Here is a 72,089-nt window from a genome sequence, read left to right as displayed (position 1 = left end):
TGCCCCTTGCCTCACCTGATGTAGCACAAGCTTCAGCCCTGGACTGCCCTGGGGCTGTTCAGCAGGGCTCTGGCTCTGGCCTCTTGCATGGCTGCAATGCAAATCTGCACTTCTGCTGCTGGTTTGATATTCCACTCCTCTGCTCCCTCTCCTTCTCCTGCACATCAGCCCCATTCCTCCCATGCATTTCTCACTTTCCAGCTCAGTCCTTCCTTTACCTCCTTCCCATCTTGCTATTCACCCTCTTTACCTAGGCAGATCCCAGCTGCATAGTCATGGGAGTCATCCTTCACCCTCTCTATGGAAGTGTAACACCAAGTGTCACCTATATTTCAGTGACGTATTTTACTGCAGCTGCAAACTGCAGTCTCAAGAGCTGGGGTCCTAACTGCTTCCTCCAACACCCATCCAACCTGAAGTTGTTTCAAAAATAATATTTCACTGGCAAGAGGTATAATGCAAGCTAGACAAATACCATTTCCCCCATTAATGTCTGTGCCGTTATAACATTCTTGCCATAATCTGCCTGCAGATGTACCATAGGTATTGAGAAAGAGCTCAGAGACTCAAAAGAATCAGGAAATGACCACTTTCTGGGGTACAGAGTCAGCTTGTTTTGTACCAACTGTCTGGCTTACTAAGACAGTCTTGTCTTAGACTTGCCAGCCAAGCGATATGAGCTACTGATGTACGTCTGGAAAATATTTATGATAAAAATGATGGTTGCAAAAAGAATAGCAAGTAAGTAGCTGATCCAGCTGGCATGCAAATTGTGCATAATGTTTATCAGCACAAATCTGTTTGTCAGCACTACCACCTAGTCCTTCTGGAGAACAGTAGGTACTCAGGGATCTTTGTGACCATTAAGCAGTAGGGTTTCCTGAAGCCCTGATAATAAATTTATTCCTGTCTTCTGTGGAACAGGAGAGGGCGTTTAATCATCTATCATACTGTCTGACAGAGCAGCATCAGGGTTTTTTCCATCTCAGAGTGCATCAGGGCAAGTGAGGCCCCAACTGATATTTCCACAGGACAGTGCAACACCTTGGGAGTCCATCAAGCCCCTGGCACCGGGTAGAAGAACGCTCAGCAACATCACCCCTCTCAGAAAACAGAGCATCATTTTGAAGTACATCCCATCTCTGACATCCCTCCTCTGCCTAAGCAAGCTCTACACACTGCAGCAGCCAAGTTGCATTGCAAGAGGGGTTTTCCCAGAGCAAAGGCAATGCCAGCTGTGCCCAGTGAGGGCTGTGCAGGTGCAAAATTGCTGGAGGCAATTGGAGGGGCCAGAAAGGCCCCAAGACAGGGAGGTTTTGCAAGGACATGGCATGAAAACTGCTGAAACTGCTCTTTTGCACACAGGAGGAGGAGGAGAAGGGAGGCCCACCTCTGAGAAGAGAGCAGAGGGCAAGGCTGGGTTAAAAAAACAAAGCAGTGCCACCAGGAACTGCTGGCTCCACATGTCCTGCAGCTTTGGCTGTGCCACCAGGGCTCCCTTGCACAATCTGGATCTCCCTAGAGCCCCCTTTCTGGGGCAAGTCCTCTGCTCCCCATGAGCATTGCTGAGCTTCCACTGCTCCTGGGTCTCTGCCATCTAAACAGCCACCTGTTTTCACAAAACTCGAGGAATTTAGTATTTTTATCTTGAGAGTGGTCAGAAGGCAGGCATGTTTCCCTGGGAAACCAGGCTAAAAACAGACCCATAGTCTTCCATGCCTTTTGAACAAAATAATTAATCTGGAAACTGCCGTATTAGAGCATACCTTAATGCTGCTGAGGGAGGAGAAATCAGCTCCCAGTCACCTTCCACATTACTGGGGAAACATTAAAGGCAACATTTAGTGATATCTAAATCAATCGGGATCTGCTTTAGCATCTGTCCCTTCTGAAATATCCTGACACCCACTCAGACAGCAAAGACCAGCAGAACATTTGTGCTCCCTCACTAGCCCAGCAAACCCCTGTCACACTTGTTTTCCACTGTATGCCTTTCCAACCTTTTGACAATTCTACATTAGACTGTTTCAAAAGTGCCAGATAAGAATGAGTCCTGTCACCAAAAAATATGATTTGGCTCTAAGTCCATAAATTCTGTGCTCAGTTCCTTGATGGATGAGGTCTGCTAGTGTGACACAGTTCCTTGTATTCCCCTCTCTTCCCATAATAAAATGGAAAGAAAACCTCCCTTTCCACCTCATTTCATATAAATGTTACTTCTTGGTCTCAGAACAGCTTGGTCAGCTTTAGGATCCAAGACCAGCTTTGTGCCCACCCTGCTCAGGCATCTAGAAATAATTTTGCTCCAGTGTGGGTCACCCAGACTGTTAGATAACTGGAAACTTCAGTGTTTATTAGTTTTCATTTGCAGTGCTGCGTGATTTTTAAAGGAATAATTGTTTCCAGATGTCATGCATATTTTACTCTGAAGGAATACTGCAATCTCTGTTAAGGTTACCAACCTGGAGAGGTTGTTTTTCCCTATCCAAGTGTCTCTCTCAAGAGGATTTGGGAACACTGTGTGGACCCTGCAAATGCAGGTAAGAGTAAGACTTGGGGTTTCTGAAAACACTCTTGGTTGTATGACACATTTCATAAAGCTGAAATGTTGAATGTGGATCTCTGATCCAATTTTTGGGTTTCTCTGTAGGGAGAACATTTTATTGGGGTGTTAGAGCAAGGCCCAGTCAAAACCAGCCAACCCTAGAAGACTTAGATCTCCACTTTTACAGGAGCATTCTCACATTACATGGAAACACACTTCTGATGATGCCTATCCCTCTCTGACTTCAGAGTGCAAAGGCTGGAAAGACAGAAGCACCTGAAGAAGCAGAACAAGTTAAAAATAAAACTTTGCCACTATGGAATTTCTGAGTCTTGACTGGTTTTAAATTCATCTCTTTAGTCAGATGATATCTGTGCTTTTACTCTCAAAAGATGTGCACACATATGAGTAAGGACAGAGTTTATGGAGCATCAGTCACAGATTAGGTCAGAGCACAGAATAAATACCACGTTATACCTTACAGGAATCAGTAGTTACATTTTTCCCAGACTTTGAGAGGATGCTCCAAATTACTCCTGAGCAGTTTCAAAGTTACAACTGTTTGGGTGCTCTGCTTTCAAGAGCCCTGCTCTGTCATACTAGGTATTAGCTAACAAGGGCTCCTGGATCTGTTAACCTAAATTTCCAGTTCCAAAAGACATTATTTCCATAAACATAATTGCTTGTTGAAAGGCAGATGTGTTCTACACATCTCACACAACACAAGGTGAGCAAGATTTCACACAAGGCCCATGTAAAGAAGGATGGGAAGAAAGCACCTTCTCCAGGACACACTAAAAGCGTGTATTTTGGACACAGGTAGACCAGCTAAAACACTCATACATGAAAATGACTGATGAAGACAGAATAGTTGCATTTTGTTGTCTATGAAGTCCTGCAGCTTTGCTTATTTGCAAGAAAACCTTGTATGATGCCCAACTAGACTTGTAAATTACTGAAAAATGCTGGGCAGCTGCAAGTGAAATGTGGCAGCTTTGGGGAAAAAAAATCAATACATAAATTGGTAAAAAAAACTTTAGTAAAACTTAAATGCACAGTTTGAACATTTTTGCAATGGAATAATTAATTTTCTATTTTTGAAAATATTATTTCAATTTTGTGTAATGCAGTAAATGCAATTTGATTAGCAAAATCTATGAATTTTTCTCTACATCTTGTATCAAGAAAAAATTCAAAATTGCAAATGAAATCCCCAGAAGAATGAAGTTATTTCTCTGCTTTACAACTAAGAGTAGGTGTTGTTGAAAACTGTCCTAATAACACAGGACAAGACTGACAGCACTAAAAAAAGGGACTAAAAAAAAAAAAAGTAGAGCTAGAAATAAACTGGCCTCTGCATCAGAGCATTCCATAATAGGTAGGAAAATATGTTCCTTTTTCTACAGAAATAGATTATACAGAACACCATAATTTTGTGTACAACACCTACTTCAAAACAGCCCAAAAAGCTGTAATGCCTAAAATAAGAAAATGACCAAACTCATGTCCATGTTCAGCAAAACTCCAAATTTCATTCCAGCACTGTATCACATGAATAGTTAGTAAGTACATGCTAAAGTATACTGCTGAAGGCAGAGAAACATGGGCCAAACTGAAAGGCTTGCCTGGCTAGGTCAGAAGGACACCTAGGGCAGTTTAAGTCTGTGTTTCAGAGACTCCTTGAATGGGGACAATTCATTTCAGTTGAGGGCATGCAAAACACGCCAAAACTTGTGATACTGCTGGGAACAGGCTGTAGCCTCCAAATCTGCACCCCTAAATGCGCTCTAAAAAGTAAATAACTAAAATATGAATGGAGTTTGAGAGATTATATGCTAAGCATTCAACCAGTTGATTGTATCAAAGAATTATTGCAGATGGTGGTAGGGCCACCTGTCAGCACAAGCTGTCCCTTCACATTCTCCTATTTTCAGCTGTTTATAACTTTGTCACAGAATAGACTTTTTTTGCTAAATATCTGATGCAACCAGGTATCTCTTTGCAGTCACAGAAGACCTCACCATCATTACCAAGGCAAGCTTCTGAAATGTACTGTTTTGCCCACATTGAAGTTGTCCACAATTCTACCCATTTTGTTGAAAAGTCCTATTGCTTCCAAAATACTAAAGCCTGGGAGTGGGATTTGGCACAGACTAAAGAATGTCTCTTTTGGCATCCCCACAAACACTGTCCCAAACCTGACCAGGCCATGGTGAAAAGTGATCACAGTTCCTGCAGGGCCAAGACACCCTTGTCTCAAGGTGCAGGGTTAAATCTTCTGACATCCAGCTGCACCAGCACAAGGCACAGCTCTTTTCTGTGGAAATTGAGTTTACATTTATTAATTTAATCTGATTATTTAATTTAATCTGATTATTTTCATTCTGATATTCCCAAGTGCTCATGTGCTTCACATTCTTTAAATTACACTATGACATCTTATCATCAAACAAACCCACAAAGCCTTCACACACAAGTATATAAGAATAAATATATTAAAAAATCACCATGCCACCTAAATGTTCCTCTAAATACTTGCATTTTAACTAAAAACAATATAAAATAAGCGTAAGAAATAGCCTGCAAAAAGGAAAAAAAAAAGGAATTTTCTTTTCCTTAACAGCCAAAGGACCCCACATTAAAACAGTCCATGGTGACCACAGCTCACGCTTGCACAGCAGTCACTTGCTCTGCATTAGATTTGCTTTCACTGGTCCCATAAGCACAAGCAGTGCCAGGAGAAACTATGCTGTGGCTCAATACCAGGAACATACATTGCTTTTGCACATTTTAAATAATACTAAGTACTTTTTTGATTTGTAGCTGCACTAACAGGTGTTATTGCAGCATCTGGGAAACGTCCTATGTAAAGATCCAATTCAAATTCATGGTTAGGCTAATTTTAAAAGTAAGTCTCCACTTTAAAACAGAACTAAGCCTTGACAGTGCCCAATCCTGCAAGATGGCTAATTTTAAGAGGCAGAAATCCTATGAGATCTGATATTTTGCAAGATTTCCCATCCACATGCCTTCCAGCTTGAGAAGCAATTCAGAACCACAGCTATGGGCATGAATCCAAGCTTCAAAGATACAACGTGGACTAATCTCTATTTTAATCCCTGCTTCTCTCCTCCTAGGTATTACAAAACACATGTTTCTGGTTTTGAAGCTTCTGACTTTATCACTCTAAGTTTGGAGCTGATACCTCTTGGTTCAGTTGAGAATGAAACACTTAATGACCTTACCTGGCAATTAGCTTTCCTTGCTCTTCTGATTTACATGAGGAAGGCAGCACTGCCCTGCCCAGCCCACAGGGATCAGCAGAGCTGGCAGCTGGTGAAAAGCAGAGGTCACTGTTCTTCAGGGGGGATGTCCCCCTGGGATCTCCCTCTCTCCAGCTGTGGCTTTCAGGGTCCTCTTCTCTCTGCACTAAAACATCTCAGAAATCCTCTAAACTTGCATTTGCCAAGGTGAAAGCAGTGATTTGAGCACTGCAAGACTGCCAGGTCAAACTCCAGATGTCATCAACATTTAGACACTTGTTAAAATGATCAAGGATGAAATCTGTATGCTGGCACTCCATAGTCGAGTTTGAGACTGATGGAACATCTCTAAATATCCTTTGATACAGTATAATAGCCACTTTAGATTGAGTTAGTTTGCAATGGAAATTACACCTTTTTTAATAAGATGCAGGACACAATGGGACTTTAAAAATCTCTTGTAGCTACTAAATTTTTCTGCAACAGAGCAGATGAAGGTGTGGAGGACCAGAATACTTCCAAGAATTTGTCAGTGATTCAGTGTGCCATGCTCTGAGCAAACAGGCCCCTGGGGATGATGCATGCCAGTGGCCTGACAACATCTCCAGCCACCATGTTCATTTCCCCAAGTACCTGAAAAAAGACATTTCCTGCAAGGCTCTTTGGATTCCCCTCTGGACAGGGACAGGTTTTTCCAGCACAGAGGTTTCTAACCCCAAAAAGGAGCCTTGCTTTGGCTTCCCTGACCTTTTCAGCACCCCCTGGAAATGTGTGGCAGAAAGGGAAGCTGCTTTTCCTGACACCATTCAGCTGCCAAAACCAGTAATCCCTCCACAGTGTTCCTGCAGCCTTGCCTGGCCCCGAGGCCATGGAGCAAGAGACTTGTGCGCATCAACCTGCCCCTAATTCAGCCCCTGAGCAGAAACCACTACAGTGAATGATGATGAGAGCAGCCAGGGCAGGGGTGGTAAGCAAATCTGTGACCCCTTAGGAGAGGGCTGTGCCATTAGAAATGTGGAATATTCTATTTCAGTTAAAAGGGACTTACATGTTCATATAATCCAGTTGTCTGACCAAACAAGATGTCTGACATACAAAATATTAAGTGAAAACCTTATTTCTGACATTTCCTCACTTCTGCATCTCAGAACTTGCAACTAAACCTCAATCTGTAGATTTGCATATGTCATTTATTAGATTATTTGCAGTCGTTCTTGCTGCTGAAGGGTTAACACACTGTCCTTACATCCTGATGATCCTTAATTATAAATAATTCAGTGTATGGCACAACTCTTCCCTAAAAACTACTGTAGTCTTTTCCAGAACTGATTTCTAATCCTTTCCAGGACAGCTGCACAATTTAATATTAAAAAAAAAAAATGCTGAACTATATTTCACAACTTGCCAGTTGCCTGCCAGGGAAGAGGGTCCTGGCAGGGAGGGCACAGCCTCAGCACCAGCCTGCTTGGAGAACCTAGCTGTGCTCAGTGCCAGTGCCCCAAGCAGCAGTGGCTCAGGAAGGACCTTTTCCCAGCCCATCCAAAAGGACAAAGGGATTTACTGGCCTGCATACAGGGAGGGGGTGAGTGCTGCAATAGGGAGCCTCCTACACAAGTCTGGAGGGGGCAAAGAAGGCTCAGCAAAGAAGAGCTGATTGCCAAGGTGGCCACCTCAGCCCCTCTCCTTCGTTACAGCTCTTCACCTTCCCCTCCTTGTAGGTCACAGAGAGGTGACAATGGGAACTAAGGGAATGGGAACTTAGCTGGCTGGGCTCAAAAAAAAAAAAATCAAAAAAAAACCTGGTGGGCAGCAGGTCAAAAAAGCTGACTTGAAAAAAAAAGCCAAAAACTAGAAAGATCAATAGGGAGACACCCACATCAGAAATGCCTTCTCTTCTAATGGTACAGCCACTGACACACTTTCTCCTCTTGCTTTGTCATTGTCTTGTAAACCAATCCATCTGCCTTCAAACCAAACATGCCATGTAAATATTGTAAATATGAAGATTATTAGGAAGCTTTTTTTATCCCCTTGAGCAAATTAAACAGCTGGAGGTTACATTTTTTTTAATATTGACAAGCCATTACCAGGTGTAACATAAAGCAGTTGGCTGCACACACAGCCCTGCAATGTTTCACTGGGCTGATGCAGCCAAACCAAGGGACTTGTGCCTTGTACCCAGCTGCAAATGCCAGAGAGACTCCTGAATGCCACTGAATTTACGGCCACTGTCACACCCGAAGAGCTGATGCTCCCAGACAGTGGAAGTACACAATTAGGACACATTAAACATTGAGAAAATACCACAGGAGTTCCACATGCCAACTACAAGTGAGTGACACTAGGAAACAGCTCGTAGCTGGCAAATTCCATCCCAGCATCAGGGCATAATTCCTGCTTAAAGTTCCCAGATGAAGTCTGCGGGTACAGAAGCGTGAGCAATCACCCAAACAGAGGCAGCAATAACATTTTCCCACAAGGCAGAGAAGTGAGACAGGCAAGAACCAAAGACAGGTTTATTCCCCCTGGGAAGCCACCATTACCTCCTGTTCACAGAAAGGGAGTTGCTAGGTATCACATTCCTCCAGCAGGGTTTCCTTTAGGGCCAGAAGAACAAGATGAAGCAGTGATGCTCACAGCAGAGGCCTCAGACTTGTGTAGGCTTTTTTTCCATGTACAGCACCAAGCATAGCAACTGGATGTCCTAGCCCTACCAGAGGAGGAAAAGTGTTTGCAGTGTCCTAATCATTGCACCCACACACTACCAAGTACGTCCCTGGCCAGAGGTGGACTGGTGAGACATGCACAGCCCACACTGCCCATTCTGCTTACAGAAAGCCTTTGCATCCTGCCAGCATCACTGAACTGCTCAGTCAAGTCCAGTCTTGCAAACCTGAAATCAAAGGTAGTTGCAGGGTACCTGTTATCACAGAAAACAGCCACTCTGTTGCACAGCATTTGGTGCTCGCCATAAAATTGCACTGAAAAAGACTTCCATGCCCTTTCCATAACAGTGATGATTATTTAAAATATTAATAAAAGGGCTCTGTACAGGACCTCAAAAAGAGGGCAATGCTGCATGGGAGAGATCAGACCATAACATGTAAACTTCAACACTGTGAGAAGTGTCAGTTTATGTCTTTTTACTCCTCTGTATCTTGAAGTTACTTGTAGAGTCCACTGATTACAAAAGTATGTTTAATTTTGCCTGTGATCAAACATGTACCCGTGATGCAGCAGCAAGCAGTGCACCTCAGGGAAATGTCACACAGTTTTTGGGATGGTGAGTGGGCAGCACAGCTTTCTCAGCACATGAATTAACACCTCAATTCTTTGAAAGTTTCCATTTTTCCAATTTCTTCACCAGGCTTTTTCAGTAGAAACACTAGTTCTCACGATCAGCAATCCTGTTGCAGTATTTCCTCTGCATGCATCCTCACAGAGCATCCCCATGGTTCACTCCCAAAGAGCCAAGGCTATTCTTTACACTCTCAGGTCAGCCCTTTAGCACAGGCCAAGAGCATCTCATCCCAAAAGCAGCTGTCAGAAGGGCACAGGTAGATATGCACACAGTAGTAGAAGTAACCTCCTGAGGTATTGCTGCTGCTGCTTGACCAGGGTCTGAGAGCAAAGCCACACACCAGCACACACTAAGAACCAAGCTAAGCTCTTAGAGGAAACAACCAACCTCCAAAATATTTTGAATTGTGAAACTTAATCTAAATTCCAGCCCAGAACAAAGACGGTAAAGTTATGATACCCTCATAAATCAGATTTAGTGTGGTCTGTCATGGCACAAGATTACAACGTCACACTTTCACAGAAAGGTTAAGATTGGAAAGGGACCATGGAGGTCATCTAGGTCCCAGTCAAGCAAGGGTCCCCCAAAGCAGGTTATTGAAGAATGTGTACAGATAGCTTTTGAATAGCTTCAAAGACAGAGACTCCACAACTTCTCCATGCAATCTGTTCCAGTGCTTGGTCACCCACACAGCAAAGAAATCCTTACTCATGTTCAGGTGGAACTTCTCGTACATCAGTTTCTGCCCATTGACTTTTGTCCTGTTCTTGGGGAACACTAACTAGAGCCTGGCTCCATCCTCCTGGCACTCTCTTTTCAGATACTGATAGACTTTGAGGAGGCTCCCTCTCTGTCATCTCTTCTCACAATTGACCAGGTCCAGCACCCTCACCCCTTCTTCAGGAAAAAGGGAATCAAACCAAAATACGCACACCCCACTCTCCCAAGCTGTAATTGAGGGTGAGAGCTCATTAAAACGGAGGAGACCGGGGACAGAGGAGCTTGCATGGCTGATACCTGGCAAAGCAACCAAAAACCTTCACCAAAAAGGATTAAATTCATTTCTATTTAGCATAACTTTCCCTCTCTTACTCACCGTGCCCTCCCCACGACCCCAGCCTGCCTGGGCTTTGTGCAGTAATTTTAGTGCTCCGTGTTTCTGACCAGATCTCATCTGCTGTGACATGTGACAGAGCCCAGTGAGTGGAAGGCTCCTGCCCACAGATACCCAAGAAAATCTAAGATTCCCTTGCTGCTCATGCAGTTTTCTTAGACGGTTTGTCAAAAGTTATTGGTGGCTATTTTTTAAATGGAAGGAGTAGTGAGAAAATAGCTTTGCAGCATATTGGGCTAGCAGATTGTTCAGACTCTGTACAGGGACAATAAAGCCTTTAGGAGCCTTTGATTGACATATATAATGAATGTAGCTGTCAAACTTTTGTGCAGCAATTTTATTTTGGCAAGCTATTTCACTGGCCAGGGTTTGCATAAAAGGAATAATCCACATTGTTGTGGTGCTGCTATTTACAGAGGCTAGAGGACAGTGGCATCAGTACAATATAAATATTAATATTCAAATTTCCTTTGAAATACGTAATTCTATATGCAACCTATACTACATGCACATCTTCATACAGGGAGAGAGGCATTGTTCTGCAGAGAGAAGGGGGCCTGGAGCTGCTGGGAGCTGTTCATTCACTGATTCATTATGTAGCCTTTGAGAAGGCACTTAGTCACTCTGCAGTTTAATGTTTCTCTCTGTGAAGCAGAGAACAAAGCCTCAACACAAACTGCGATCACTGTTATCAGTCAGAGTGGCAGAGGTCACAGAGCCAGCGTGGGGTCAAGGGGCTGCTCTGAGCAGCCCTTGTGTGCACAAAGCCCAGGACAGCTGTGCTCTTCTGAAACAGCTTCTTTCTCCTACCAAAGCAGTGGCAGGGTCAGCTTGGGCCACCTAAGACAGCAGTTGCTGCTTACCCACTACCTTTCCTTGGTTCTGAACAATAACTTGCCAAGAAATCACTGGCCTCAGAGAAAATAGGCAGAAAGCTCCTGAGAGGGCAAAGCAAAACATCAGGGAGAGGAAGAAAATAAAAATCTACATAAGCAAGGATGACTCTCACACTGTACTTGCTATGCAGTCAAGCCCACAAGTGGGTTGTGTGTCTGGAGGTAGAAATACAAAGACATGTCCTGTTCCCTGGAAAGGTAAGCAACTTCTCAAATTATCTTTAGAGACTATTATTAGCCTCGCTCTAACACTGATGTACCCTGTGCCCAAAACCACAGCACACACACGTTATATCCATAAAAAGAGATATTCACAGCTCTGCAGCTCATAGAATTGCTGGGCCTGAGTTTTGGTACCAGCATCATTTAAAAAAAGAAGTCTGAGTAGTAAGTGAGGGCATGGAAAGGACGTGCACAGCAAGAACTTGGAAAGAGCATGAAAATCCAGCTTGAGATGCTGAGGTTGATGGGCACACAATTGTTAAGAGTGTAACAGGTTTGTTTGTTCAGTCATTCCTATATTCATTTTCAGATCTAGAGAGAGGAACTTTGTGTCTACCCCCAAAATATTAGTATTGTCTGAGACAAAGCCACCTTGGTACAGCGTGCCAGAGCTTTTCCCAGCCCATTTATGTCACAAAGCATCATATACAACCAGGAAGCAGAACAGGAGCTTTATGTCCCTTTTGCTTGGGTCCTAAAATGCAGAGAAAGGAGACAGGGCACAGAGCAAAGAAGAAGAACCAAGCCTTGTCCTCATTCACATCACAGCCCTGTAAGGCTTTAACACAAAAGATATAACTGTATGGTGAAACATCTGTAGGGGACACTCTTATCTGGCACAGAGGGGTTCTGCAGATGGACTTCCAAGGTGGAAAAAAGAGTATCTAGTTGGTAATACAAATTACTTCAGGCCAAACTCCAATATATAACTATAGATTCCACATATAGATCCAGCCTAAAGCCCAGGAGCAATACAGGTGGGGAGAAAGGAGCCTGGGTGATTTAAACTACACATATAAGCAGTTCAAGGTAGCTGGAAGTAGCACTGATGCCTGTGGGTTTCTGTGTTCATCATTTAAGGTGAACATACAAAACTCACAGTAGAGGAGCCCAAGGATGTTCCTCACTGGCTTTAAGCTGTCAGTTTCCTAAAAGCAGCACTTGTTGGTTTCCTTGGTTTGTTGACCAGCAGTGCCATTTCCCCTCATGGTGCACAGCCTTCCTCAGTGTCAACAAACTGGCATGTTACTTTACTTTGCCAAACTTTAGCACTGAGAATTTAATTTCAAACCGTTCGTCATCTGCTTTAGCCAAAACAGTTCATCCATTTCCAGGAATATTATTAAAGGGAAAATATACTGCTTGGCACATGTTAAATAAATCCAGGCAATCTTTTATATGAGGATCTCTAGCTTGAGAAGGGAAATTTTCAAATTTGGCAGAGAAGTGACCTTTGTGGTAGAAACACATCTATCCCTATTAAAACCTACCTAAATTTGGCCAGATTACAGGGCAAGGAAATATTGCAGTTAAGGACCCAGTAAAGACTTTTGAGAATTGCAGTTACTTGCTGTTCCTGCTGTGGGCAAGAGGTCCCTATCTCCTGCAGAGCTGCAGCTTGTGCTCACCCATTGCCTTGGTCAGTTGTGCCTGCACAGGTCCTCCATGGCTGGATGATGAAATTACAGAGCCAAGGGTGAGTGGAGAGACCAGCATTCCTTCTGACATCTCCATATATTCCCATGTTTTTCTGATAGAGGACAGCCTCATCTGCCACACAGCCCAGGTCCAACTTCAGCATCAGAAGTGCTGAACAGCACGAGGATGCTGAAGAAGACAAAGTGTGACCAAACAAATCAGGGCAATTACAATACATAAATGCACAGCTGGAAGAATTAATGTCAAACAGAAATGGCATTGCAGACATCCCCTAATAATGAAGGCTTGAATGTGCTGTCTCAGTAAAACTCTCTGAATGAGTTTGTGTGCAGAATAAGGAGAGTTTCTGAGAGAAATATAAATATAGGCCACCATTCAGCAAAACTTCACAAATCCAAGCCCTTGCATTCAGGTGCCATGTCACTGACTTTGCTGCAAAATCAAGGCCATTCATGTTAAAAGCACAGACAAGAACATCTGCTCAAACTGATGTGTTTTAACTGTATTAGTTAATTATCTAGACAGTTCTCCTTATGTCATGGAAATGCAGTTTGAACACTGGCAGATAAATGCTCTTGCATTAAATAGGGAGGAATCAATATTTGCTGTTGTATCTCTGGCATGAATGGGAGTGGCATGAGTAGGGGGACTGCAGGCTCCCATTCATCACTTACAAACAGGGGTTAAGGGGATTTACAGATTTACAATGAAAGCACTCACCCGATTGATAGTTGCAACATTTCAGTAATTCTTCTGTCTTGGCTCATGGAAAAAGGACAAAGCCAACCAAGCTCCTAGACCATGCTATTCCTTCAAGGATTTACAGCCCAGCACATCAAGGAAATGGTTTCAAGACAAGGAAAAAGATCTATGGAGGAAACACTGGAAGCAGCCATTAGAAAAAAAAGGTTCCACCTTTCACTCAAGGGTATCTTCTCCCCAGTCTTCAGCACACTATGCAGTCCTTTTGTGTATCCATGTGTGGGATCTCAGGACTCATGTCCATATACCAAGAACTGGCATGTCATCATCATGCTAGAGAATGATTTCCGTTCATGAAGTGCTGCTAGGAGAAGGATTATAATTCCTTTCAGCAAAAGACTCGACAGGCTACAAAGGAAGAGTACAAGGAAAAGTTAACTTCATTGTTCAGGATATGTGCACTGTCCCCTTTCCTCAACCTTAAAGCAGGAGCAACACAGAACTTATATACATATATATATTAGTTCTGTATCTATAATATATATTATATACTTTAGTACATATATATATGTAGCTAGATATAGATCTGTGTATTATTATATACATACCTCTGGTCTGTCTAAAGCACAATGCAGAGCAGAGGGAGTCTGTGGGGCTTTCATTCCATGGGAGAAGCAAACCATACCTCCTGCAGAAGGCAAAGTGGCCATGCAGACTGCAAAAGGCACTCAACAAACAATTTTGATTTGTCACTCGAGTGCTTGGTTAATGATTCACCCTGAACAGCCAGGCAAGGAAGAAGTGAGCTTGTCCTCCTTAAGTCCACTGGCTGCATTAAGAAGAAAGAGTTCCATGGGGAGCCAGTGCAAGAGAGAAACTTCCCACCCACAGTGCTGCAGGATGCACTTTCCCAGGAACATGAACCAGGATTATGCATCACAACAGCAGACATGGCTGAAACAGGTACGGGCCAACCCAGCCACACATGGACCTTGGGTCATATTTTTCATTATCAGAACCCAGATCCTTTACACAGTAATTGTCTCCCAAAAGGGGAAACTGCAACATAAAAAGCATTTAAGTGACTTCCTGATTGGTGACTACTGAGCCACAGGCTCATCTCAGCTCTTCCACATACCCAGGCTTAGAGTGCCTTCAAAATCCTTTTCTTTTTATGCCTCTGAGTGGTTAAGGCAGCATGGCCAGCCATTTTGCAGGGGATTTCAAGAAAATTACATGCTTGATGTTTACGTGTTTTTGCTCATGAGACAATTTCGATATGCTTTGTGAAACACATGCTTTCACAGAAATCTGAGGAGGAAAGCCACATAACCAAGAACAGTGAAATATTGTTCTGTTTGGAACAGACAATTTTAACAGGACTGTTTTAATGGGAAGAGGATTTAGTAGATATTTTTAAATGTTGGCAGCAGGTTTTGCTAGACAAAATCTTATTATATCATTCATTGGATAGATTGCTAATCTGCAAAAACCCATCATTTGAGACCCAACAAATACTGTTCTAATGTTAGAGAAATCCCTTGACTTCTCTGTGCAGCTTTGGAAACTGTGATACGAGGTCAAGCCATTTCTGAGTGTAAAGTCTCCCCATTACTTAATTTTTCCAGGTGACACTTGCTGCCCCTTTGCTGTTTGAAGGACAACTTGAGTTATTACAATGTTTCAACAGAGGACTGTGCAGAATGACCATATTCTTCTTCCCTTCTAAGAGTTGCATAAGCAGATAAATGCTCCTGTGTTCAATAACTGAAATTAAGATTCCCTCTGCCTGTAGCCTCCTTCAGGAATGTCGCTATTCTGCTTGAGAAACCACATCCTGCTCTGCATCTTATGTGTATTCTTTCTGTCAATCAAGAGACATCAAGGTCAGCAACCTTCCAGGACTGCTGACAACCTCTTGAGAGTCTACAGTAAATATTTCTTTACAGAGTGGGTCAGATCTGATGAACTATACAATTTCACAGCACTCAGGAAAGTGTATGGGACTGGCTTTTGTAACCAATGCAGATGCAGGGGTGGACTTATAGGCCGACTATATTTTTTCCTAGAGAATGCTGAGTGTATCTTTTTCCCACTTAGAGCTATTGCTCCATGTTTTCCAAGGACTTCAGAGTGTGTCCAGCAGTGACTGGAACCCCTATGCAGTAAATCCACTCAGGCTTACCAGGAAACTGGAAATCCAGGGTACACATGTCCTATAGTCCGTGTAACCTGCTACTGCTAAGGGTATTACAAAAATTTTGAAAGTCTTACTCCAGATATTGCTCATGAGTGCACAGTGGATTTGCCCGAGTCCAAGCCTGCTAGAAAACCATCCTACTCAGTTGGTGCAATTCACACACATACAGTCAAGGACCTCCCAAAACAGCAGATAGCCCAGACAGCACCTCAGCCATGTTCCCATCTTAGGCAAGAGAGATTTGACATTTCTTGGACAAAGTCCTGTATTTGCAAGTTCAAACACACTCTACAGGCAGTAGTAGCATTACTGAGTGCATTTGCAGACCCAGCTCCTTGAGATACCTTCAGACAGCTCTCTCCCCACCTCCTGCATGCCTCAGCACATAAGGAAATCAGACCCAGGTGCCTGATTTTTCTCAGTATGGCCAGCTGGTTTGCACAGACCCAGTGCCTTGCCACCAAGCACCTCTCAGAGCAGAGCATGAGCAACTAGCCTGCAGCAAAGCTGACACAGACAGATCCCCTGAGTCTCACCACGCTTCACTCAGAGGATGTCTCACGGCTGCTTTGACTTGGAGGCGACCTTCACCCCACCTGATGAAACCAGCAATAGGCTGAGGGCCAGGCTCTGGGCCCAAGCCTGTGCAAACATCTGCTGGGAATCACCCAAATGGCCTTCTGCTGTGGAAAAGAAGTCTGATTTTGAAATCTGCCCTAGAGATCTGTAGCAGAGGGCACCTTCTATGCACAGGCTGAGGCATCACGTCACGAGCAGTCCCAGCTGAACATGCCTATTTATGGTGGAAAGCTAAAGGTGCTATGAGTCAGGTGCCTGAACAGGGATCTCTAATTATACCTTCCAGCTACATGTAATATGTAAATATGCTATGTGGGCAGGAAATGTATGAAATAGGAAGGCATTTATTATAATTATTTTTAAAGAATTTTAAAAATATTTAAGTATTTGAACTTTATTTACAGCATGGCAAAAGCTGCTGCAAAGAAAGCTGGAAGTGAATAAACTCCTTACCCTCAGCTCTCTTACAGGCCACTCAGCAAGATGAAGTGAATGTCACATTTCTGCCTCAGTTTCTTTATTTTTTACAGCCACAGCAGGCAAAACTGAGCTGTTTAATAAACCGATCTGAGTTTTGCAGATGGAAAGGAATTTATAGAGTATTGTATGATTCATAAAAATGCAATACAAGAGTATTTAAACTGTGGCTTCTTCTGACAAAGTGGACAAATTTCTGGATTTCCTGGTTGATGTTCATAGCACAGTAACCTACTAGGGAAAATGCTGAAGTGACAGCAACAAGAAGCAGAGCAAAGAGGCACAAGGGGGGTGAACAGCAGCAGTGGGAAGGCTCCCCAGGCTAGCATGTGCCCTCAGGAGAAGGTCCAGGATGACACTGGTGACAGAGTGACCTACACACTTTTGTCTGCTATGGTCTGGGATGAGATCACCATATATGCCCATCCCTGGCCTGGCCACTGCTCCTTGGGGACAGCCTGCTCCCCTGCTCCCAGCTCTGACTGGAGCCTGCACTGTAGGATATGCCTATACAAACTCCAGGAAAACATCCAAAATGGCCACAACACAGCTACCTGACCAGAAGGGGACTTCTCTCCCGATAACAGATCAGAAGATCCTCAGGAGTATTTTAGAATAATCTCTGTAAGAGTGGTTTGAACCCAAGGGATGGGTTTGGACAGTGACTCACAGTGCCCTGTGCACAGCTGGAGCAGGACTGCATGTACAATTACAGTTCTTAAAGTCAGCCAGCTATAAAAACTCACTGCTTCAAAGTGGCATCTGAGAAACCACAATTATTTCCCGTTCAAACTGTAGAAGAAAAATGTGGTATTTTTTGGTACCAGCATGCAGCAGTGTTTGCAACAGCTGTACATGTTCAACTGAAAGGGAAATGATGGGTTTTGACAAATTTAGGTTCCAACATTAAATTTCTGTACTATAAAATTAATCAGCCACAAACCATTTGTGTTACAGATGCGACTTTAAGACGTCCACTGTCAGGGCAGGCTTTGGACCTGTGATATGGTCATACCATGCTAAATGTCCATTCAGCAAGCCCTGATGTCATTTATCTCCTCTTTTCTAATTTAAAGGGAGAACAAAACTTGCTAATAGAATAACAATTTTCTAAAGAATAAAATAATGCACAGAAGTTGGGATGCAGCAAAAAAACAACTGTTGAAGTAAATTCCTAAATCAAGAGAAGAGAACCTTGGACAGCAACTGTGGCTCAAAGGTCCCATGAGAATGAGAGCAGTGAAGCCAAGTCTTGTGTTTGACTTGTTTCTCCTGACATGCCTCTGGGAACTTCTTGGATGGGGCTGGCATGAAATCTTCACAGCAGGATGATCACTCAGAGGCTTACAGCAGACACACCACAGAGAAGAAATATGTCCCACACCTACTTTGTGGATCAGATGGAACTATCATTTCAGAGGAGGTATCAAGGAAGAGGATTAAGAGCAAGGAACAATTGCATCTGATGTCCTTGGGCCAGCTCAGCTGCAGTGCTCCTTGTCTAGTGGGCAATTGCCCCAACATTTTGGGGTTTTTGCAGCTTGGAATAGTCAGTTAAACTGAGTGTGACAAGGAGGAACAGCCTGAAATAACAGTTGTGTGCATATGATGCTTGCCGGTATCCTCTGATAGCGAAATGATCTCTTTGGAGGGCATACCACTTCTTCAAACAGCCCAAAAAGTTGCTAGGTACAAGCTGGGCCTTTTTCTCCTATCAAATTTGTCCAGATTTTACCCTGCTAGAATCACACAGCCAACAAGCAAAGAAAACTTGGAGCTCTTTGTTCCAAGGTACCAAGGGGAGGCAAGTTCTCTAGAGTGTCCTGGTAACACACTAACTTTGCTGGAGCAATAAAGTCTGAGCCCATTCAGCAGTCCCCAGAGCCTGTTAAAATTTCTCAAAGAAGCTTGGGTGTTTGTGGATTTGTGTTATCTCTGAATTGAGAAAAACAGAAGAAAGCTGTTGACAGCATTGAGCTCTCATAGCCACCATAAGAGGGCCAATGGCAATCCTACACCACCACTACATCTCTGCTTATCTCCACACTTAGCAGAATATTTTCTCCTCTACTTCAAAGCATTCAGCCAACCTCTAAGAGTATCTTTTAGTTTCATCAGCCAGATTCTGCTCTTTAAGGTATCAAGCCTAGAGACAAATATAATTTTTTTTTGTGATGAATTCAGTATTTTCAGGCCTCCCTAGCTTCAGGAGAGACTTTAAAAGTCTGCAAATAATGCAGATTGCTTTAAATTTTTGTTTTCTAAAAAAACTCTAAAATTTGAAAAACACACTATCGGGGATTTTTGTTCTCAGAAGTAACAAACATTAGATCAGTCCAACTTCCTTCATTATCACAAACAAAATTTAATGTAAATATGGTGCCTATTCTGACCATTATCTCTAGCTTTCATAACAGAAAAATTCTTTGGTTACCAGATTTTTCTTTATGTTCTATAGCTCAGAACACTACAGTATTCTCACTAGTTTTAATGTGTCTCTTCACACATGATAGACTTTTCATGTGTTGCCATTAGGGGACATTACTGTTTCACAAAATAAATTGGTATAAATAGGAGATTCCATCCCAAATTGTGTAGTCCCATTAGGAGTGGGAATGTGGATACGTCCCAGTTTGCAGGGTAAAACGCTAATGTCATAATGTATATTAATTTGTAATACTAAAAGAACCATTTCCACAGATTTTCTCCTATGTATCCACTTAACAGTTTCAGGCAAAGTAAATGCTACATAAATCTTAACTAAATAGATTTAAAAACAAATTAAAAAAAAACAAAACAAAACAAAACAAAACTAAACTAAACTAAAACCCAAAACCACCAAAAAGTCCCAATGACCAAGCATCATCATCAGAACAGCAAGTCTGGTCTATTTGAATTTCAACAATTGTGATAGAAAAGAAAAGGCAGTGAATTACTTACAGTTTGTCTCTGTGCCAGCTTCAAACAAACAAACAAAAAAATCCAAGTTAGTTTTTAGATATGTGTACCTTTTAAGTCACAATTATACACACGAGGCACAGAGACACACAAGACCTCATTGAAGTGACAATGTATGTAAGGGAATTACCACGATCAGTGTTCACACAGCCCATCTTAATCATCTCTGAGAAGCTGAGCAGCCTTTCTGTTGCACAAGCAATTGCTGGGATTGTGATCAAAACTCTTTGGGGCGTGTCCTGAAACACCAAATATTGGGATGTTTGTACTATGGACAGTTACCTGTGACATCCCTGCAGCTGGTTCCCCTCGCTGGAAGTCATCAGGCTGAACCTTTGGCCATCTCAATATTGCCACAGCACGAGCTGTGTGCGAGACCTTTGCCATGGCCATGTAGGACTGCTTTTGGCAAACATGCTCCAGGATGGCCACAGGGCTCATCCTAAAAAGTTTGACTGTAAATATACATGGAAGACCTGGGAGCAACAGGGAGCCCTGGCACTGTGTCCCAGGCTGGTAGCTGAGGACAAAGAGCCAGCTGACTCAGCCCGCACACTATGGGATGATACGACAGAGGGTGAGCACACAGGCAGCCTGACAGGCCACCAACCAGCACTGGATCCCAAGCCAGACATGGTAAGCAAGGAATAAAGGAGACTCAACCTTTCTTTCCACAAATACACAACAAAAAATCTCTTATTTGGAGCAGTGACCTAATGCCAGCACTGAACAAAGCACAGCTGTGTTCCTGGAAGAGCATGGCCTTACAGAGAGAGTCCAGTGGAGCAGCTGTGGCCTCATGGCCGTGCTGTGGGACATTCTGAGGAAAGAGGCGAGCCTGCACTATCTGTGGCCATCTTCCCCATGCTGCAGCTTCTGTGCAAACCACATTCAAATGCACAGCTCAAAAGCTGCAATAATTTGACAGGCTGGCTGAGTGGGGAGCTAGGGCTGCGGGGTGCAATCCACGGTGCAATCCACAAGGTATTCCATGAATACTTCCCAGCCCCCCACACAGTGCTGCCTAACCCAGTCCAGTGTTCCTGAGTCTACCTACTCAAGTTCTCACAATAAATCAAAACAGCCCCTCACAGCTTTCCCTTACATCCCCTTGTAAACTCAGACTAATTTCTCATCTCACACAAGAGCATTTAATCCCTATAGAATAAACCAATCGAATCAAGACAAAACATTAATGATTAAAACCTGCAGCTTCAAATTCTGTATTTCCAGATCTATAAGCTCATCTACAGAAAATCGTAGGTAATGTGCTGATCCAAGTCTGGATCTCATACAGGAGGAATCCCAGCCCTGTCATTTTTAACCTGAGTTCCAACACCAGTTGACCTAAACACGAGCTGGATTGCAATGATCCTGATGGGTCACTTCCAATTCAATCCTATTCTATAATTCTATAACCCATCACACACATGCCAAGCTCACCTTCTAACTTTCACCTAATGTCTATGCTGACCAACAACTGCACAGCAAGTTCTGGGTGGGGATGTGACAGAGATACATATGCACAAGTCAAGTAAGCTGTAGAATTTGGAAGGTCAATCTGTACATAAACATATTGTAAGAAAGTTTTAAACTTCTTTGGCATGTTTACTGATTAGTTAAAAAATCTTTATGTGAAGAACATTTGCCTGAAGTGTTTCAGTCTTTTCCTCACCCATGCAAAGAGATTGGCTTGGGACAGAGAAACATCCTCCCAAAGTACAACTTCAATAAGCTTGAAATCTTGCAGATAATTAACTATAAAAAGTATATATCTGTTAAAGCACATATTCACTACACAAGAGGTTACAACATCATTTTTACAGGATCAACATCCATTTTCACAGACTTTCCACTTGGTAGACATCCCTGCTATCCCTGGAATCTGAATAAATGATGAGGTGCAGTATTTTGCAGTCCCTTGGAGAAAGGGGAACAGGACACTGTTCTGCTGAAAGCTCACCATTCCTGGAAGCCCTCACATCAGCACACTCCTTGGTAAAGATGCAAGCACACTTCCAGGTAGCTGCTTTCATTACCCAGTTCACCAGAGAAGTCCAAGCTTTGCTCAGCGGCATTTTAACCACATTTAATATTTTCATATTCTCACTTTCATCATAGGTGATGGGTGTCACAACCAGCTCTTTGGTTCCACAACCTTTAAATAAAAGAGCTGAGACCTGGACTTATGATGTGGAGGGTGGCCCCAAAAAAATTCATGCTGTTCAAAAAGAAATCCAAAAGGTTCCTCAATCTCCAAGATAAAATGAGATGATTAAGATATGTGTATCTGCAGTTTTGGGGAAAACTGTAATTAGCACAAAACTCAGATAAAACAGTAAATCAAGTGAAAAAGGCAGTTTTGTCAAGAAAGAGGCACTGCAGGGAGGGCCAGCTAGAAGGGCATGCATTGCTCACCCTTGTCATCAATTTGACAGCCAGCAGAATGGTTGCTATGGGCTCAGCCATCTGATTTTCATAGATGTCTAATCCAATTAAAATACTTGCTAAGGAAAAAGGTTTTAAAATAACATACAGCGATGAAAACTAAGAGAATGAAAGGAAATGTTTCTAAATGTGTCTAACCATTGCAGGATGGAGGAGAAAAACAGTGTTTGAGCAGCAAAGATGGCCACAATCAAACTTTTCACTAAGAAGCTCAGACATCAAAGAGTGTGCCAGAAGGAAAGGGAAGAACATGTCCCTGCAGAGAAGTGATGACTAAACTTGAAGGAGAGAATCTAATTACTTGGCTTAAGCATTCATTGCTGCTGTTAATTAGGGTATCTCCCAACAGAAAAGCAAAGTCATGATTTAACACTGAGAACCATATGACTAAGGGCAATGAATAGAGCTTTGAGTGGAGATGCTGATTTAAAAGACTGAGCAACTCTGAAGCATAGTGTTGATCAGTGTCTATTTGATTGTTACTGATTAGTTAATTGCTTAGTTATTTTTGGCAGAACTTGCTGTACCACAACAAATTATAAGCTATTACTCAGTCAAGTTAAAATGGACATAGTAAGACTAGGCAGTGTTTTGAGAAAACCAAGAGGAGCCCCTTGAAAGAACCTGAGGGCAATTATACTGCAGAAATTCTTACACAAAACTGAAGGCAGCTCAGTGCTCAGAGTGCAAGTTGTTTATGATATGGTACAGCCATTATCTCTATACTCTAGGAGAAGGCAGCCCGAGGAGAGCCCTGTCCCATTAACCAAGGTAGATGGCAAAATCTCTTACCTTGTAGGTGACGAAGGGGATACCAGAACTGGCCCTATTAGGATGGAGGGATTTGGTCTGTAGGCTAACTCAGGCAGGAACCAAGTCAAATTCTCTCCTGTCACCCCAAAACTTCTGGCTAAAGGAGGGTAGTAAAGTTCTCTAACCACAGGGCATGGAAAGCAAGGTTGGCCACCAGATCTATTCTCTGCCCAGTCTGAAATGGTGATCAACTCTGGTGCCTAACCCCCTCTCTTTCCACCTACAATAGGTATCCCCATGGAAGCCAAGGAAGATTGAGCCATATTCCGAGCCTCAGATCATCCTAGGCTGCTTCATGAGGTGGCACTGGTCCTGGGAAGAGCATAAGGATTAGAAATGGAAGCTTTGTGAAGAAGTTAAAATTGCCAGAAAGCAGGACTCAAGGCAAGCTCTGGAGGGCACCAGTGCCTGTGAGGCATATAGTGCATGCAGCAAGTGATGACCTGCTGGAAAGTGACTTCCAAGGCATCCACCAAGGGCTGCAGCCAAGTAGTGCTTCAGGGCGGTGCTCGACCTCTCTGGACAGCTGTATCTCTGAAGCCCGTGCCAGTCTTAAATTCCAGCCAGAGATACCAGACACCTGAGAATTTAAGGAGGTCTTAAAGCGACACAGATACAGTCACAGACTTGGAAATAGCTCTTTCGAAGTTTGTGCTAGAACTATTTACAAGCACTTTCCCCCTTCTTTTCCTTTACCTTCCAATATAACAAAACAAACAAACAAACAAGCAAAAAAAGATATAGTTGAAGTGACCCAGCACGTAGATTAACACTCCTTGAAGTATGGAATCAAGAAGAAGCTAAAATAATTTAGGGAAGGAAAAAAAAAAGAAAAAAAGCTGAAGCCGTTGCTGTTTCTTGCAAACACTTGAGTTAAAACCCTCCTCATAGAATGTTTCCCACTGGCTTTTTCCTGAACAGCATAAACACTGGCAGCACTTATCTGGTCAGCATTGACTCCACCACATCTGGAACAGTTTAAGCCACAGCCTTCATGCAAAGCCATGCCCACAAAGTCAGGAAAGCAAACCTGTAGTTTAAAAGAAAAGCTGGATAGCTCAGGCTCAAATGGACATTTAGAAGAACAAGGATGAAAGCATCCTCAACCATAAGTACACAACATGTGCCAGGCTGGGGGTGGAGAGGAGAGCATTGTCACAAGCACTGCTAGGGCAGAAAAGTATTTGGCTGAAGTACTGAGGCGCCCGCACGCCCGTAGTATGAATGGTTATACAAGCAACCACTTGAAGGGAAAGTCTGTCTTTTTTCTTCCTGGCACATAATGAAACTGAAGACAAACGGTGTATAAATAAAACAGGGCGCTTCTGTAGTACAGAATGATAACAATCTCAGCAATTCCTCGGCTCATGCCAGGAAATTCTCCTCACACACTGCTTGCAGGTTTATCAGCCTTATCAGATTGGACTCGAAAAATAAAATTACAAAAGCGAAGAGGCAAAAGCCAGTGTCTCCACAACAGAGCTTCTAAGGAGCAAATACCACTTTACATGGGAAAACCCAAAGTATGGCTTAACAAAGGCTGGGTTAGGCCATAAAGGGCATTTGGCACTCAGTGACACACCACTGCATCTCTATGTATTGTGTACGTCATGTCAGCCATCCCAGAGCAAAACCATCAAAGTGCAGACACACACACCTACCTCAGCTCTACCGCCTGCTGAAGGGAGAGTGTCACACACGTGGTGCTCCTCACCAGAGCACAAACAGTTTCACAGATGAATCAAGGATCATCGCTCTTCTTCCACGAAAGGGAAACCTGAGCAGCAACACATCCCACTTGCCCCACGTCCAGCCAGTCTGATTCCAAGCAGTTCTTTGTGGTCTTGTGAAGTCTTGGTCCCACTCTTGAAATCAAGATGAATTCACTTATTCCTACTAAAGTAACAGATGAGAGCTTCAACTAATGCTATTCTGAAGATCAGAACCCTGTAAATGGCGATTTTTATTCATCTGGTAACTTTTTAGGAGAAGCTGTGAAATCCCCACTGATGGTTTACAACTTTGACCACCAGCTGCTTCAGAGGTGAAGTGACAACACAAACCTTTCTTATGGATTTGTTTGTCCAGGTACTCTGTGTTCAGTGGCAGCAATGTAACTTCAGCAATCTCTACTGTGCTTAGAATTCTTGTATTCAATCTAAGTAACCAAATAAATGGACCCTTAGAAGCCCAAGAAAAGCCCTATAGGAATGGATTCTGCCCTGCACAACTTGTGCTAGTATAACAGACAAGTTCTTTGCAGGACCTCTCCTACATCTACTCTACATACTGACATGTTCTCTTCTAGGTACCTGCCAAGTCACAACACAACAGCTTTCTAAGAGACTCCTAAAATTCCCTTCCCTAGGAAAGTGATGCAGAAGCTACTGATTTTAGGAACTTTAGCTTCAGAATACCAAATGTTTTGAAACCCTTTTGAAGTATTAATGTCCCTGCATTTTCCTTAGCTAAATACATAAAATACTTAATATTAGTATTTCTGCCATAATTTATACATAATTTGAGGTTAATATTTCAAACCTACCACTACAAAAGACAAATCAATTTCCATAACTTTCATTTCTTAATCAATTATGGATTTATTTCAGGTGAGTTTAAGACACATAGGCTTCTCCATGTACCAATGAAGCTAAAACAACAAGGGCAATCTCTGTATAAAGCAGCCAAAACCACATGGTTTGTTTTCAGGGTTTCAGTTTTCTATTAGTTCACCAGTGATGAGATATAAATACTCCAATGAAGCCTAGACTAAATGTATTTTTAGGAGCAGTGGTCTAGAAAATATATAATTAACAAATTAAGAAGCCCAAAATAGTTCCACAGAGCAGCCCACGACACTTCTTCAGCTTGTCACATGGTTGTTGCCGTGCCCAGCCATAACTGCTCACCAGCAGCATTTTGCTCAGTTTTCATAATTAGCTATAGGGTTTGCACTAATTTGCTATAGGAGCAGCTCCCATCAGGCACAGAGGAGAAACACTCTCAGTTTACAGGATGACATCTACATCTGTTCCCGAGTTTGTGCTCATGGAGGCTGTGCTCTAGAAGACAGGTCTATGTCACAAAAACATGTCCTTAGCCCACAGCTGGAGAGACAAACACTTCAAGTGATTTAAGTGAAAACTCGCTAAACTAATTGATGAATTTCAGAGAGTGACAAAACTTCTGAAGACAACAACTATCAGTCTATGGATCTCTTCACTCAAGTATTTCAGGTGAAAGAGAAAAGGACTCTGAGTTAGTGATTATTTTACTTATTGTTCTTGACATGCACAACTAAATATTTGTAAAACTATGCATTTACAGCATGGACTTATAATAACCTCATTAAACCCATAACTTTTTGCTCCCAAACAAATATCAAAAGAAAACAATATGGCAGTTTATACCCCGTTTATTAAGACAGAGCCATCTATTACTTAATACACTGGTTGGGTAGCCATAAATCACATTATTTTTTTACTCTATTTAGATGCAAGACAGTTTGGCAACCAAATAACAAAGACAAATTAGGCAGGGTGGAGAAACATTTAAGCTGCAGCGAGTTAAAAAACATCTAAGCTGGGGAGACCTAAACCAGCACAGTTATACAAGGTGCTGGCATGGGGTGACGCTCGGCACGGCGTGCTTGCCAGCCAACTCCTCGAGTGCCCAGCGGGCCTGCCAGGCCCCTTCAACTGGAATGTCAGAAAAGGTCCAGGGACCGTCTGGATGTCGCTGGTTTGGACATCTACCAAAGAGCGCACCACCAAAGCTACAGTTTCTGTGTAGGGATCGCATAGTTCTTTGTAAGAATGAAGGCTTCTGGTAAGCAAGTTTATAGTGCAATCTGAATTAATTTGTGCCCACAGTGTCATTATTCATTTCCCAAAAGTGTTTCAATATAATTGTGTAGGAATTTGATATCTCTGTAAAGATATTACAAAGCAGTGCTTATACAGTTGGTGACTACATAGATTCAATTTTAATAAATATATCTCTTCAAGCTTTTGCAAAACTAATAGTACAAAAACAAGAAGTGGCAAAGCAGCCAAGTGCTTCTGTATCTTCTGAACGCAATTAAAATTCTCAGGCTCTAAGGAGTTCAGATACCCTATCACACAGGAAGCACAGCCCGTGTTCAGTTTAACAGCTGCTCAGGGAAGAGCAAAACCTATTTCTGTTTCCTCTTTGCCAACGTGCCACCAAGTTACAGCTCCTGCTGAGAAGTCAGAGAGGTTGCTTTACTCCAGACAAGCAAGTTCAGATATGTTTCTGCTTGTCAGCATAGCTGTGTGCTTAACATGGAAATTTGTAACATGAGCTGTATTGCACAGAGTTACACACTTTTTTTTTCCTACTGAAGACAAAAAAGGGTCAAGCACCAGGAGCTTCAGCTCATAAATTCATTGTGTTGGCCCTAGGGAACCTCGCTGGTAATAGCTGTAGCCTTAATGCAAATTTACAAAGTGAACACTTACTCAGCTCAAAAAGCATACACACAATAGTTACCCTGATAACAACAAATACAGTATCAGGTTAACATCCTGTTGATAGACAATTTTTGTAAATGGAATATTTTATAAAATCATAAATGGCAATGCTTCATTGAAATAACAGATTTAATTTGCTTCTTGAAACAACATATTCTTCTATCAGTCAGGCAATATGCAAGCAAATTAGGTAAAAGCACCAGATTTCTTTTCAGTTTTCTAAGACTGTAAGGTTTAAGTCATCAAGAGATTGTTTGGGGTTCGATTTTTCTTTTTTAAAGAGTCTTGATTTAAGACAGTGACAGGGGAAAACTTCTAAAAAAGTCTTCAACAGATCCTTATCTCACTGCAAAACATTTACTTTAGGTATTTTGACAGAAAAACATCAAACCTTTTCCTTTTAAAAGCCCTCATCAGGAGCATTTTCAATATAAAAAAAAAAGCTTAAAATTCAGACAATTGAAGTCAACTACATTCAACAGATACAACTCATGGTCAAGCTAAATGATTTTCTGTACATCAATACTGCAAAAAGGAAAAGAGCAATCAGCAGTGTTACACCATGCATTAATTATAGGAATTAATACTTTAAAAGCCAACTGATTTGATTTCTACTTAAAAATAAACAGGTATGAAAAATCTCCTTTGGTCACAGTTCAGGGACAACTGTTTAGGTAAGTGTGATGACAGCAGGAAAAAACACACCAATCAACTGGTCATAAGGTCATAATATATAGATGCAGATGAAGATACAATAGTCCTTTTAATTGCAAAGCATGCCATACACAGATAGAATTTTTAGAATTCCAATATATTAATGCTCACCATATTGGTGTACTTCAGTAGCTTAAAAAAAGACCATGAATGTAAACACGCTTGGAGGCATCTTATTAACATATAAATATACATGTGCCAGATACTTGCAGACTAAGGTTTGGCACATACGTGCTCACTTCACAACAAAACTTTCAGAAAATGAGGCTCAAAAACTGCTTTCATAATTTTAAATGTAAGTTTTAAATATCTTAAATGGAGAAACACTATTTTAGAAAAGAACCAACTAAGATTCAGTTCATATTTTTCCATTAAATACTGTCTTTCAAGACAACTTTGGAAAAAAAAACATGATGCCTGCAGATATATCTCTCTGGTACTCAGCAACTTCTGACAATGACAACTTCTGTCTTACATGCAATTCTGCAGCAGAGAAAAGCTTTAAAGCATTCTGCAAATATTTTGGCTTGCACATGGAGACTGGAGCAAATAAGTTTTTCACTACAAAAATTCAGAATCTTTGCTTGTTTCAAAGTAGTGCCGAACCTTAAAGTTAAATATAGACTTAGGGATTTGAGTGACATCGGTAAGGCTTGACTTCATATTGTCAAACATGACAGAAAAACAGACACATCTTTTCACAACTCTATGCTTCTGATTTAAGGACCATCATTTTGTAAGCAGCAAGTGTTCAAATGCGAATAAAATTTAAAAGTACATAAATGCAAAACATTAATTAGCAATTTATTTTCTTCACAAGTTCCATTCTGACAAGTAAATTATCTGGACAACTGTACTTGCCTTCCAAGTATTTTCAAGAGTTATGCATTTAAAACTGATAAACACCATAGACCTGATAAAACTGCTAAGAGATCCTAAACTCATAGACCCTTCCTGGATACTCAAAATATAGTATATTTTTCTTTCTCCAATTCCACAGGGACATAAAATACCTTTGGTAAGATTCCTCACAAAACCCTCCTACAGAGTAAGCACTTTCTATAGCTCTTTCTGCTGAAACGAGAATCACCTCAAAAAACACTTGACAAGACTGAGGCTCAAAAACTCATCTGTCATCAAATTAGATTGGAATAAAACAAGTGTACCTTTTTACATTGAATCCTACCATTAAATTAAAAAAAAATAAAGCAGTGGTTTGCGCACCTCTTTAAGACACGTTTAAGGTTTTCTAAATGAAAGCAGAATGAGAAACACAAACGAGAAATCAACTATTTGCATTCTCCACCTACTAGCATTTTAATACCTTTAGAACTGAAAATGTATCCATTAAGAAATACACTGCAACTGGAATAGTCAACACTTAATCAAAATTTAAAAAGTGATTCATTTTAGCATAACCACATTAGCAAATTATTCTGTATATTTCAGTGAAGCAGAGCTTTAAAAAAGTTGTAGAGAAATAGATAATTCCTTTTTTGTGTGTTTTAGGGGAGCAAATCTCTCCATAAAGATTATTTATACAAATGCAAGAGCAAGCTTTCTGAGATAAGGGTTTGGGGTTTTTATTTTTTTTTTTTTCCCAAAGATTCCACCACATGATTAAAAATTAGATGAATGTGTACTCCTGACCACACTGACGATGTCACAGCTAGTTCATGACAAGCAACTGCAACGAGTGTAAATGAAAAACAGGTCCCTGCACCGGGACAAAGCTTGGTTGCAGGCTGACTGTAGGACACTAATATTGAAAGCAAGAATTTAAGTAAACTCATCTGGCATTCAGATGCGACTGAGGGAACAGTGAGAACGACACAGTGAAGGTACACTTAGGTGCAATTTCATGCTGGTGACTTTTTCCTCTTTTTATGCTTAGAGCAGATTTTAAACCAAGAGTTGCATATCCAATGACACATACACAATTCAAAACTTAAGAGACCAAGAGCACAGTTGTACACATAATTACATAAACTTAGTATTTACATATTCTAAACAAAGTTCCATTTTAACAGTTGAAGTCTTTTAACACATGAAAGAAGATAATCTACTACAAAGAATGCATAACGGGATCACAAACTTTCCACAAGCATATAAACACATGTTTTAAAGTGCTTTCTGGGTGCTTCAGATTAACCCCTCGCAGTACGAGCTATTCTGTAGTGCTGTTCCAGTCATTACAAAATTATTTAAATCACTCCTCTTCAGGTGCATTGTGAGTTCAGGAATAATGACAACACCATTGATGTAAAAGCTTTAGGCTCTACCAACATAAACGTATACATTACTTAGGTTCAGATGAAGTTGCCAAATACTTTGGTTTATTATAGCTTGGGATAAATATTTGATAGAACAAAAATTGCACCTCTCCACTCTTGAGTTTGTTTTTTTTTTTTTTTAACTAAAAAAATACCCCAACATAAACTGACAGTATTCTTTGGTAAAAACAGGACATTTGGCCAGCTTGTGTGTACATCTATTTATCAAAGTAGCCTAAAAGTGAACAAATGCCACTGCTGTACTGTCAATTTACAGGAATAAGTATTCCTCAGTGGGGAGTATCAAAATATTAACCTTAGCAGTTACCTATACAACAAGCTGAAACACCTTCAGCAACCACTACAGGGGATCAATGTTTTAGAACACTTTTTGCTTAACATTTATCTTTCGCATTACAAAAACCTGTAAAATGTTCTATGCCTGCAGACAAGTCCACTACCTTGCAGTGACTACAGAAGAGTTATTAAATGGTGTACACTGTCAAGTTGCTGTAACAAAAATCAGGAATAAGGTGTGCTGATCAACTAATAATCAACTGCACAGTACTTGTGCATTACCTATCCTAAATACTAAGAAAAGCCTATTAAAAATTCATTTAACTGCTACAAGTTACGTGAATATATAAAAACAGAGCAGATATACAAGTATAACACTGAACATACTGTACTTTATTAGCACAAAAAGCCAGAACAAGGCACAGCAAGCAGAAAAATACATCAATAGAAGGGTTAGTGTAGCATACAAGAATAATGTTTATTGTACTTGCAGCCAAAATGTTTCCTACCTCGCACAGGTCACTGCCGTAGAGAAGTAAGGAATCAAATACTGTAGCAGCTGGTAAAGAAACTAGGGAGCACTCAGAATTGGTACAAAACATTAAACAGGGGTCAGGGCATTCCAACAAAACTTTAGTGCAAAATATCTAAGATAGAACTACTTTTAAGTTCCATCTCCAAGTAAATAAGCAAACAGAAGTTAGAATCTTGTTCCTAAGTAATCTGTTGAAACGATCATCAGTGCATTTTACTTTAAAACATTTTTAAAGCGCAAATGGAAAAATATTTACAAATAAAGTGTACCAGTACCTTTGAAACCTGACATTTGCTTCAGATATGTCAGATTTTGTACTCTGATTATAATAATTCAACCACTTGTCATGTTCTCCATAAAAATATCAGACAACTTTAAATAATTAAGAATTTTTTTCTTGTCACTATAACCTTCCATTGTAAGTTACTAGCAGTCAGGCCACCAAAATCTGTTTTAGAAAAAACGCACAATTTTACCGCAATAATCTAATTCTGTGTCCTGCCACAGCAGTAGCAATTCACACTGGAAGGTATTTTTAACTGTCTGAGACAATATTACTTTTGCTAACAATGCCACTTAAATCTCCAAGTGTTTGTAACAGAATTACAGTACTGAGCAGGCATATTCAAGTCTTAATGATTAGGAAACATTATACACTGTAAAAGCATGATTCATCTGTTAGCATCAAAGCACCATTAACACTTAATGGACTGCTTCTAATGAACTGCTCTTCATTACAAGAAAATATTCACTAGTATTTGGAAACGTGTTTGCGAGCTAAATTATTGAGTTGAGGAAAGTTTTGAAGAAGAGAATTTTAAAAAAATACTTCAAATATTAGCAAAAATGCCCCTCCAATAAAGCCTTTCTTTAACAGCATTACATGAATGCCCCATGGGAAATGCCTCATAGTTTCTTCATCCAATTACTACAGCTATAAAAGGGAAACAAAATATTTAGAAATTAGCAAAAATATTTTCATTAGGCCTTAATGAAAAACGTGCAGAATTGTGTCTGCTTATTGTTTCCAAGAGGCATCACGACTTAGTTTGATTAACAGCAGGCAGCATCTGACAGGATACTAACACTCAGCTCAAATAAGGTATTGCAGAAAAGCTAGACGTCATCAGTGCGCTTGCTGCAGTTAAAACTGTAATACACAAAAAAAAAAAAGCACGTTCCAGAAGCTTATTTTGATTTCCATTTACTTTGCTTTTATAGGTTCCCGCTCCAGCCATCGCACCCTGACTTTTTGTTTATAGTGATACTCCTTTAGAAAGTCTTGCAACATTGAGGGTAGAGGAAGGTCATCAATTCCATCGTACGTAGTGCACCTGCAGATTACCGCCCGGCAGATATACTGCAGACTAAAGGGGAAGGTCCTGTTCAGAGATACAGTAAGCAACGGTTCAAAGAACATGCAAGAGCTGGGGTCTTTGTAGTGTTCCAGGAGCCCCGTAACGGTGGAGGAGTGGAACACACAGGGGTCATGGGCATCAAAGCTGAAGTTGTGGTTCCACTGCTCGATGCGTGCGTGCAGCGAGCGGTTGTAGCGGCGGAAGCTCACCGAGAAGAGGTAGTCCTCCTGCGCAGAATCCCTGAGCAAAAAAGTGCCTTCGGGTTTCCCCTCCAGAAGTGCTTCTGCTTCGTAGCGGTCCATGACGCCCCAGTAACACGGGTTACCCGTGATCTGGAGCAAGTCTGGCACGAGGCAGTGGATGTAATCGATCTGAGTGTGCACTTTCCAAGCCCCCTGCCTGCTGATATGGCCATGGCTCTCTCCTGACATCTGACGCTGCTTCTGCCGCCGCGACTGCAGGCAAAGCGTTGTTGTGTCCTCTTCGGAGTCACAGTTCCCCGGAGGTGTTATGGTTTTGTCCCCGGTCAGCTCAGTCATACCAGGGGCTAACTTTGGTCCCAGTTTATATAATGGATTTACCTGTGCTGTAGCTTCAAAAGTGTGTATTTGGGCATTGGGAGGGGGATCAACCCCTTCTTCAATACTAAGCCTACGTCTCTCTCTGAGTCTGTCTTCTTCATCTTCTGTGGAAACCAAGGAAGGATCAAATGTGTCAAAGAAAGTTGAATGAGGGCTCACGGGTGCTGTGTGTTGTTTAATCAGATGCCACTTCTGGGCCAGATCTGAGCCTGCAGGAAAAGGGCATTTCTCAAGCATTAGTTCAGAGAGATGGATCTTTCTTTTGTTAGAAAACAGAGGTTTGGACTGTTTGCTGTAAGTTCTCATGGGAAAACACAGCCCAACAGTATCCTGGAGACGCTGCCGCAGAGAACGGCTACCTACTGTCCTGCTGGATACTGTGTCCATGTCATGGACTGAGCTCACCCCGTACCTTCTCTCCCTCCTCTGCAAACCACTTCGTGTTCTACCAAATCTTTTTTCAGTATCCAAGGAGCTCTGTGTTTTGGTAGAGCAGGAATGCTTCTTCTTCCCACCCCAAGGAGCATGCCGAGAATAAGAGTCCCTTCGAGCAAGCCTGGCTCCTGTGGTGACACATGAGTCATTCTCTTTCTCAATGCTTATTTCAACAATCTGAGGAATTTCTGTGACACAGTTTTGGTTCCGCCTTGCTGAATTCTTTGAAGGACTTAAGCCTAATTGCAAAGCAACATTTTCTCTCAAAGGGCTGCTGGGCTGTTGTTGAGTCAAGTCAGTTATCTGGATGACTTTCTCTTTACCAGATGAGCAGTTATTGGAGTTCACAACTATACTCTCATTTTGGCTTCCACCCTCATGACTAAAGAGGTTCTGGCACCTGTATTTGAAATTGTTCCACATCTTTCCCACTTTATCCATGGATTACGTTATCTAAATCAAGAGGAGAAGAAATATTAAAATAAAAATATAATTTTAAAACATGAGGACACATCTTCAGTTATCATTTAAGTTACAGACCCAAGATGACTATTATTAACTGAATGCAATACATTTTAAAAAGTGCCCTAGTCTTTGTGGGATTACGTGGAAGCAAGATGCATCACACCATTTTGACATATAGAAAAATATCCTTATTTTTTATATTTTCTAAATGAGTATTTAGAAAAATCACCATGAAGAAAGTGTTCAGGAAATTACAAACATTTCTTTTACAAGTAGGCCCTCCTATTTTTCTGTAGGCATGTAGGTAGGTCTGCATAGTTGTATTTGATGAATAGGAAATACACAATCTAAAATTCTTCATTTAAGAAAGAATTTTTAAGTCATATGTTAGGTATGACTCCCTGATAAGCTTCCAATAAGCAGCAGTAAAACAAATCCTGAATAAGAACTGTTCAAGTCACTCCAGACTAGGAGAGCTGTTAGTAAAATCCAACAAGTGCACTGCAAATGTCTAGATGCACCATGTAAAAACAAAAGCTTCAGCTGCACACCATACTGATTCCAAGATATAGCTTTGTAAGATTAAAAGAATTAGCACAAAAATAGAAATTTAGGGGGGGAAAAAGCATTCATCCTTATTAGATGAGACAATCACCAAAAGACAATTTTAGAATTATAAAGTCTCTGATACATTAATATAAGCCATATGAAACAGCTGAAAAAAACCCCAGCAACCAATGGTCGGCTTTATTGCTTAAGATGTAAAAGAATGAAAGAGCCCAAGGAGCTTTTCTATCTTTAGTAAGAGCACTTAAAAAGAAAGCAGCTCCACAGCAGAAACACGATGACAGTGAATCATGAAGATACTGTAAAAAGATAAAAACATTAGCAGTGTGTATTCTGAAACTACATCTTTAGAAACTGAGTTTGATAATTGGAACAAGACTGCCAAAATTACAGGACTGCCCTAGGACAGAGAGAAACAGGCTAATTCTGTACTAAAAAAAGTCAGGCAATGCCAAACTAAATTAGATCTAATTAAGTTCTGAGAGAAGTGCTAAACTTAAAAGACTAAAATACGTCATCTTATCTAATTTAACTCTTTATGGAAACTGCTCTGTCCTTTGGAAACATATTTTGCAGCAACACTCCTCTGGTGCTGCACTACTTTTCTGTTCATAACTGGAGAGGAATCTGAAGCAGTGACTAAATGCACTGGGGGTCATGACAAAGTGGATGACAAACAAGTAGGCAATGCTTTGGTGATCCAGCCTACAAGTCCTTACAACAGGAGCATAGCTTTAAGCCTACAACTTTATAGCAGAATCCACTGAGACTGGAGAAGAGTCAGGGGAACAGCTTACATGAGAAACCTGAAAGAGAATGAATTGTAACACCTGACTGTGATAGGAACAAAAGCCTCTGTCATCAGATGATCTAGCAAACCCAGCAAGCCAGGTACCCAACTGCACTAAGCAAGACTATAAGAACTGGGTGTGGATGAGGGAGCTGGGGAGAAGAGGGAAATCAGGCCTCCAGTCTCTGAAGGTTACTGGCACAAGTTACCTACAACACATTGCAGGGACAATCTGCACAGCACCTACATGGTTATTAAGGAGGCAGACACTTGCAGAGACATGTTACACATAGAAGATGCTACACAGTTCCATGTATACATAAAGAATGTAAGCAAATGAGCAAAGAATGTCTTCCTGATTAAAATAAAAAAATCCTTACATTCTTTTTTGTTCTGGAGTTGTCTGGATCAAGCTGGGGAAATTCTAGGAGCAGCAGAACTACTAAAGTCAGACCACATACAAATTTGCAGGAAGCACCCAACATGCATCATGATCCTAGCTGCTTGTGGAGTCTCAGAATAACCATGCTGACCATGAAGGAGCACATGTTTGCTGGCTGCCAGCCTGTCAACACAATATATATAAGGTTGACTTCTACACTTTCATCTCAAGTTGTAAGTTTTTTATTCTCTTCCTAGTCAGAGAGATGTTTAAAATTTTTGGGAAGAGAAAAGAATGAGATACTATATAAACTCCATTTCCTTGGCAAGTCAGGCTAGAAAATGTACACATTTTTGCAACAATGAACTGGAATTACTTTTCTATCCAAACAATCACATGCTATTCAGTGGTGTCTTTTATTCTGAAATTGCTCTTTATTGCTCTTCCTTTGCACTACAAGTCTAAAAGGTCTTCAGACTGTTAGATGGGTGGAAAGCTCTCTACATATGCCCAGAAAGCTTCAAGAACAAATAAAAATAAAGACCAACAAAACACTCCACCCACAACCCCCCCAGCACACTGGCTTGACAGACTGTACTTTTCAGAAGTTAAATTTAAAAGGTTAAGTACTTTTTGTCACACTCAAGAGAATAAAGATACCTTTCTTACCCAGAAAAGCAAATGAGTCACTGTGTCTTGTCTTGAGAATATACCTCAACATCAACTTGCTAGATTCCTTCTTTGACTTGTGGACATGTTTACTACAAAGGAAAAAGCAGAAATTTTGTTAATAGTTAGAATATCTTTTCATTTAGACATTTACCATTAATCACTGACATCAAAGGGATATTTTACTATTTGTTTCAGAAATATGTCCATGTAACTGCCTGCTCTTTATATATTTTTAATGCATATTAACATAAACAAAAAGCTTCACAGAACTTGTTTTTTCTATACATTAACAACATTTGTCAGTACAGTCATGGGGAGGACTCTGAAATGAAACTTTTGACAACCAAGAGCAAAGCCACAGTATCTGGACCATTGAAGTGCCAGGCACAATGGGCATTAGCAAGCCTATGAAATTATTTCCCCACATTTTGGTCTTAAGTTGTGGTTGGCAGTGCTGTCAGATCACCACATACTGTCTCTCCTCCTTGTTTCCAGCTGCTACATCACATCAAAAGGCAGCTAAAAATACACACTTTTCTAATATTACTTTTCCAGGTAAGCAACTGCTGTACTCTCCACAAGGATGTTATATGATTGTGAAGCAAGAGCAATATGAACCACGATTCTAAAAATGGGAAAGTGGAATACAAGACACGTTCTTTATTAAAAGAGTAGGTCAGCACTTCCCTAAAATAATCATCATTGTTTTTCAGAAATCCAAGAGGAGTTGAGGGATTTAATATGCTCACACCATTGTCAGAAATCTAACAATAACAGAACAGAGAAGATTAATTTGCTTCTCCATGCTAGATTCAAGCCCAGGATAGCAGTAAGAGTTAACAGAAAACACTGAGAATTAAACATATTAAAGCTTTACACAGAACAGGAAGAAAAATGTTGAAATGTGATGCACATGTACTTCAACTAAAAGCTACAGGTGGATATTAAAAGTTAATATTCCTAGGTAGAAACTCCAGAGCAATGGCAGAAAAGTCCAAGTATTACTAGTTTCCATTCCCTTCCAGAGGCATTACAATTGCTGAAACATTTTTAATGTTAGGCCACACTACTGCTATTGAGATTTCATAAAAGTAACCTTTACAGAGAGCAACAGAGTGACAAGTACAAAGTATTTATACCAGATGAAGATCAAAGCACAAGTACAGTTCTTCTGCAACTGCAACATTTACTCTCATTTCTTTTGTTTTGCATTGCGTTCCTAACAAGTTTACAAACACGAGACAGTCAAACCTATTAAAATTTGTTCAGTGCAAGGCCTTAACAGAGCAAATTCAAGGTAAAGTTGCTATAATAAGGGCTATCCAACTTTCAACAAAACCTTACTTGGAACATTAGCTCATTCAGCCCTCTGAAGTTCATCTTCACTGCAAACAAAACCAGCAGTTTGCCACTGGTTTTTTTTGCCACTGTTTTACCTGGCACAAGTGGCAAAGGGGCTGCATGCAAACCATTTTAACGCATCAAAAATTCAAAAAACCCATGTGGATGCTTATCCTGAAGTGTCATGCTTAATGGCACTAGCTTTATATATCCCCATTCTTCTCAGTTCTGCTCAGAAACATGAGTAGTCAATACACCACCTATCATATCACCACTGCCAGCCAGCTGACACGGCCTGTTGGACAAACTGCCAGGTGGCTCCAGGAGGGAGTGGTTTCTTTGGGAACCAGCCTTCCCTAATGGAAAACAGTTCTTGAATTTGGGCAAATTGTCTCAGTTAAACATCTCAGACTTGTGTTAGAATAAAAGTTGAGTCACCGGTAAAGTATTTAAAATTTAACCTAGTGATTTTAAATTACTTTAAATCAATGTGCAACAGATGTATGGTTTCACAGATTTCTTGTGGCAGCACTAAGCTTGACAAAATAAAAATTGTTTCTGAACTTGTTCTAAAGCCATCCTAGTTTTACAAAGGAGCACCACCAGTGGTTATTCTAGCCTAAACAGGAAATCCATTTCATTCCACCAAAATCCACAAAGCGAATTCAACCATTTGTAGATTTTCTAAGAAAAAAACCCAATTATTGTTTCTAAGAAAAAGAGAGGTTCTACTGATGCTCTTAACACAATCTCTTTTCAACTAAAAATTATTTCTACCTACTTTGAACTAGCATAAATGATCTTAAAAATAACAGATAATAAGCACTCTACAGGGATTACAGAAGCAATGAGCAGCAATACCTTAGTGCTATATTCCCATCTGCAGTAAATTTAGACTTTCAAATGCATGAAATTTGCATGAGTGTAGTCTTCAAGTATTCTGAGAGCACAAATACTGAGACAACAAAGAAATTTTAAGCAATATGATAAAGCTACACTTCTTTGCAATCCTAAAATACCACATATTAAAAAAATTACTGTGAAAGCTCAGACCATTCTCTCCAGAAATGTCACAAGATCTAGGCAGGGCTTTCTGCCTGTGACTTTGTAGGAACACTACTCAAAGTCAAGGCTGTGCTCTGTCTGAAAGATAATACACTTGTTTCACTCTCACAGTTCACCCAATTTAAAATTTACTCTGTATGGTTTATTATATTCAAAGTATTAACTCCTAACAATGTACCATCTTCACAAAAGATGATACTCTGCACAAAGTATGACACCTTACAGAACAGGCTCAAAAAAAAAAAAAAGAACCTAAAAGATTATTTGCTTTGGTATTTTTGTGAGATGATAGCTTCAAAACACTGAAAGATAGCAAGGTCAAAACATTGAAGGAATACCAAACCAGACAATTCTTACGAGTCAAAAACCCAGTAACCTGACAGGAGAAGGAAAAGACAGCAGGGAAAGAAATCTGTCTCCCTGCTCCTTGCACACTGTTTAGCTCAATGTTAGCTGGAGCCTACACAAGCAAACTGGCTATCACATTCCATGACCCTGGTGCATCGACCACAGAGGTACAAGCAAAAAACTGAAGGGAAACGCTGCTTCTATTTGTGTCATTCCTTAAAATTATTTGCTTAGCAGTGACAAGAGACTCTTGTTGAAGACATTTGCTTCCATTAAGGGATGTTTGCTGAAGAGGTCACTGCCCTATCTGCACACTGCCAAATGCCCACTGCAAGCTCCTGCTGTGGGGATGCACTGAGGGAGCTGCTCCCGTCAGTGCTCCTCAACCTTATCCAGTCAAAGTGAGGAAGGCTGGCAACTCCCTACATCTGAAGTAACCCACTTGAGGAAGGAAGGGCAGTACTAAGGATTACAAAGCAATTTCCTCCCTTCCAATGCACATTCCAGAAATAATGAATTACTACTGTAATACTAGAGATAACGTTTCTTAAAAACAAGGAATTTGTTGGCTCAAGAGGAACCATGCATTTTTCTACACACACAAAAATGTGCTCACTGCAGACAGCTCAAAGAGCTGATTTAGAGGCCTGGAAGGAAAAGATGGCTGCTTTTTTTTTTTAACTAAACAAGGTAAAGAGGCCAAGTGTCTCAAGTGCTCATGAAAGCCTTATTAGGATAAAGTACTACTGGTTTTTAATTATTAGGCGTTGATAAATTTGAAGTGCAGTTGTGCAGGAAGATGAATACGAAGGTTTGAATCCCCAAACCAAAACTCTAACCTGCCAGAAAAGAGGTAAAGGATACAGAGCTACAATTCCAACAACACACAGAATTGGCCTAAGGCAGCACTGCAACCAAAAGAAATGGCGTCAGCCTCTTCCTGGCCACCTGTGCTGGTGCAGGAGGTGGTCTGTACACCATATGGCTGCTCAGTCAACCAGCTCAAGGAACTGATCCAGACTAAAATGAATTCTCAGAAAAAGTCTCAATCATTTACTCCATCTGGTTTATGACTTCTGTACAAACATTCCAGTTAACACATGGGAGGAGCAGATGAGGAGGGAGGAAGCAGCAGCTAAGCCAAGACTGCTTCCTTCCACAGCAGCACTGGTTAGTTCTGCTGAAGTTATTACATTCTTAGATGGCTACTTTGAAGAGAAATCTCCATTCTCAACTGTGGGGCTCTGGCTGAAAAGAAAGAGATTAGGACTCTAGTTAAGATGATGCTTTGAACACTTGGATTGAACGTTCAGCCACTGAAAACCTTTACTTCAAAAATAAAATGCTGAGTTGGCTTGATGCATTCTGCTAAAACACAAGGAAAGCTGAAAGTTTCAAGGACTTAAGCTGGCAGACTGTCAAGTCAAAGTCAAATAATGATATTTTGCCATTGCTCCAACCTCGAGTAAGAAGTAAACTCCTCCCCCTCCTTGGTGCAGATTTCCATTGGGCAAAAAGCAGTCTTAGACTGGACAGCTGATATTCTGCCAGTTTCTTCCCAAGCAGCTACACATTGGTAACTTCAGTCCAAAAATACTGCTCCAAGACTTTGAACAGTGGGAACATTCTTGTAAGACCCTTACTAGGCTTTGGGTTTCCAAAAGGACAATTTTGGGACTATGTGTGTTCACCTTGGCCTGAAAAGTACTGTACAGTTGCTATCCATTTCTTCACTGTTCAGAAAATCTGAAATCCCTGAAGCAGACAAGCCATCAATAGACAAACAGAAAGTTATGGCACTGAATCAAAACTAGAGACAACTGCTTTTTAAATACTTCTTTCCCTCTACTTACACAAGTCTAGTAAGTAATAACCATCATGAGGAAAGCTGGTAGTTCTAATTATGTAAGAATCACAGAGCAAACATGTGTTTCAGATATTAAAACAGAAATAACACTATACAGATTTACCAAGAACTCCACATAGTGGTAGATTTCTATGCTAGAAACTGCAAATTCAAGACAATGGCACACATCAATTCCAAGTCAAGAAACCTTCAAATCATTTAGGCAGTGGCCTGATGGCAGCCACTCATTGTAATATGTAAATCCACACAAGCAACATTAAATGAAAGCAGTTTCCTTTAAACCACCTCCATACACCCTGAGCAATTCAATTTCACCTTAACATAAAAATAAAATAAAAAAAAAGGAACAAGCATTAAGTTAGCAAGGTAAAGAACCTGCCATGAAAGGGAACTCCAGGTGATTTAGTGTAGTAATGGTTAATGGTTCCCATACTGCTACACTTAACTCTTCTTACACAGAAGCTGCCACTATACTTTTTTCAAATTCATGTGGATAGAATAAATGGTTCCAGTCAGTGTTCAAGTTAAGTACAGCAGCCCTCTTGATGACTTCTGCAAAAGCCATAAGTACTCCAAGAAAGGTTATGGAGCTCTCCTCTAGTAGAGAAGAATTTGTTTCTACATCTAAGAACACTAATGAAGCATATTCCCCTCTACAAAATTCTAAAATATAAATAGGTATCAAATTGATAAAAAGAGTGATCTAATGGTCATTTGTGTGTAATTCTTGGAAGTTCTGAGTTAAGAAAAAGCATACCTTAATAGCTGTGCCTCACTAAAAGCAAAGGAAATTGGAAGCAAAGTTGAAAAGATGAGTCAAATCACATCCCACATCTTTGACAAGCTCAGTAAAAACATCCAATTTAATATATTTTGTAAACAGAGCATTTCATTCAATTGCAAATAGCCCATTTTCTAAACACAATCCTTCTGTTCTAGGATCAATTTATACAGTTTAACAGTCCTATTTCTTCTCACTACATTTTTCAAAAGCTCAACAGCCTAATGCCTCTCCCTCACCACTGTACCCGTGCCCCCCACCAGCTGACAGGCACCTCCTGGACACAGAGCTTTCCTCGTGTACCTAGCCACTTCCCATGTGTCCTTTCAACCTGACCAAACAAAAGATCATATTCTCCAACACAAACTAGCTACCTGCCACCTCTTATCAACTGATAAAACCAAAGTTGTACTTGTCTTTCTCTAGCAATGTATGTAGAATGGCGACCACCATTCTACATACATTGCAGAATGAGAAAAGCATTATTGCCATTCATGCAATTTGCAGGAAAAAATAAAATAAAGTGATCTTTCTCTCAAATTTAAGTGAAATGGACTGAAAAGTTCAAAAGTTTCTAAAACCATAACAACTGAGAAGAGTAACAGCCCAAGCTGCTACCCAGCTACAGCTATGCTTACAGCAAGCAGAAGGTGGCCTGAGATGGACAGTTCTAATAACATAAACTGATAAAGTGACCTTCATAATGAAAACTCCCAACTCACATTCTTTCATGCCAGAAGTTTGGCAAGTAAATGCTATCACTAGAGCACCACTGTAAATCTTAGATCAGTTTCTGTACAGAATCTACTTAATTAGATAGAAAACTGAAAAACAGCAGAATGAGACCAGGGGATTTAATCTGCAAAGCATTTGGCAAGCAAGGAGTTAAAATCCTGCCTAAGACTAGCCCACAGCTGCTGTCAGCAGTCAGGCTTGTCAAGAGAAGCTCTGGGCTGTCTTGACAAGACTAATTGGCAGCAAGCACCTGGTTCCCCAGGCTGGGCCTGGGGAAGGTAAAAGAACATAAACCCTGCAAAGAAGAAGGAGAAGCAGCTGGAAGGCTGCCAGTAGGTCTAGCCTGTTTCATGTTTTCACTTTAATCCACAGGCAACTTTATACTAGACTATACCCAGCTAGAGCTATCAGAAACATTTCAACTTCCCAGCTGAAGGAAACCTGTGCTTTGTGGTTCTTTACCTGCAAGTTCTGCCAGTGAGTGCTCACCAAGCCTTGGTGTGCAGGGTCCTGCTGCAGCACAGCCAGCTGCAACATCAACACTAGCACTAAATTGCAGTGGAACTGACATTTTGGTTTTCTAATGACACCAAAAATTTGCTTAGAGATGTTACCATAACTGTAAAATTATGGACTAAATTGCCAGAACATCTAAACTAAGACTATTCTGGATATTCTGTACATTAAACACATAAAACATGTGTCATGACAACTTATGAACATAGCAAATTAAAGTGCATCTTAAAAAAAAAAAAAAAAAAGGTTTAAAAAATCCCCAGCATTCTGGAAAGTAACTAGAAGTAGGACGTATGAGGAATTTTAAGTGGGATTTCCAGAAAAGTTAAAAGACTTTAAACATATTTTGACCTCTGCTAAGAATCATGATCTCAATGAATGTGAAGTTTTCTGAAATTCTGCCCTTGGTTTTTTCATATTATTAAAACTCAAGTAAAAAAAACTTAAAGCATTATCCTTGCAGATTCAGCCCCCAAGGTAGGAAGATCTTTCCTAGGGGTAAGGGTAAAAAAAAAAAAAAAATCCTTTAGTTAATTTAGCTGAGTTTGTATAACTGAACCAACAAGCATCTAGTTATATATAAACATACACAAAAATTGATATATGTAAAATATGCATAATATCAATATACAGCAGAAATTTTTGTGTGCAAGACAGTGTAAGTATAAACACTAAAATGTCAGAACTAAATTTCTTCAAAGCAAATTGCTCAGCAAATACATTGATTATGTCTTGGCCAAGTTTCACATTTTAGGCATTTTAGCTTGCTAGTCAAGAATTCTAAGAATGTAGAGCAGCACTAAGTTTCCATATCTTAAAACTCTGGAAATTTGGAAGTGTACTTGTACATAGTCTCAGTTTGAAAAACACTTCAATCAATAAGCATTAATGCCAAATGATGGTTCTTAGGAGAACAAAAGATTACTGTGGAAACGCTTGACAGCCAACCCACTGTTAGCAGTAGAACAAACTCACCCAAAGAGCCAGGGCACTCTTACCTGGGCACACCATATGAACTATTGCAACATTCCTTTAACTGCTCATGATACTAAACAGTGCCCATTGGATGATCCATTAGCAATTTCTAAAAAGAAAACACCTCAGGGTAATGAGATTATAAGTTTATGTGTTTAGTTACTGCTCTAGCAATAACAAAAAAATGTTTCTCAGCCTGACAGCAAAGGGTCCAGCCCTTTGCAACACCTGCTTCCTATTTGTATTCAAAGACTACTAATGAGTAATCTAGAAGCTCTCTTGGTCTCCACTCATGAGCTTCATGACTCAGTGTTTTAAAAACAACAAAACAAACAAAACCAAATAAAAACACCTAACCAAAAAACCCCACCCCAAAACCAAACCAAGAAAAACAAACAAAAAAAAAACCAAAAACCCACCCACACCACACTTTCCTTGTGCCATGCAAAACAGGAATGCCCATGATTCAAAACATAGGATCAAGACGTACCATAAAATCTTCAAGTAATAATATCTAACCCTTCCCATAGTCAGAAATGTAAGACTATGATTACCTGCACAGCATATGCATTACAGAGACTCAACAAGCACTGATAAAAAAATCAGGTCCTTCCTCTTAAGAGCATCAGTTGCCTCAGTCCATCACAACTGAGGTGCTAACTAGATTATTACATTACTATCTTATCTTCAAGGTGCTAGACTCCATTGCACAGGAAGATGAAATAATATAGCAAGACAGATGTAGCCACGTATTGACTATCTTCTTCATTTTACATAAAGCAATCAGTTAAATAAAAACTATTTTAATGAAATGCTTATTCTAGCAAAGAAGCACCTGTGCATGTTATATAAGTGAGCCCCCACAGGATGAGAATTTTCTAAGAAAAATATAGGTATTTGGTTAGCTCCTAAATTCTTCTCAAAATATATAAATGCTTTGTCTTTTGAAATCATCTATCCAATCCAAAAGCTGACTCCAGTTATCACTTGTTGCAGCAAGACCCCAGCCATGAATCACTAATCCACTGGTTAGCTAATGGGCATTCCTGTTAACCAATAGGCAAATGGCCTATCTAAAAAGTCAACTCACTAACCAGTGACACCACTTGAATACCTACACACCAGCTCATTCAGTATTGGAAAGCTGCTTGGTATCCAAGGGCTCCTATCTGATATGGACGAATACAACTTACAGGCTGCAGGAACTCCAAGAAGATGCAGCAAAAGAACAGACTAGAAAAATTAATCTTTACAACACCATTGCCAGCTGCATGGGACTAATAAAACCAGTAATGCTCTTTCGCCCTGTGAAAGCAGAGATTAAGTTGCATGAATGGCTTACTCTGCTTGAGCAGGGAGGTTGGACCAGATCATCCACTCCAGACCCTTCCTTCTAACCTTACCTATTTTGGGATTCTCTAATGGCTTAAGAGGCTGCATTTCATGCAGGAAGAGTCTGCAGCACCACAGAAAACTGAGCAAACCTAAATTAATGATTACTGAGTGATAAACTTGTCAGAGGGCAGCTATTGAAGAGTACAGCTCTTTCTAGGTTGTTTCTCATGAACAGAATTTAGCCATAGAAAGGGCACCCTAAGGGTGATGGTCCATGATAATTAATCTACCACTGCTTTGCTCCTATTAAAAGGGATATTCTTCCTTCCCTCCCATCCCTTTGCATCAGTTCCAACATTCATCTGACCTCCACTGTCACCATAAACTAATCGATGGAAGCACCAGACAGACAAACAGCACTTCAATGAGGAAAAAGAAGCCAGAAGAGACAAGTGATAGCATGGAGGTAGAAGAATTTCCAGCCTTATGCAAAGAGAAGAAGGGAAAAGAACCATGTCTACCAGCAGCAGTGAGCCACTAATCCTGGTTTAGCCATTTCTGTGAAACCTACTCCTTAATGTTAACCCAGATTCTCCTTATAACCTGAAACACATTTTATTAACTGAAAGATTAAATCAAAGTCCTAACTGTAAAGCAAAAAGTAACATTTAGCTTCAAGACTAACATTCATCTAGAAAAACACTGTACCCTTCAGAAGATCAGGAACTGTAACACTGTTAACAGGGGAAACTACTAATATAGAAATATAAGAAATATTCACCTTTATTTTTTCAAAAAGGTGGTTCAACTGCTACTTGAAAGAGCAGACATTTTCTGGTGTTTTTTTATAAAGTACAGGAACATTTTAAGAGCACAGGAACAACCTGTTCAATAAATGAGTTCGGAAACTTGTGATCCTTAAGTATCCTCCATGATGAAAAATACTTTGATTCTTGATGTAAAAAAAAATTTTAAAAAAGTCATTATGAGACATGGCAATTTCCACATCTAACTACTTTCACCCAGGGACCAGGAATTCTTGAAGAAAAATGTGCACAGTGATCACAAGAATGAGAATTCCAAATTCTAAATTCAAAACTAGATTAAAATTGAGACATTTTCTTGAAATACTTATGAACAGTCACAGCTTGAGCACCCTTCAAACCATTATATAAAGTTGTAGGGTCCAAATAACTAAAACCAGTTGTGCAAGTTCAGAGATCTCAAACTCTTCTGCTACAGACTGGCAGGAATCTGCCACTTAGGTGGGGGGAGGGAAAACCCCAGAACGCTGCCTACTGTTTGACTGTACACAAGACTACAAAATTTTGATTGTACTGACACCAGTGGCACACAGACATACCAAATTAACTTGTAGGTAACTTAAAATCTGTCATGATTTGAAGAAAAATTATTTATCATCATAAGAATTCTGATCAGCAGCCAGACTGGAACATTCTTACAGCAAAATCTGTTTGCTCCTATACTGAATGAACATGGAAAAGAAGCACCTGATGCAGCAGGTACCAACTTCCCAAGAAGTTCACACTGCCACAGTGGGCTCTGCTGCTGGTTCAGAGGAAGCACAGCAATGAAACTCAGGGAAAGCTCTCTCACACAGCTCCAAGCGTCTACATAATTGACACAGATTTTGCTACATGGGAAATGCATTTGAAAAAAGAAACTTTCAGCTGTACTGAGTCAACAGGCAAGGTCATCTTAAAGTTTAAACTAGTCACCTTAGAAACAGCAAAGAAAGTCAGTCTACCTGGCCCCAAAGTCTTTTCCCAATGGGAGGGATATGATTTTGAAAATAATTTTTTCTCTTTTTCCTTTTTAAAAAATGATTTATTTATTACTATTATCTAATGCTTCCCCATCATCAGACACATTCAATCACTTTCTGTAGCTTTCTGATTTGGCTAGAATTTCACAGGCTGGGTAGCTACCTAAAATAGTTCTTTAAAGTCTAAGTGGTCGTAAAAACGTTAAAAAAAAAGTTACATTTTGGTTGCCTTTAAAAAGCCACCTCCGCATTTTATAAATTCAGGAAGTTCAGCCTTGGTGTGGAGCATCTTCTGCTATCTTTACAGAAGTTGATAAACTTGGTGCAGTTTGGGACTCCTGAAGAAAAATACCCTTAGGTTCACCAGCCCAGTAGTCTTTTGAGATTTTATCTGTGAAGGTCTCTGAAGAATCATATTGAGATTTTTTGGCTGTCACAGCAATCAGCCCTGACCAACTGCATAGACCCTGGGTGTGGGAAGTGACTGAGTGGCCCCCTACAACCACAGCTACTCGAGTGTGATGAGTGACATCCTCCTCATGCTCACAAGTAACAAAGGCATTCAGATACAGAAGAAGCCAAGTTTTAGCTCAGTATGGACACCTCAGCTTCTCTTGAGTCTTAACAAAAAGTCACAGTCTAAATACCAGTGTTGGCAGGAGTCTGGAGATACTGCAGAGCCAATGGGACAGGAAAGGAGGAGGAACAAGTGCATGATTCTGGAGCTGACACATGTCAGGGCTGTCCAAGAAATTTCCCAGCTGGCTTTGTGCCACAGGACCCCCTCAATCAATTAACTTGGGACAATTCTGGCTCCCATGCTCTGCACAGCTTATTGCAGCCCAGAAATGTACTTGAAAGAAAAATCCTGCTGAGCATACAGAATGCAGAGAATCTCCAGGGTACCCCACAAAAAACAAACCTTAACAAAAAACTGCCACGGCCAGATCAGAAATTTTTAAGAAGAGAATTGGCTCAATTTTGACAGATTTTCATGTAAAATTAAAACAATACTGCTCAGCAAGAGGCTGCCCACAGACAAATTTCATGTAAATGTTCCAGTTCAGAGGTGCACTACAATATTTCAAAGTAGAGACGGACATTAAAAAAATGACACAATTATTCTAGTTCTGTTTCCGAAAACAGATGAAGAATTTTGGCAAAAAGCTTTAAACAAAATTAAACTCAAGGCAAAGAAAAGGCTTAAAGTAATTCAGTCCAAGAGATCAGAGATCAGGAAAGTTATAAATGATTGAATATACCATCTCAAAGTTTTTCCAACATTTCCTATTTTCTATGGAAGAAACAGATGAAGGAAGAACACCACTGGGAACAATGTCTGGTGTGAACTCCCATCTTCACTTAAGCAGCAATGCTTTTTGTTACAGAAGTTTACAGCTGCATAACAAAACAGGATGCTTTGTCAATGATACAAAATCAAACCATTCAAATTGTGCATTCTGACTTTGCAAACTGTTGGGTCAACAGCTGAACACTCTAAGAGTTATCTGTGTAATGACCAATGTCAGGTTCAGTGAAATAACAGCACAGGACACACAAATGAAACATAATACTATCTTCCTTTCTAAAAATTCCAATTGCTTGTTTGCTCATTGTGATCAGGTAACATTAACACTCTATACCATCCTATTTTTTCCTGAAAAAAATCTTCAGGTAAATCAGAGTGACCTTCACAAACCTCAGAGACAAACTCAACTGGAAGACTTCACAGCCTTGATCTCAAACAATATCATGCTCCATCCTAAGAGAGTGAACAAGTGAAGCAATATGGGTATATACAAAGACAACATTCTCTTAAGTTAATACTGACAGTAGAGGACTTTTAGGCCTACAGCAAACAGGAGCTAAAGCCCATAAGGACAAGGTAAGACCCCTCAAAGAGTCTAAAGAGGAGAAAAACCCCACCTTAACTGTAAGAAAATACACAAGGAGAGTATTTTTCCTTCACTCTTCTGACTCTCTTACAAGCAGTCCTGGACATTCTATTTAAATTCCAATCATATACAAGTAAAACCAGAAACAGCCATGGCCATTAACTCTTTACATCCAGTTAGTGTTGTTCAACTCCCACTATGGGCAATTGTAAGCTATTTGAAGTATCATGACACCAGCACAACCTGCACCCAGCCTAAAATTGCACTACCTTTGAACACAGCTACATTTGGTACAAAGTTACCTTTGTCTAATTAATCCTTTTTGTAGTTGTTGGGGATTTTTTTTTTTGGCTTGTTTGTTATATAGAATAGAGTATTTCAGTTGAGAGGGACCTACAACAATCACCTGCTCCAACTGCCTGACCAATTCTGGGCTGACCAAGTTAAAGCACATTTTAAGGGCAAGGTCCAAACACCTCTGAAACACTGACAGGCTTGGGGCATTGACCACCTCCCTAGGGTGCCCCTTTCAGTGTTTGAAGAAATGCTTCCCAATGTTCAGTCTGAACCTGCCCTGGAGCAGCTTTCAACCATTCCCACACATCTCATCTCTGAATGCCAGGCAGAAGAGCTCAACACCTCCCTCTCCACTTCCCTTCCTCAGGGAACTGTAGAGAGCAATGAGGTCATGCTCAGCCTCCTTTTCCCCAAACCAGACAAGCCCAAAGCCCTTGGCTGCTCCTCATCAGACAATGCTTCCAGACCTTGTACCAGCTTTGTTGCCTGCCTCTGGATGCAAGGACTTAACATATTCCCACAACAGATTTCCATGGTCATATGTCCTTCCTACCTGATGAGAAGGGAGAAAGATGCAAAAGCAGAAATAATTCTTTTACCAGGCTGGCACTGTATTACAGCCCAGGGATCACACACCAGTCTGGTACCACAGCACCTGTGGTTATGCTACTGCCAACACACTGCCAACTTCAGCTCGGCAAGGATGGCACAGAACCCCACTTCTCTCACTTCATAGTACGTTCCTTTGCTGCTGCTCCTCACCAAGGAGGTTCAAGTCTGTCTTTCTGTCTACTCCCACAACAAGCAGAGTGCATGAATACACAGTTCACCCCTAGCTACTTGACTTCTGCACACACAGGACAGGTAAGCTTGTGCAAAACCTTCTACACATATTTATTTGAGCCCCAGGCTCAGCTCCTGCATAGAGGCATCAATTCCCTTTAGAGCTAAATACACAGTTCAACTCCAAAATTAGTAAAAACACAAAATAACATGCAAAGCCAAATGAGTGGGAAACAAAGATCAGGAGTACTGGATTCAGCTATACTTAAAGGAATTGCAAACAGTGCTATACTGCTAGGCCCACTAGTGAGATTTTGTAATAGAGAGTTACCTCTGTACATTGACATTCTTTTCCAGATTTGGCTTTCATCACTGTCCCAAATCAAAGACCAGAATATTTTCATACATAGCTGTATCTGCAACACCACAATTCTTATATACTAATCACAAGAGTTTCCAACAGCAAAGACGAAGACTATTTTCCCATGCACACAACAAACTCCTCTATGTTTGCAAAATGCTTCCCTTTGGATCATTCTTTATAGCAATACTGTGATGTTTTTATAAAAGAAAAGTGCATCCTGGGCACAAGGAAAACTCACAGTGATTAATGAAACCACAGAACTAAACATCCTTCAGAAGAGAGGCATCAGCTGAGTACTCTCACACGCTATTGAATGACTGAAGTACGTCATCCTGCTGCCTCAGAGCACCACTGCTGCCTCTTCAGCCCCTCCAGACTGGAGGAAGGCACATAAACAAGCAAGGCAGAAGAGAAGAAGTTCTGTTAGCTATGTCATCCATGATGTCAGCATATTTTTAAATCAACAACTGCTAACTTACTGTCCCCTCTGAATTCAGAATAACTTGAAAAAAGACAGGGTACCATGCTTTAGAGATGACGACCTTACTGTTGACGGGAAGCCTGGCAGCAGTAGGTTTTAAAAATACCTCAACATCAATTTGCTTGTAAGAGTGAAAACTAAATCAGTTGCAGAGAATTGCTGTCTATTTTACAGGTAAGCTGTACTCCAGTAACTTTCTCACTAAATTAAATCAGTTTTATGCTTCTTTGGGCAGCAGCTTGCACTACATCTACAAATTACCTAGGTAATAGAGTTTTGAAAACCTTACTAGCACCTACTCCTATATTTGCCTTTGGCAGGAAAAAGTTTTTGACTCATTTTTACGTTCAATTAATCCACAGTCACATTCTTCATAAAAAGTCTTCTGGAAAAACTCAACTTGCTGGAAACAGTAACTGTAATTACTGACCCTCTTGAAGTCAGCCAAAATTAAATTGCAAAGTAGATTTTCTGGCATTCCAGCTATAACTTAATAGTACAAAGAAAAGCAAGTCTACAAGTAAAAGAAGAAACCAAGCCCAGCATTGGTGAGAACCCAGAAAAAGAGATACAAGTGGTGAGTTTATAGGGGAAAACTGAGAAAGGACCAAGAACATTCTCCTTCTAGATTTGTATTGCATAACAACAACGGTAAAACTTCTGCTTTGCTCATCTTTGCAGTATCAAACTTCTTTCAAAAAAAAAAAAAAAAAAAAAAGCATTACTATTAAAAAGGAGAAATCAGACTTTATGAAATTTCATAGTAAAGAATAAATCATAACCTGTAACTGGTATGGCATTTTATCTCCTTACACAACATTATTCTCTTTTCTCTACAGTTTTCAGGTTCATTTTACTTACTGTTCTCTGCAATTACGAAGAAAGTAAAACCAAAAATCGTGGTGTCTCTGTATTTCTCAGGAAAACAGAAAACACCACTGCAGGTGTCCCATTAGGAAACTTGTGTGAAATTACACATGCCACTGTCAATGAAACTGTCAAATCAAGATTCTTTTCACTTATTACAAGCTTTAAAGCAAGTACAAGGATCACACATTCCTCAACCATGCACGGATATGCTATTAAGAATGCTACATTAACTTTACTAGCATTGAAACAATTGGCTTCTCATGGTACAAAACTGATGAACAGCTCATATTTGACTAATGCTTAAAAAATATAGAATTCATGGGCTATGCAGACATTCTGCAGTTTTTGCTTCTCAATTATTTGCATTACAGAAAAAAAAAAACCAACTGGTTTCATAATGTGATGATTTTTGAGCCTATAAGCAAGAACTTCCAGGACTAAAACCCAAATAATTTCTATCTTAAAAACTATTCCCAAAATAAGCTGAAGATTTGCAGTTTCTGCTACCTATTGTCATCTATGATACTCCAGGAGAATATTTTCTACCCACATAAGCTACTGCTGAAAAAGGGCTGTAAAGTTCCTATAGAGCACACTAGCAACAGGGATTTCCATATGTACTTAAATATAGGTACTGTCAAAGAGACAAGCAATGGTACATTGCTATTTTTTTCTATTTTTAAAATTCTGATCAAAACTAGTTGTGAAAAAAGCTAAACATCAGTTACCAAAAAATACAATGATGATCATCAAATGTGGGGATGGGACAAATGAAACAACACTCAAAGCAAGGACACTTCAAAGTTTCAAGCTGCTTAAGAAATCAGGTTCATACCTGAAAGGAAGTGTAAGTTCAATCAACAAAAAGTCAGTTTTTCCTGAATTATACAGAACTATAAAACACAATTATTTTCCAAAACTAGTGCCATACTGAATCTAACTCCAAACCTTGATCTAAGATACAAGATGCCTATTACAGTCCTCACAATTTAGACACCAGTTGCTCTACTGGTCTGGGTCTGGACCTTAAGGCACCAAACCTCATTTATTTTGTTCACAACTGTTGGACAAATATCAAAATAAAAAATTTGTTCAACACAGTGGTCATCAGTCCCCCTCATAAGCAACTCTGAGCTATAGTGTGTGGAATTACTTGCCAGTTTTAAATGTTAGTCACAATCATTCTGACCAAACCACTGAAATTCCTTTAACAGACACTTCACTCCTAAAGGAGTTTGAGAAAACAAAACCATGTTGCCTGCTCATGGGGACTAACAATTCTACCAACAAAAATGCTAAATCCTCTAGCAAATGCTTCAGACCCCAAGGAATTTGAGAAAACAAACCCATATCATCTGCACATGAGAACTGATACTGGGCAACACAGACTCTCGAGGCAAAATAGCTTTCTCACTTCTCACAGCACAACTATTTGGACATTATAAAAATTAAAACTCCTGACTGATTCCCAGATTTTATCTTTTTAATTCCAGTAAGGGAAACAGGAGATCATCAGGTCAATCTGAAAGAGTCTGTGTTTATTAAAATAACTTTTGCTAGAATACAATTCAATAAAAATACCTCTATAATATAGACTACTGTGTAAATTAAGTGAATTTGGAAACAATTTAACTGAGACATGAAAGAATCACAGAAGACCTAAGAGAATTTAATTTGGAATTGTAATACTGGAAGACTAATTCCAAAGTTATCTTTCTCATAAAGAACAAGAAATGGATTTTCTTTCTCAAATAGACTAACTGAATAGGGGTTAAAAAAAGAACTCAGCATTTCTACAACTTTACCAGTGCACATTATGCTAAGTGTCAAGTATAAAGCCAGATTTTCTGGAAAAGACTGTTTCAAACATTCTCAACTAAAGAGAACTAAGTTATGGAAAGAAACCAACAATTACAATGTCATAATCCAGATGGGACAGAATTTGTTAATTGCCAAACCAGGCTATATGCTAATCATGTCAGCAAATACTAACAGGCAGACGACACACTCCTGAAATACAGTAATGGGATGTAACATAAGAATAGCCCTGACACAGGGTACACCCAATAAAAATGTCTGGCCAATACATGCTGCTCAGTAGAGAATACAAGAACAGGTGAAATATTTTTTAACACAGTCCTCATATCCTCTCCCAGAGTCAGTACTCTGCAGTTCAGCATTTTTAAACCCAGAAATAGTACTTTTGCATTCTCCAAGATATACTACACAATCAACACTTTCAATCTCATAATTTAAATCTAAATTATGACACATAATGTGTTTTACATCTGTAATAACCAGAGCTCCTGTTGTCAAAGCTCTTGCTTCCATAAGTTGACCAGATCTTAAGAACAACAAATATGAGGAATTTATCTGGTGGATAAACCACACACATTTTTGATGATAAAGCTGGTTTGTACTGAAACTTTAAATCTGATTTATATTCCAACTACCATCACTGTAACAATCTGCATTAAGGTCAATGCACTATGAACAATAAAATTAAATCAAAAATCAAAGATCAGCTTTGTTGCCAAAGTTTTAGATCATGTCAAATGTCCAAATGAGTTAAAATGCTGGCAAGAACGTGCCAAAATTCCCAGTGAGATACTGGCAATGGAAACTTCACTCACTGAAAAGAGACTTTTCTTACCTTAACAGTGTGGCTGGATGAGACAGAATTAAGAGAGAACAAGTCACTGCAGTCTGAAGGGACAACATAACATCATCACCCCTCTGTACACCCAAGCCCTGTCACACACCCAAAAGCTGGTCTGCCTTAACCCACTACCAACTAACCCAGAGGAAAAAAGAAATTAGAGCAGTGTGGATTAAATGAATCGGCTGAATAAAAATGGAGAAACTGTGTCAGAGAATCTGGGGACTCCAAGTGGGTAATAACACAAATGCAATTTAAGACAGGTGAAACAGAAGCTTTATTACCCATGATCACAGTGAGAGAACATTGAGAGCATCTTTCCTGGTCCTCTGCCAAGCGATTGCAGAGACCCAAACCACACATTATTTCAGAGAAAGGCAAGGAAAAGCAATCATATCAATGTTAACAAAGCCAGGTACCCTCTCCTGGGAGGGAAGGACTCCTTAGGTCTGTTGCGAAACAGACACAAATCTAATGAGGACTCTGGCAGTAAATAATGTGACAATATGGAGATGGCTCGTTGGTGTAGCCTACAAGGATGGCCTGGTATTGCCCTACCTGCAATGCAAAGATGGAAACAATCAGACAGCTAGCTTTTGGTTGAAAGGAATGTTCTTGGAATAAAGATAACCCTTAGCCAGACCTCTGTCTTAACTGCTAATAATTTTACCACCACAAGGTACTGACAGCTTAAAAATACATTGTTACCCCCATCTCCCAAGCCAGGAGTAAGACCAACAAATGAAAAATCATGTCTACCCAGTCAAAAGCACTGCAAGACACAACTCAATAGAAATGTTAACTTATTGAGAAAATTTTAAATGTAAAAAAAAATATTTTGATAAAATTGATGAGTTAATGCACTAGTGGAATGATTAAAATACCTCCTTCACAGATCTCAAACATAAAAGCTCCCCCAAACCAAAATTTAACAATAGGTATTTTTTCCACAAGTAAATCAGTCAGTAAATCAAACAGTGCTGCATGTCTTGCTGCAAAACCAAAAACCCAAGGTACAGAGGCAGAGTATGTAGTTTGATATAAAAACAGATGTACCTAAGCAGATGAAATCCTAAGTATCAGAAGTTAGAGACATCTTGGACATGGAAGTTTCTCGTTTAAGTTATTTTCAAGAAACAGGGTCTACCCCATTAAACATTTTCATCCTTAGCTAGGCAAGTTCCATGAATAAAATTAAGTCAAACTGGCATAAGCACCACAACAAGCTAAATTTTTGTTATTAGAGGCCAAAAAGTCTAAGAGATTATCTTGATCCATTTTTATCAGAGCTTTGATCAAGCCTAATTCATTCAACTGCAGTCCTCGAGTCTCTACTAGCCTAATGGGAATGTTAGGTAGTAAGCGCCAGACATTTTTCATCCCAGAATTACAATTCTTAATCCTATGATTGACATTTGAGTCTTGAGCAATCAGGCCCAAGTTATTTTACTTGGGAGCCAGGCTGACCATTGAATTACTACTAGAATTTATTCTGCTGAGGAGGAACAAAAATGTATCAGATTTAGTACTGCAGAAATATTTTATTATTTTTTATTGCTCCTACTCCACTTCAATTTTTAAGCAATACCTCAAATTTCACCTCTGTAAATGTGCTCCAGTCCGAAACCACTGAAGCACTTACAAACACTGTAAAGTTTCTGCCTCTAACAAACTGGTGCTCACCATAGGTATTGCAGTACAATAGTATCTTAAGGAATGCTCCATGCACCCACAACAGCAGTAAAAAATATTTGTTGAAAAACCTTGAGTTTACATAGAGTAGTTATGTACTGCACTGAAATTGCTATTATTCTGCTGTAACAAAAAGAAAACCAAATTCCTGACTTGTCTGACTCTTCAACTACTGTAAAGATTCAAACTTTCACAAGAAAGGAGTACTGGTTTAAATGCTTCAGTCGATAATGCAGTACATAATCAAGTAGTCTCCAGCTAGCCCTGAACACACCGTATACGGCTACATAAAGAAAATACTTCAGAGTTCTCAAGAAGTATTACTTATCTGGGCCAGACTCCATCTCCCCCTCCTTCTTATCCCAATCTTTCATAGATAGGCTTTAAATGTTTTGCAGCTGTCCAACATTAAGGCCGAAGAATTCAACCACGGCACTATAAAAACACAGGGTGAAAAGCAACCATGCTCAGGACCTGTTACAGAGCTAGAAGAGGTTCCTGACTGCAAACTTCTTCAGGAAAACCTGGATAAGGTCCCAAGAGCAGATAAACCTGTAAAATTATTCCTTCTTCCTTCCAGATAATTCTTCAAGTGAGTGCCTACCATATAAACTAGTGCAGACTATGCATAACTGCATTGAGTTTTAGCCAACCTCTCTCACAGCCAAAAATATCAACCACCACCACTGTGCACATTTTCTTACTGAGATTTTCAGAAGGTCTGCATAATCTTGTAACTACGAAGTTAGTGAGCCATTTCATATTTCCTGAAACTAAACTGCACATCAGATGATTCACCAATTAGTGTATTCATGAAGCTTTAAGAACCAATCAAAATTTCATTTTGGTTGAAAAATTTAACAGAAATGTCCAGCTGTATGCATGGAGAGAGCATGTGGGCTCTTCTCCTTTATTTAACTTAACTAACAGCTACGTTAGCTGGTGAAAAATATTCAGTGTGTCAAAGTTAATTTATCAAGCTGACAAAGTATAAGGGCTCCAGAAGGTATAGCATACATTTACTAAATTTTAAATACAACATTTTAACTAGATACAGCTCAAAGATTAAAATAAGCTGTCCAACAACCAAACCACACAAATACATATCACTCCAGGGCACTTCTTATTTAATGGAGCAATTGCATGCTTATTTCAAACTAATGCATAGGTCAGCATATCAGAAAAGCTGATCATCCTTCAGACCTCAAACCCCATACATCAAAATGTGTTTTTTAAAACTAGGTGGATATCTTTGGAAGACAGAGGGCTACTCAGTACAATGCAGACCATGATCAGATGGAGGGGAGGCACTGCATGCTCAACACAACCAAACCTTGTACCTCCCAGAAGCCTCTAGGCACAAACACCAAAAGGGTAAAACCAAGTGCTAATTTCCCCTAAGACTGAAATTAGGAAGCACAGCTCTTGGGGGAACAAGGCAAGGAAATCAGCCTAAAGCAGACAATTATTCAGGAATTACTTAACTAGCCAACCTATTTCAACACTTAGGAATAAAAATCAGTATTTTAGGAGTTTATGATGAAGCCTTTACATCAAAAGTTTTTTCATCTACAAAGTCAGGAATGAACAGTTTAGTAAAGAAAAAGGTATCCTGTTTAGATTTTACATTTGTTTTCACTATTTGCAACACTAAATAAAGTATCACCGGTTTAACTAAATTTTACAAATAGGTAAAATTGCTGTATGGAAGTTACATGGAGTAAACTGAATCCATGAAGTATCTAACAAAAATTTAGCTATTTTGCAGGAAGCTATCACAGGATGAGGTGCTTTACAACTATTAATAAAAACCATCACTGTTGTTTGATTAGACTAAAATCTATCTCTAAGCAAAATGAATAAGCTCCAAAAATGCATGTTATACAATCTTTGGTTATATGTCCATCATGGAAACATCTAACTTGAAGAACAGCCATCTCTCTAGAACCTCGCTGCAGAGTGATAGGTTTCACATGTTACAAAGAAGATTAAAAAAAAAAAAAAAGTCCTTTCATCTTGAACACAGTTGATTTCTAATCCCTTGCATTTGCCCACTCTTTCTTAGATGTACCTGCCATCATTAAAAGAGCAACAGAAGAGAAATTCCGGATATTCCTACAAGGACTAACTCAGCCATTTTTCCAATGCTCTCATACACATGAAGTCATGTCAAGCTACTGCTACCCAACTGTCTGAATTCACCGCCTGATTTGTATTGCTAATGCAATCCTGAAAACCAGAGCAGAGGCAGGGCATTTAGACCAACTGGAAAATCAGAATGGATTTCATCCACTCAGTCCACCAGGTCACAAAATTGGTTTGTTTTCTCTCTTTCTGTAGTTTGCTTTGGTCTGACAAATAATTTGCCCAAGAAGTATAGCTAATTCACTCTGCTGTACTTAGTCATGTACAGAAATGTAAAGAATTGAATCTGTTCTGACAGAAACTCCATTGCTAAGGCTATGGCTTCAATATGAGGTCCATTTGAGTATCTTGGTTTACAGACTGACAACTGAAGGAAGTAGGAGGTTGCTAACTTGGAAACTTGCCTCCTTTCAAATGTCTAACTGCAGCAAACTCATCAGCTGAGGATATTCAAGGTAACAGGGGTTATGCTCAGGCTGAAAGCTGCATGAGATCTTCAGTGCAAGCCTCTCATGGCACAAACTTGCATGAGACAAGGTCTTGAGGTGCATGGATCACACTTCAAGATTTCTATGGATGAAACACTCCCAAACAATACTGAAATTAGCTCCAAAACAACAACAAAAAAAAGCATCTTTGGTTTGTGTGGTATGGCCTGGGATCACACCTCACAGACTGGGATATGGTGCCATATGATGAACGGCATAAAATGTATCGCTTACAATCAGAAACAGTGCAGAAAACTTCAACAAGGTTTACAGGAGAGGGAAAAAATAAAAGAGGGGAGGATTCCGTAAGTATTCAGGGAATGGAAACAGACTATTGTACATGCTGGGTTCAAAAGACCACATCACCAGATGATACACAACCCTGATGAAACAAGTATTTAAAAACAGAAATGTATTCCATGGGATTAAGCTACTGTAATTCGGTACAAGTATCGAAGTACAAAGTTAACAACAACAGCGGAAATAACTCGATTTACTGCTCCTACAATTCCAAGAAATCATTTACAACTTCGAATCAGATGCTTATAAGGACCACTTGCAAACTTTTATGAGCGTTCACGAGGGAAGACGGCCTGATGCTTAACGCACGCCCCTGCGCAGAAGGGGTTAACTGGAGGCTGGACGCCCTGAGCTCTCTTTAGTGGTCATTCTGCCAGGGAGATTTCCATACGGACAAGCCGTGCGTGCAAACTCGGACACAGGAGACCGCCGAGCACCCCGCTGCTCTTGCACCAACCGCACGATCCTCCCGGGTGCCGACACCGGGCACCCCCGTCCGGCCGGGGCAGGTTCGAGCCCCCGCACGCGCGGCTCCGCTGCGAGCCCTCAGCGGGGCGGCCGGCACCGAACGGAACCGCCCCCCCCCACACCGCTCCCCGCCTCCCCCGCCCCAGGCGCCCTTCTCCCGGCCGCGGGTACAGCCGAGTCCCCGCCGTCCCTTCGCCTGGCCCCCTCGGGCCGGGACAGGGAGGCAGCTCCCGCCTCCCTCCCGCACGGAGCCGCGGCCTCGGCAGGCGGCACCGGGGCTGCGGCCGCCCGCGTCTGCCGAAGTGGGGGAGCGGCGCAGGCAGGTCCCGCCCGCCGTGCCCGCGCCCCGACCGGAGGCAGCACCTACCGCTGCGCCGTCCCGGCGGGGGCAGCGGCGCCTCAGCGCCGTCCCGGCGGGGGCAGCGCCCGTGGCATCCCCGGCCCGGGCCCGCCGCCGGTGCCGCTCCCGGAGCGACCGGACCGAGCCCCCTCCCTCCCTCCGCCCAATGTAAAATAGTTCCCCGGGCCCCGGAGCGGAGACACCGGGAGCGACATCTCGCCGGCCAATGAGAGCCGGCCTGGCCCACCTCGGCGCCAATGGGAGCGTCGGGTTGGCGGGGGCGTGGCGTCGCCCAGCCAACCGGGCCACGGCGCTCGCACTGACCCGCTAGGCTGTCTCCGGTGGCCTCCATTGACCACCATCTTGGAGTCGGGCGCGATGCCCGCGCTGGGAATGGGCCGGCCGGCCGGCGGCCATCTTGGGTCCGGGCGGAGTCACGTGCGGGGGCGGGCGGCGGGGAAGGGGCGGCCGAGCGGAGCCCCCGCCCCGCCGGGAGCAGGAATTCCCCGCGACAGCCGGCGTCAGAGGCGGAACGGGAACGGCGGTGGGAAGCTGGCTTCTCACAGTACGGCTCCCGAGGCGGCCGGATGCTGCGCAGGCAGGGACCGCCCCGACACTGCGCCTGCAGGCGTCGGGCGGCTCCTTGCACGCTGCAGGGAGCTGGAAAAGCTTACTCGTGGAGGCTCTTGGAGACACGTCGGTATTGTTGGGAGTAATAACCCATTCGAAGCAGTTTCGTCTCCCTTTCTCCGTGTAATGGAGAGCAAATCCATGGCTTGGCCTAAGTGCTGGTGAAGGAACATCCGGCAAAGGAATCGCTCTCAGGGGCACCAGCGCAAAAAGTCGGCTGCTATTCCAAGTAACAGAACATATCACATTTTCCTGTGTCTGGCAGACACACTGGGACACTCCAGTGCACAGCGTGGGCACTTAGATGAGAAAGCATGGATAGATGTCAGGCTCGGAGGGAAGGGTCCATGGGTTTACTCTACTGGGAGGCAGCAGCAGAGAATGGCAGGAGCCGGTGCTCTCGGCATCTTTCTCAGAGACTTTTGAGGAGGATACAGCGTGTGCTCAACAAGCTTTCAGGTGGTGCTAAAGCAGGAACAGTGAGTGCTGAAGGACAGAGCTGCCATTTAAATGGATCTAGACTGGTTGGGGAATGACCTGACAGGAAGCCTGTGAAACTCAGCAAGGACGAACACGTGGAAATTTGACAAGTCCTGCACTTGGGAAGGAACAGGCTTCTGCAACAGTACAGGGTGGGGACTGATGGGCTGTGGAGCAGCTTTGCAGGAAAGGATGTGGGGTCTCGTTGGACAGCACATTGGCCATGAGCCAGCAGTTTGTCCTGGCAGCAAAGGCAGCCAAGAGCATCCCAGGTCATACCACTGGAAGCATAGCCAGTAGGCCAAAGAAAGTGATTTTTTTATTGTTATTTATTATTTATTTCTGCTCAGCTACTTGTGGAATAGTGTGTCCGGTGTGGGATCGCAAAATGCAAAGAAAATCTCAACAAACTAAAACAAGTTCAGTGGAAGCCACCAAGTGCTCCAGGGGAAGGTGCAGCACTTGCCCTGTGAGCAGAATCTGAGGTAATCACCCTGCACTAGCTTGAAGAAGAGACAGCTTAAAATACTTCAGCATACAGAACACAGCCTAGAATATACATTACCAGCAAAAAACCTCAAAGATTAAATAATACACTGTATAAGCAATTCTGCACCTTGGAAGAGGATGAAAAATATAATGAAACATAGATAATGGATTTTAGTTTTATTCAAAATAATACTGATGAGGCCAACGTGTGAATTTACATTTCTAGAGCAGCGTAACACTCATGAAGGATTCATGTGCACCCCGCACAAATGCAGCTAAATTGCCACTTGGCAGCCCTGCATAAACAGTGCAAGAAAGAATGTGCTAACACGTAGCAACAACAGGCAAAATAAATATAGAGCCAACATAGCCGGGATCTGGTTAACAGTTCAACATGGGGAAATGCAAAGTCCTGCACCTGGAGAGCAGCAGCCCCAGGGGGCTGTCCCAGCAGCTTTGTGGGAAGGACCTGGAGGTCCTGGTAGGCACCAAGCTGAACACAAGCCAGCAACACACCCTTGATGCAGAGAAGGATAACAGTATCCAGGGCTTCATGCTGCCAGCAGATTGAGGGAGTTGATTCTGCTCCTCAGCACTGGTGAGGCTGAACCTGTGAAGCTCCCCGGTAGGAGGGAGATACAAAGCTGCTGGAGAGAGTTCAACAGAGGGTCACTGAGGTATTAGGGGATTGGAGCACCCCTCCTGTGAAGAGGGGCTGGAGGAGATGGGGCTGTTCTGGCTGGAGAAGAGAAGGCTTAGAAGAGGATCTTATGAGGATGAAGCCAGGGGTTAAACCACAACAGTCTTTTCTGCAGTTATCCTGCATTTGTATAAAAGTTCTATAAGTCAGTTTTAACCTCAATTTATAGGCTGTTTCACTTTTTAATTAATTCTGTAGCAAATGGTAGCTTTTCATTTCCAGTATGCAGTAAAAATTTTTATGCTAGATGCCTAAAACTTATCAAAAGTATAAAGTTTTAGTAACATAAACCCTCAGATTTGCTCCATCTCTTTATATTTGTAGAGCAGGTGCTCTTTTGTCAGGATTAAGGTTCAGCCAACAGTTTTCATCTAATGAAAACACCTGCCATGCTGGCCTGCTACTAGGGCAAAGAACTTATAACTGGCTGGAGGGAAATAATTAACTGCTTTGTTTCACTTAAAAGATCTGATGATAGGATGGAGGAAAAGAAAGGAAATAGGCTGCTATGTGCTATAAACAAGAACAATTCCTAATACCAGCAGAGCTAGGCTGTGGGCAGAGCTCAGCAGGATGGAGGCTGTGCAGCTGGTGGTTATCATGGCCAGGCTTCACCAACCTGACCCAGACAGCTGTAGGACATGCTTTGATTTTGTGAGGAAGCATTGATGTAAGGGACCAGCTCTGAGCCCTCAAAGCACAATGGAACTTGCTGTGGCTTTTCTGTACTAATGCGTTGGGCATCTGAAGAGCTCTGTCAGTAAGACTGGGAAGTATATGAGAAAGCCATGGACTGTTGTGGGTGCTCCAAACCATGAGGCTGCAGTGAGCCTATTGGAAGAAATCAGATCACCTCCTTTCTCAGGGTGTGCACACACCCTTGAATGAAAAGGAATTCCCTGGGAAAATTTCTGAGCAATCCCCTCTGTAGTAAGGCAATTAATTTTCCTGATGGAGGGCAATGATCTGTGCATTGCAGGAGGACAAGGGGATGCTGTGAGGAAACACCACTTGGAAGAAGGTGATCAGAGGCTGGAAACTGAGCTGGCTGCTACCTCCCACATTGGCTTGCTTTCATCTTTCAGTGTTTATTTCCCAGGCATGCCGCCAGCCCGGGGTGTGTGCTGCCAACAATGCGGCGCTGCGGGGCATGCTGTGCACAGTGCCCTCAGTCTGCCACTCCTGGGTGACACTGCCCACTTTCTCTAATATGGGCCACCGTGGTTGCTTCACCAGCCCTGAGCTGCTACATTAACCATGTTTCCTTAGCCCAAATCTGCTGGATTGTTGCTGCTCCGTGTGTCCTGCTTCTGTGTTGAAAATTGTCTGACCCTGGCAACCTCTGCAGCTCTGGCCCCAAGCACTTTCTCCCATTCCCTTGTCCAGAGTTTATCCTCTCTTCAGCCTAGAGCAATTCTGAGAAAGCAAATGCAGGCATAGACCTTAAATAAAACCTTTTCATTCCAGATGGAACTTAATAAGTTTGATGAAGTTAGTCAATGTACATGTTCTCCCCTCACTCCTAACAGCATCAGCCACGTACCAAACCTCAGTGTCAGGGTTGTAAAACTGAATTGGAGTTCAGCAAGGCAAAAGAGCCCTTTTCAATTCTGGCTGATGTGGCAAGCAGCCTTCTCTGCAGACCCAGCATCTGTGCCCAGAAATGTGTGTCTGTGGAGCTGAGGAGCAGCTACAGTGGCAGGAACTTCCTGTGCTAGGGTGCTTTTTCTAGGCCATGGTGACACACCAAGCCAGAGGATTGCCCATGGGAATCAGGGTAGTCATCATTAGTGCGAGTACTCAATTGCTGCCACCTTACTTCCAGTCTTTTTCCATTCAGGGTGAGATGAACATTACTCTCTCCTTCAGCCAGGCAGAGAAGAGTAATTAGTGGTGGAAAACTTAATAGCAAGGAAAGAGAGGAGGAGTAAAACAATAAGCACTTTCATTATCCTTCTGAGGAAATCTTGGTGTCTGTGGAAAAATCCTGTCAGCAAAGGATACCTTGAAGCAAAAGGCTGATGAGCTGAGCATGTACTAGATACACCACAACATTTGGCAAGAGGGACTTGCAATAGGGACAGAGACCTCTGCAAAGCAAAAGTGGACAATCCTGGGAAAGGCAGAGCAAATGCAGGGTGTTGTCTGATGTCTAATCTAACAAAAATAATCCCAACATGGCACAGCTTCAGGATTAAGAATGGAGGAACCCTCATCAGCAGGCCAGCTGGCTGGGCACCTTCACATACCAAGTGCTGCCCTGCTTTGCCCTCACTGACCTCTGGCAGTTTTACTTGCATGTAAAATCAATCACAGCTTGGTGATCTGTTTGCTCACAAGCAGACTCATGTTAATTTTACAGGACCAGAAGTTCCATCCTGCCTAAATAAATAGAAGGCAAGGTTGCACTTAAGAATGCAAGAACCTCAGGTATCAGAAGAAAAATGGATTTTTGAAATGTTGATCTGAACATCAAGCACACCTGCCCTTGCCAGGGACTGCCCTTCAAAGAAAAGGCAAGGCTGGTAAAGTGACTGGACCAAGCTGGATAATATAAATCCAATTTTTTTTTTTTTTTTATCTGGGCTAACTGAACATGACTAGAAATAGAGGGGCATGAAATAAGGATACCCCAGTGTAATCTCTGTGGCGGAGGAAGAGGTCAGAAGGGGCTGGTTACTTGCTTTCCAGTCCTTTGCTTTCCTCTGCCTCCTCCACTGCAGCTGAGCTGGGGAAAAGACCTAAAAGCCTTTCTGATTTTTTTGGAAGCTGAGTCATTTGGGTGGATGAAATAAGAACATCTATGCTGCTCCTTTCTCCATTGTTCTGTACTTTGAATAAGCATTGACATCAAGGCTGAAACATCAACTTTCTGATTTGGTTGCAGGTTCCCCATTTTGCATAGGTGTTAATAGTGACTCCTCCTGCCAGGAAAAGCCAGGCTCCAGGAACAGCTTCAGGCAGGCACAACACATGCAGTGACACTCAAAAGTACTCTGACATGTCCAAGCACCACCCAAGAATGTAGTATGCATTCTTCATCTTTCTTTTACTGAGTAATACAAAGCAACTGCTAGAACCGGTCCCTAGCCTACCCTCTTTTGCTTGTTTGTTTGTTCATTAAGGAACTTCCAATCATCCCAAGAGTTGAGAAGTCTGTTCTTGCAGGTGCAAGGAAGGTATAATTTTAAAATATTTTCCTTTGAAATGGATTTATTTGTGATCTAATCTGGTGCTCTGTTACTAATTCATGAATTGTCATACTTTTGTCACCCGTAAACAGTATCTACCATGGTCTTAAAATGACAGGGTCTAAAGGTTTTGAGAAGGAGCTCAAGCATTTGCAGAAAATCAGTGCTTAGAATTTTCTGAAAACAGGGACCATCTTCCAGGTATTTCAAACTGAATTCATAAAAGCAAAGAAACCTCAAGTCATTAGTTACTTTTGAAAATTTTAGCCAGGGAACATTTTTTTAGTGCTGGTTGTGGAATCATTAATTATCATTGCACAGAATGTAATAACAAAGCAGAGCTCCCCAGTGGATGAAAGCAAACCACTTCTCTTCTAGCTTTTCCTTTTTTTTTTTTTTTTTTTTTTTTTTTTTACAGCAATAATAAAACATATTATTATGCACTTCCAACCATGAATGTTCTCCAAAGCAATTTGATATTAAACTCCAAATCATCTGACTGGATGAGTTTTTACAGATTGTTACAGCAGAGCAAGCCAGGAATGTTATTAGAGTGCTTGAGGCACAGTGCTGTTTCACGGAAAACGAGGAACAATTAAAAATTTAGAGTCCCAAAATTCCTTTTCTCAAAGGGGATTTGTGGTACTGCTGAGATTAGAGCCATTCCTATTCAAGCAGTTGTATTCCCGAGGAGACCTTCATTTGAGCCTGTTTAGTCTGAAGGATCTGGTTTATTTCACCAGGGCAGAATACTAATGTGAGCTGGTGGTTCTGTTCTCTGCACTTGTTTCGTTTTCCTTCCTTTCTTCAGCAGCAATGCATTTGCACAATTTTTCAGGCTACAGCAACAGTAGGAGGAGGTTGGGTTGAAGCCTAATTAACACCACCCAAATGTATGCCAGGCTTGTATTTTCAGTGCTTTGTCCCTCTGACTGTCCACTGTACTGCAGGATTGGCAGACCATGCCTTCCATGATTCAACATGGAAGACTGGTTTTCAGCACTTATAAGAGCAATTTTAATCTGCAGAAATCACCATTAGTTGGAGAGAAGTGAAGCAAAATTTGTGTGATACCTGACACCAGCATCAACAGGGTTGCATTGCACCGATCAAGGTTTTTTACAGAACAACAAAATAGCTTTAAAAAAATGTCTTTGTTCTCCAGGTCACTTGATTGTCAGCTTAATTTGAGTATTAATCAAAGCAGCTGCACAGTCCCCAAGAATATCTGTGCAGGCTGTATTCTTCTGAGGCAGTGCCTACCACAAGGTAGTTTGGGAGACATTCTGGTTGGTGGCTTCACTCCACTTGGAGATTTCCGCACTTGTAGCAAAGAAGTTTTGAACTTGTTCTGTGTTTTCAAAGCACTGAAGGTCAGCAATATAGGATGTAGGATTTAGATATTTTACTTTCATAAAAATCTGATGATAATGAATAATGGTTGGTGTTAGTGGCTACTAATTTGATTTCTGAAGGCAGCTAAACACTCCCAAGCACCTCAATAAGGCCAGTAGCACTATGGTGATCCCCTGGTAGCCCAGGCTGTCTGAGGAGGAGTGAAACAAGCAGCTAGGTTGGAAATGAGGAGGGACAAAATTCAGGATGTAAACAAATTGAAGAAGTCAGGAAAGTTTTAGATGTGAATATTAAACCTAGAAGGGAATTTGATTGTCTTAAATGTGCTATATTTTGAAAATATTTCACAATGTTTGACTTATTTTTTAATGAGGGGAAACTTTTATCACATGTTCAGCTAACTAAATAGTAGCTAATAACCTTCTAAAGTATTTTTTTAATCTTTGTCTCCTAGGTTAGAAGAGAATATATTTATTAGCCTACCTACCTTGCCATTAGAACTAAGAGAGCATAGGTTAGTTTGGGCAAGTTACCTGGTGATAGAGCCAGGTAAGACAACTCCTGGATCTCCTGCCTCACACACCCACACACACAGAGACCCAGAGTGGTTTGCCAATGTCACTAGCAATGCACTGAGCACATCTGTCAAGCATAGTGCTCTTCCCAAGCCTGCACAGCTGGGCAGTGATACACCTCCACTGGGGCTGGCCATGCTCTTTCACCTCCGTGTCACCCTGTTTCTGGTGCAGTGACAAAGAAAACAGTGAGCTTTGGGGCATTGTTGTTGTTTCCCACAGGCATACCACATTGCTGGGGGTCTTTTCCAGATGCCATTTTGGACTTCAAATGGGTTCTTGGGATTGACTTTGGTTAAGTCACCCAGGCTGCAATATGGGAACAACAAACAAGTCTTATCAGACCTTCACCAAGCAGTTCTGAGAGTGCCACGCTTCATTGCCAGCTACACAGACCATCCTTGCATCTAGGATGGAGCCTGCAGTGTCTATCAGGACCAACATGGACTCCAGAAACAGAGTCACAGACATGTCTGAGAAAGCAAGCAGCAAGTTATGGTTGTTTTCAAGCTTCTTCTGAGGTGAGAGGAGGCCTCAGGGAAACATCTCAAAGTGTGAAACCATGACCAGATTAAAGGAGATGTAAAGCACAGATTAAAAGGAGCACTTATTAGAGAGCACATCAGAAGAAGTAGGACAACCAGAACATTTTCTCAGGATGTGCTCAGAACCACACAGGAATCGTTTCAAAGAGCAGTGGCTCATGACTGAAAGAGACAGTTTAAAGTGTTTTTGGAGATCATATGTCTCTCATATTTACCACAGGTTTAGCCTTGCACAGGCAAACAGTCCAATTCCTGCACAAGGGGCATCTCATTTATTACTAAATGATGCTATTTAAATGTTGGCAGTTTGAAGCAAGGGTGCAAGGCTAGATTTTTATGCTCTTAACCCTCTTCAGCATTTTGGGATGAAAGCCCATTGAGTTAACCTTCACAGAGTGGCTGGGTGAAAGCAGAGTTTATAGTCAAATACTACTGGTTCCAGTGCTTATTTACCTAAGTGATTGTATTGTCTCCAGTCAGGCTATTTCCATTGATAAAAACCATTCTTGTGGTAAAGGAATGTACTAGTAGGTTTGGGGTTTTTTTTGGTTTTTTTTGACTGACAAGTAAATGGACTTTTAGCTGGCAGTATCCCTAAAGTAGATGTAGCTGTATGACTAGAACAAGATTTACTTAAGAAACTCAAACATTCATATTGAACTTGCCTTAAAATTTAAATGTCAGAGTTTCCTATCTTTGAAAAATCTAACTCCCACTGATTCCAGTGAAATAGATAATAATTACCCTTGAGGATTTGAACCTGGAGCATAACAGAAGGCAAAATATAACTCACAGAAATGCATAATAGAAAAATAATTATATTGTAAAAATGGCTTCTGTTACTGTTGCAGTGAATATTCTGCACGTGAATATTTCTTTTAAAGAAATTTCAAGATTTATAAAACTGGTTCTACAGTGTTTTAGAATTCAAATCTGACATAGACCATGGGGTTTTTTTTCAATGCCACAAACATATGAATTTAGTTTAAAGTAGTTCAGCCTACAAGAATGAGTATGACTTTCTTGACAGGCTCTATTTTCTCCTATATGTATTTGATAATGTAAGCTACAGAATCACTCCGTTCTGCCTGTGTAAAGACTGTACCTCTGCAAAATTCCAAAAGCTCTCAAATCAGTGTGCTAGAGATAACGCGCTATATTGACTGTTAGAAAAACAAGATATGTACTGAGCTTTGATGTTAGCTATCACCCGTGGGAAACATTACTAGAAACTGGCAACAGCCAGCATTTAACTTTGTGTGACAGGAAATGTAAGCTATGAGGTTAGTTCCAAAATCTAGGTGATTTTGGTTAAGGAAGTCAAGTTTTTACTTTTAAGCACAAACCACTGCAATTATAAACAGGCAGTTTGTACCTGCAGACAGACAATGAGCTGTCTGATTGCCCAAACAACACTTAACACTTCTGCTGTGCTTTTGAGTGAGATGCTTTTTGATGTTCTGAATCTAGATATGCTTACTTTGGATTCAGTAGAACATAACAGATTTTCAGATACCTTGTGGTCTCACTTTGTGAAATTAAAACATTCAGGTAGCTTTTCACTCTTCATCATCTGCATCTGATAAGTGTATCAACCAACTGAATGCTCTATATTTTAATCCTTGGAAAGACTGCTACACCTCATATTCCTCAGAATCTTCCCTAGGCCACAGAAGTAAAATCTGTATGGTAAGTCTGAGCTTCCCATTCAGAGCTGGACCTGAGTCCATCATTCCCTGGGCTTGGCCTCTGCTTTTTGAGTGAAAATTACTGTAGTGCCATCTAGTGCTACTCTGCTGATCCTTGTGTTTGCTGTATAGTTTCCAAGGACATTGCTCTGGATTCAATACTGCCACCTCTAAACACTCTGAAACCTTGAAAACGCAATTACCTTTCTTGGCAATATTCCCCATTTTTTCTCAGGCAAGTCATCATATAGATTATATACATTTCTATTACAGACTTTGCAGCAATGCATTAAAATTGGTTTTGAGCTGTGTGACAGTATGGAGTGGGGAAGGAGCTGAAGATTATCTTGCAAAGAGCATGTGTTCCCATATCTTCAAAATGTGCAACTTTTAAAAATAGGAATGCAGAAATTGCTCTGGAAAGTATGCCTATAGAAGGGAAGGAATGATGGGATGATTTAGGTTTCAGGGATGATTTTGAAGCATCAAGCCCAGCTGGTGAAGAAACTATTCTTTTCCCGGTGTATGTGGGGTACTATATCTGTTGAAAAACTCACAGGGATTGTCACAGAAGAAGACTTCCAAGACATTCAATGCAATTCTCTTCACTAAAATGTACCTGGTTCATGTAGCAATGCTCCCTATTAACCCATGCAGGTCTCAGACTGGGAGGACTAGATGATTTTGGTATGGATGTGGGACAGCTGCCCTAACTGTAGTTGAAAACCAGTTACCCAAAAGGCAGCATCTGGCTGTCTGCAGCCTAAAGCAGTGTGCCTTAAGACATTTAATGCCATATTTTTGAACTGTTTTTAAAGGATTCCTACAAAGACAGTCCCAGGGTGAGAAACCAATTGGAAGCAAGCACCTAGGGGCTTGTGAAGATCCTGCTGGGTTCCTGTTGACATCTGCAGAAGTTTTTGAATCTGACCTCAAGACACCTTGAGGTCAAATAAACCTGCTTTGCTGAAAGTGACTGATTTTGTGAGCTGTGGTACAATGTGACCTGTGGCCTGTGTGATTAACCAAAGAAGCTGCTGTTGCCAGGTGTTCCACATGTCTCCCCTGACCTCTTATTTAAAGTGCTGACAGCAGCTACCCACCAGCAGCCCAGCAGCCAGTGGGCCAAATGACTATTTCTGTTTTCTTGAAGAGCTATAATGTTGACACATTTATCTGATGTAGTTTGAGGCCATGCCCATGATAACAGTTGGGGAGTAAATAATTTCAGGTATGTAACAGGTTCCACTTAGATCAGTAAACTCTATTCTATGATTTCTTTCTTCTCACAATCCTTATATAGTTCCAGAACTATATTGGGCTTGCTCTTGAAAAGTCCTACGGACACTCCCAGCATTTGCCTTTTCATCACACCTTCAATATGGCTCTAAAATTAGACTCTGTTCCTGAAATGAATATATTGCTCTTCAATATACCAGCTGCAAATTGAACAACAAATTCCTGTCACAGCATGGAATTGACTTGAGGTAAGATAGGAAGTTTTATGTTTTGCCACATCTAAGATAATGAAGTAAATAATAGAAACTATTTTCCATGTCAGCTTGAAACTTACAGCAATTTACTCTAGCCTGAGAGAGGAACCATAGGTAAGATACTAAAATAGGTAAGAGAGGGAAGCTTATAAAACTTTAAATGAATATTTACAAGAATTTAACCCAACCTACAAATCTAGAAGCATTATCACTTTTTTTTTAAACTTAGGAATAGGCACAAATTTCCACATACTTGATATAAATGTCTAGACCTTATTTTGTTTGAGTGAATTCATGTCTATTTAATAAGCAGAATGGTGCCAACAATTTTATAGAGAGCTCCACATGGTTCTTTTTCCTCTGGAATGTCTCCAAGCAAGTCACACTCTTAAAAAAATATTTGGCCCTCATCCTGTAAAGCCTTGTGTATGTGTCAGGTTTTACATGCTGAGAAGAGCCTCATTGATTTAAATAGAGTTAGTCACTAAGTAAAATGTTAAACCTCTGCACAAATTTCACCAGGTTCAGAACTTTTGTTTGAAATATATTTATGTGTTCTCAAGCTTCCTTTTGGAAGAGCCCCTACTGTCCATTGCTCCATTTTTGTGTATCCAACACTTTCTATAGCTGTTCTAGTATTACTCCAGCCCAAATTTGCTGGAACATTTCACAAGATCCTGCAAGCTGTGGAAGAGGAAACTGCAAGTAGGAAACTTACCCAGAGTATATTTTTCAAGGATCAATAGTGCAATACATGATCCTTTGAGCACTACTAATATATTTCTGTGAGTTAGTGACAGATAGAATTTCATCCAAAAAATTGTCTAAAATCCACTCAGCAGGATGCCCCCCGCTCCCCACCATGAATGCCAATAACTTTCATTTTTAAAA

At 41.0% G+C, this 72,089-nt stretch overlaps 1 protein-coding gene across 4 annotated transcripts; it reads right to left on the bottom strand.

Moving 5' to 3' along the window:
- Positions 1–26,355: 26,355 nt before the first annotated feature.
- SOCS5 (suppressor of cytokine signaling 5) lies at positions 26,356–60,489 on the bottom strand. Of its 4 annotated transcripts, none has more exons than XM_050972704.1 (4): positions 60,376–60,489; positions 36,518–36,609; positions 35,847–36,031; positions 26,356–34,097 (listed from the first exon to the last, which is right to left on the bottom strand). In XM_050972704.1, the coding sequence occupies exon 4, from the start codon at positions 34,083–34,085 to the stop codon at positions 32,475–32,477; it is 1,611 nt and encodes a 536-aa protein (XP_050828661.1). In that variant the 5' UTR covers positions 34,086–34,097; positions 35,847–36,031; positions 36,518–36,609; positions 60,376–60,489; the 3' UTR covers positions 26,356–32,474. The 4 variants fall into 4 exon arrangements, with proteins under 4 accessions (XP_050828661.1, XP_018770865.1, XP_018770857.1 ...); XM_018915320.3 differs by lacking the exon at positions 60,376–60,489 and adding an exon at positions 60,079–60,224; XM_018915312.3 differs by lacking the exon at positions 35,847–36,031 and having other exon boundaries at positions 60,376–60,488.
- Between the last annotated feature and the right edge of the window lie 11,600 nt (positions 60,490–72,089).

Source organism: Serinus canaria, chromosome 3, assembly GCF_022539315.1.
Source record: "Serinus canaria isolate serCan28SL12 chromosome 3, serCan2020, whole genome shotgun sequence".
Lineage (NCBI taxonomy): Eukaryota > Metazoa > Chordata > Aves > Passeriformes > Fringillidae > Serinus > Serinus canaria.
Note: the sequence above shows the minus strand (reverse complement) of the source record. Positions and strands in the feature narration are given on the sequence as shown.

Coding starts and splice junctions, on each gene's coding strand:
- SOCS5 (XM_050972704.1), bottom strand. CDS start 34,085: ATGGATAAAGTGGGAAAGATGTGGAACAATTTCAAATACAGGTGCCAG.